This window comes from Canis aureus, chromosome 25 (genome assembly GCF_053574225.1).
Source record: "Canis aureus isolate CA01 chromosome 25, VMU_Caureus_v.1.0, whole genome shotgun sequence".
NCBI classification, from domain to species: domain Eukaryota; kingdom Metazoa; phylum Chordata; class Mammalia; order Carnivora; family Canidae; genus Canis; species Canis aureus.
This window is the reverse complement of record NC_135635.1, coordinates 36,397,807-36,465,839: the sequence shown is the minus strand read 5'-3', so window position 1 is coordinate 36,465,839 and position 68,033 is coordinate 36,397,807. Positions and strand designations below refer to the sequence as shown.

Here is a 68,033-nt window from a genome sequence, read left to right as displayed (position 1 = left end):
ACGCCTGCATTCAATTATATTATCTTTAAATAAATTATTTAGATTTCTGCTGAATAGAATACATTTCTGGGAAGGATATCAAAAAATATTGAACAATAACACCATGGCAGAGATTTAAATATTAAGTAATTACTCAAATATTCATTGATTCATCCTCCCATGATAACTAGTTGTATAGTAATAGAAATACTTCTTCTAAATGACAAAAGCCTAACTACATAAGGAAAGATGAAGGCAAATTTTTAAAATGTTATTTTATTTAAATTCAGTTAATTAGCATTTAGTGTATCATTAGTTTCAGAAGTAGAGTTCAGTTATAAAGATGAAGGTATTTTTAGATTTTTAGAAAAATTGAGGAGGCAGAAAAAGTACTTTTAAAATGCAATTATTTATTTATTTTTTGGATCTCTGTTTCTATTGATCTGTATGTTTCCCTTTTTCTTTGCAACACTGGGTGACAATTTTATTTTTAATGATGCATAATTCACATACAATATTATATTAGTTCCAGTGTCCAACATAGTGATTCAAACTTTATATACATTATGAAATATTCACCACTGTATAGCTTGTTACCATTTGTCACCATGCAAAGTTATAACAATATTGTTGACTATGTTTCTGATGCTATAATTAATATCACTTATTTATTTTTAAGTGTTCATTTAAATTCTGGTTAGTAAACTTACAATATAATATTAATTTCAGGTGTAAAGTATAGTGATTCAACACTTCCATACAACACTACTGCAAGAAGTCCACTCTTAATTCCATCATGCATTTAATCCAGCACCACACCATCAGTTTGTTCTCCACAGTTAAGACTGTTTCTTGCTTAGCCTCCCTCTATCTTTTTTACCCTTTGCTCCTTTATTTTGTTTCTTAAATTCCACATATGAGGGAAATCATATGGTATTTGTCTTTCTCTAGCTGACTTATTTTGCTTAGAATCATAATACTCTTTAGCTCCATCCATAGTATTGCAAGTGGCAAGATTTTCTTTACTGGCTGAGTAATATTCATGTATATCATATGAATATATATACTATGAATATATATTTTATGAATATATGTTACATATATATAAAATCTCATATATTTTTTACCCATTCATCAATCAATCAGTGGACATGGGCTGCTCCATTTTTTGGCTATCGTAGAAAATGTTGCTATAAACATCGGGACATGTATCCTTTTTAATCAATATTTTTGTTTCCTTTGGGTAAATACCTAGTAGTGCAATTACAGGGTCATAGGTAAGTTCTATTTTTAATTTTTTGAGGAACCTCCATACTGTTTTCCAGAATGGCTGTACCAATTATCATTCCCACCAACAATGCAAGAGGGTTCCCCTTAGTCTACACCCATGCGAGCATCTGCTGTTACCTGCGTTGTTCATTTTAGCCATTCTGATTGTGTGAGGTGATATCTCATTGTAGTTTTAATTTGTATTTCTCTGATAATGAGTGAGGTTGAGCCTCTTTTCATGTGTCTGTTAGCTTTGTAATATAACTTGAAGTTCAGAATTATGATGCCTCCAGCTTCACTTTCCTTTTTCAAGATTACTTTGCTATTCAGAGTCTTTTGTGGTTTCATACAAATTTAGGATTATTTGTTCTGGCTCTGTGAGAAGTGCTATTGGTATTTTGTATTTTGATTGGGGTTGCATTAAATCTGTAGATTGTTTCAGATAATATAGACATTTTGACAATATTTGTACCTTGAATCCATGGGTATGTAATATCTTTCCATTTCTTTGTGTTATTCTATTTCTTTCATCAGTATTTTATAATTGTCAGAGTATAAGTCTTTCTCCTTTTGACTAGGTTTGTTTTCAGGTATTTTATCATTTTTGGTGTAATTATAAGTAGGATTGATTCCTTAATTTCTTTTTCTGCTGCTTCATAATTGGTGTATAGAAATACAGCACAATTTTGTATATTAGCTTTGTATCCCAAGACTACAAAATTTGTTAATGGGTTTCTAGCCATTTTTTGGTATGGTCTTTTTGGTTTTCTACCATCCAAATACTAACGAGGCCCGACCCTGCTTAGCTTCCGAGATCAGACGAGATCAGGCGCGTTCAGGGTGGTATGGCCGTAGACTCTTTTTTGGTTTTCTATAGGGAGTATCATGTCATCTGAAAATAGTGAAAGTTTTATTTCTTTTTTGTTGATTTGAATGCCTTTTATTTCCTTTTGTTGTCTAATTTTGCTGTCTAATTGCTATAAGACTTCCAGTAATATGTTAAATAACAGTGGTAAGAGTACATTCCTGTCTTGTTCCTGATGATAGAGGAAAAGCTCTCAGTTTTTCCTCATTGATGATGATATTAGCTGTGGGTTTTTCACAGCTAATATGGCCTTTATGATGTTGAGATATGTTTCCTCTTTCCTTATGTTACTGAGAATTTTTATGAATGGTTTTTATGAAACTGTAGTTTGTCAAATGCTTTTTCTGCATGTATTGAAATGATTGTATGATTCTTATCCCTTCTTTTATTATGTGATGTCACCTTGATTCCTTGGCAAATATTGAACCACCCTTCCAACTGAGAAATAATTTACCATGGTGAATGATTCCTTTAATGTATTGATGGATATGGTTTGCTAACATTGTATTGAGAAAATCTATATCCATGTTCATCAGGAATACTGGAGTATTGTCCTCTTTCTTTAGTGGAATCTTTAGCAGGTTTGGAGTATCAGGGTAATACTGGCCTCATAGAATGAATTTGGTCATTTTTCTTTCTTTTCTATTTTTTGATGCCTGGCTGGGTCAATCTGCAGAGCATGTGACCCTTGATCTTGGTATTGTGAGTCCAAACACCACATTGGAGGAATGGTAGAAGAAAGAAAGAAAGAAGAAAGATGAAAGAAAGAAAGAAAGAAAGAAAGAAAGAAAGAAAGAAAGAAAGAGAAAGAAAGAGAGAGAGAAAGAGAGAGAGAAAGAAGGAGGAAATGCCTTACAGTTTGAGAAGAATATGGATTAATTATTTTTAGTGTTTTTGTAGAATTTGCCTATAAACTTGTTTGTTTTGATTACTGATGAAATTTCATTACTGATTATTGGTCTATTCAAGTTTTCTATTTCTTCCTGTTTCAGTTTTAGTAGCTATCCCTACACTCTCAAGAGTTTTGATCAGGAATGGATGCTGTATTTTGTGAAATGCTTTCTCTGCATCTATTGAGAGGATCATAAGGTTCTTGTTTTTTCTCTTGTTGATATGATGAATCACATTGATTGTTTTACGAGTGTTGAACCAGCCTTGCATCCCAGAGATAAATACCACTTGGTCATGCTGAATAACTTTCTTAATGTACTGTTGGATCCTATTGGCTAGTATCTTGTTGAGAACTTTTGGATCCATGTTCATCAGGGATATTGGTCTATAATTCTCCCTTTTTGGTGGGGTCTTTGTCTGGTTTTGGAATTAGGGTGATGCCAGCCAAATAGAACGAGGTTGGAAGTACTCCATCTCTTTCTATCTTTCCGAACAGCTTTAGTAGAATAGGTATGGTTTCTTCTTTAAACGTTTGATAGAATTCCCCTGGGAATTTTTGTGTCTTGGGAGGTTTTTGATGACTGCTTCAATTTCCTCCCTAGTTATCAGCCTGTTCAGGTTTTCTATTTCTTCCTGTTCCAGTTTTGGTAGTTTGTCTTTTTCCAGAGATGCGTCCATTTCTTCTAGACTGCTTAATTTAATAGCGTATAGCTGCTCATAATAAGTTTTTAAAATCGTTTGTATTTCCTTGGTATTGGTGGTGATCTCCTCTTTCTCATTCATGATTTTATTAATTTGAGTCTTTTCTCTCTTCTTTGTAATAAGGCTGGCAATGGTTTATCTATCTTATTAATTCTTTCAAAGAACCAACTCCTGGTTTTGTCAATCTGTTCCACAGTTCTTCTGGTCTCTACTTCATTGAGTTCTGTTCGAATCTTTATGAATTCTCTTCTTCTGCTGGGTGTAGGATCCATTTCCTGTTTTTGTCCAGCTCCTTTGGGTGCAAGGTTAGCTTTTGTATTTGAGTTCTTTCCAGTTTTTGGATGGATGCTTGTTCTGCGATGTATTTCCCCCTCAGGACTGCTTTTGCTGTATCCCAAAGATTTTGAATGGTTGTATCTTGATTCTCATTAGTTTCCTTGAATCTTTTTAATTCTTCCCTAATTTTCTGGTTGACCCTTTCATCTTTTAGCAGGATGGTTCTTAACCTCCATGTGTTTGAATTTCTTCCAAAATTCTTCTAGTGCTTCAGTTTTAGTATCAAAGCATTATGGTCTGAAAATATGCAGGGGACGATCCCAATCATTTATTATTGGTTAAGACCTGATTTGTGACCCAGTATGTGGTCTATTCTGGAGAAAGTTCCATGTGCACTTGAGAAGAATGTGTATTCAGTTGCATTTGGATCTAAAGTTCTGTAAATATCTGTGAAATCCGTCTGGTCCAGTGTATCGTTTAAAGCTCTTGTTACTTTAGAGATGTTTGGCACCCTCTGAAACCCCAATTAAAAGTAGATTTTTTCTTCCGAGGCTGTCATTTATTTCCCTTAACCTATCCTCATGATCTTTTGTTTTTTTCATTTTTCCTCAGCTCCTTCCTTGCCATCAACTTATCTTCTGTGTCACTCACTTGTTCTTCTACTTCATTAAACCCCATCATTATGACCTCCAGTTTGGATTGCATCTCATTTAGTTGATTTTTAATTTCAGCCTGATTAGATCTAAATTCTACAGTCATGAATTCTCTTGAATCCTTTATGGTTTTTTTCCAGAGCCACCAGTAGCTTTATAATTGTGCTTCTGAATTGGCTTTATGACATCGAATTGTAATCCAAATTATGTAACTCTGTGGGAGAGAGTACTATTTCTGATTCTTTCTTTTGTGGTGTGTTCTTTCTAGTCATTTTGTTCAGTGCAGAGTTTCTAAAAACAAGTTATACTAGAAAAAAGAAGGAAAAATAAAGAGGAAAAAAGGGAAAACAAACAACAAAAGTTAAAAACAAAAACAAAAGAAAACAAGAAAAAAACAAGGAGGGTTATCCTCTGATTCTATATACTGTAAGTCCCTCGACTTCCCCTGGAGTTTTCCAGCACTGCTCGGTCAAGAACCTGCTCTTCCCCTGTCCTTCCAGCTGGTCTTCTGGGGGAGGGGTCTGCTGTACTGATTCTCAGGTGTGTGCACCTGGGGGAGCTGCCCCACGCCCTTCCAGGTGCACAGCTCAGTGGGAGCTGTTTATCCTGTGAGGCTCCTGCTCACTGGCAGCCCGCTCTGTCCTAGGCACAAAGTGACACAGAGGAACAACAGTGGCAGCGGCCAGCCTTCCAGCCCTGGAATCAGCTCCCGCAGTAACTACTGCAGCTCCCAGTCCGCAGAGGCCTGGATGCCCTTGGGGCCGGGCTGCTGACCTGCACAGCTCGGGGGCACCCGGGGAAGGAGCGCCCTCCCTATCCTGTGTCCTCCTGGCCTCTCCCTGTCCCAAGGGGAGCACCAGATCCTGGGCTGTGTCCCCCAGGGCCCTGGGCTCCTGGGTCTGCGCTGCGGGAAGCCGGTTCCTGGGGCCGCGCAGCCCCTCCCCACGGAGCCGCCACCCGATCAGCCATCGGAACTGCTCCCGGGTCCCGCCGCCCTGGGCTCCAGCCTTTTAGGGAGCTCGACCTGCGGTGTGTGGCGCGCTCTCCCCTGGGCGCACCCCCTGTTAGTGCCCCTGGGAACCTGGGGGCTCCACTGCCCCTCCTGGACCCTGCCCGAGCTCCCTGGGAGCGCCTTTCTGACTGGGAAGATTGGTAAAGTTCCTGCTTCTCCGGTAGCGGCTCTCCTGTCCTGGAGGCTCTCGCCCGCGGCCTTAGTCCGGCTCCTCGTGGGCCCCCCCCCCCCCCCCGGATGCTTTTTTATGTATTTTTCCGTCTTCCTACCTTGATAGAAGCGCGAACTCTTCTCACTGTAGCATTCCAGCTATTCTCTCTTTAAGTCTCAGGCCAAATTCATAGGTTTTCAGGATGATTTGAAAGTTATCTAGGTAAATTGGTGGGGACGGGTGACTTGGGGACCCTACTCTTCTGTCATCTTGCCCCGCCCTTCCCAATTGAAAAAAATCCGTGTGGAGTCATTTACTTCCAACCCACGTTAAAGGGTCAAGTAGAAGCCCCTGAAACTGTAGACTTTTAAAACACAAGTTAGTGACATGCCACGGATCTAACATAGTCCAAGGCGATGACATGAAGAAAGACCTGGAGTTTCGCTGAATTTAATCTGGGGGACAGGGGGACAAAGACTTGGACTCCAATCAGACTCGGACTTGGACCCCAAGGCTTTGTCCTCTCCAGTTTTTATTAAGAGAGCTAACAGGTTGGCTATAGGAATTATTAACTTTTGGAAGCAGAGAAAAACACGTTTACTTCAAAAGGTAAAAGAATAGGCTATGGACTCCAGGAGGGGGGAGCAAAGGAGCTGTGTCTGGAGAACAATGTGGTAAAGAGTTAGTGTGCAGACTCATGACCTCCCATTCCCCCAGTGTGGCCAGCACCATGAGATTCAGTTCTGGATAGGCTCTACAGCCTGTTCCCCACAGTGACATTAGTTCACTACAGTGACATATGAACACCAAAGAAATAGGGGATGCTTGGGTGGCTCAGTACACTTGAGTATCTTTTATTGTCTCTACCTCCTTTTCTCTTGTCTCTAGTTCTTTCAATTCAGATACTTTCTTCCTAATTCTTTTTAATCTGTTCTTTATCATTCCATCGATTATTCATTTAAATGCTTTTTGTTTCATTTCTAGAATTCCTCTTTTTTACTTTTTCAAATTTCTCTGGGTTTTTCCCATCACCCAACCCTCAGACACTAACTTCTTATTAGGTAGTCCATCTGTATCCCTTATACTTTGATTCATTCTACATATTAGAATTTTATAATCCATATTCAAGAATTCCATCATTTGGATTTTTTGTTTTCTTTTTCTTTTCTTCTTCTTACTTTTTTGTTTGTTTGTTTTTTGCTTGGTTTTCAATTTTGATCATAGTTTCCAAATCCTATATGGCCTGGGTTGAGAACAACTGTAGAAGTTGTTCTTCAGCAACATGATCACTAAAGTCTAGGAAATAATTTTGCTTGTGATAAATGGTACATGTAGGGAATTTTGTTTGTTTGTTTTCTTTGAAGAAGATAATGGCAATGGTTATGTGGATGAAACTCTGGAGCTTTATTTTTATGTACTAATATATATCTGGAAATTTAAAAATGAGAAAGATTTTTTTAAAACTTTTTTTCATAGTCTGGAAAATACTACATCTATTTCAAGGGAAGGCAGCCTAAATTTAATCTGCCAAAGGAATACTACCTTAAGTTAGTTAACATATACTATGGTGAAGAATTGGAAAAGTAAGAATTGGGATAGAATTCTTATTTATGTCATCATATAGATAATATTCCTATTATATAATTGTTAATTCCAAAATTACATCCTTGTGGATTTATAATTTATTTTGTCCTTGTGCACTCTGTGCTGCCTTCTCTGTGATTATTTGAGTATTTTTTAGAACTCTATTTCAATTAGTTTATTGGCTTCTAGGCTATCCATGTTTACATTACAGTTTTAGGGGTTGTTCGAACATTACACTACACACTCAACTTTTCACAAGTCCAAGTGGAATTAATTGTGCAGCTTAAGAAATCTTGTACAGAGCAGGTTTATTGATCACCTCTTCTTTCCATTATGGTGTAAAGTTGTCACATATATCACATCTTACATACATGGTAAACACTGGAAGAAATTTGCAAACTTTGCTTTCAATGGTCAAGCACAATGCAAAGAAATTAGCAGAAGATTGTCTTCCATATGTACCTCAATATTTATAACTTTACATGTCCTCATGCCTTCCCAAAGACCCAGTTTCCAAATGAAACTATTACATGTGAACCTGGGAAATTTCCTTCCTTTAGCACTTCTTGCACTGCAGGCCTGCTGGTGATAGATGTTCTGAGTAGTTGTTTGAAAATATCATTTACACTCATTCTGGAAGACCATTAATGATATGGAATTCTGGGTTGGCAGGGTTTTTTACTTGAGATGAATCTTCTATTACCTCCTAAATTTCATTATATGTAACGAGTGTGTAGGCATAGAAAGTGTTGTTATTCTCCTATTGCTTTTAATATCTGTTAATCGGCTTCAGAAATATGTCTACAATGTGCCCACTTGTGATTTAGTTTTTATTTTTATTTTTTTATTAAGATTTTGCTTGGTTTCCTGAATTTAACTTGGTGTTTTTTTTAACAAATTTGAAGTCGCTTCAGCCATTAATTCTTCAAATACTCTGTGCTCATCATTTCCCCCTCCTTGTAAGATACTAATTATGCATGTCACAACTTCTGGTATTATCATGTTGATCTTTCTTGTAAAAATTGTTTTTGAACACCTTCAGATTGCATCATTATTTTTCTCCAATCCAGAGCATTTGAGGGGGCAAAAGCTAGATGTTTACATGTTGCCCTAGGAGGAAGCACAAACACTGGCTGTAATCAAGGGCAGAGCAACATTTTTAAAATGCTATAATCTTATTTTGCGTCTGCCTGTCTGTCTGCCTGTCGCCAAAACACAACGTGTCAGCTATAATCTTATTTTATCTATCACTTACACTCCTTAATGACCAGAAAATAAAATTTTCAGATTAATAAATTTAGTACCCAAGATTGGACAAACAACTTTGTCCTTTTCACATTTTCTTTGGAACTGAGGGCCTGCATAGAATATACTTTCTACTCATCTGCAAAAAAGTAAAAGGGTGCTACCTTCCTCTGGATTTAGTACTGAAATGAGTACTGTTTATTTGGGATTGAGAACAAACCCATTCTATTCAATACCTAATACAGATTCTCAGAAAGTTAGACACAGAGAAAAGTATCATATTGATCTTTGTATCCTGCCTTCTCTGTGATTTTTCCCCTTTCTTCTTTCTTTTCTTTTTCTTTTTTTTTTTGTTTCTTTCCTTTTTATTAGTTTCAGAGACAGACTTTAGTGATTCATCAGGTGCATATAACACCCAGTGCTCATCATATCACCTGCCCTCCTTAATAACCATCACCTAGCTACCCCATCCAACAACATTTCTCTACAGGAGCCCTCAATTTGTTCTGCATTATTTAGCATCTCTTATGGTTTACTTCTCTCTCAATTTTCATCTTATTTAATTTTTTCTTCTCATTTCTTACTTTCATATGTTTTGTGTCTTAGATTCCACATATGAGTGAAATCATACGGTATTTGTCTTTCTCTGAGTGACTTATTTCCCTTAGCATAACACCCTCCAGTCCTATCCACATCATTGCACATGGCAAGATTCATTCTTATTAATGGCTGAGTAATATTCCAATTTATATAGACCACATCTTCTTTATCCATTCATCTGTTGATGGACATCAAGGGTTTTTTCATATTTTGGCTATTTTGGGCCAATGTTTGCTGCTCTAAACATTGGGGTGCACTTGCCCCTTCAAATCACAATGTTAGTATCCTTTGAATAAATATCATGTAGTACATTTGCTTGGTCATAGAGTAACTTTATTTTTAACTTTTTGTGGAACCTCCATGCTGTTTTCCAGAATGACTGTACCAGTTTGCATTCCCACCAACAATGTAAGAGAGTCAGGCACAACAATGCTGTCCACTCTCAGCACTTCCCCAAAAGAAGCCAAAGTAATGTTGAACAAGTAAATCAAAGCAGGATGAATCACACTTCTGGACTTCATGCTGTATTATAAAGCTATCATCATCAAGACAGCGTGGTCTTTTTTTTCTTAAGATTGATTTATTTGAAAGAGAGAAGGGGGAGGAGAAGAGGCCAAGGGAGAGTGAGTCTTCCACAGACTCCACCCTGAGCCCAGAGCCTGAGGCCAGGCTAGATCTCATGACCCTGAAGCCACCAACTGAGTCAAAAAGAGTCACCTAACTGACAGCAAGTTCCAGAAATATATCTGTGACACTCAATTTGAGCTTCACACTTGATTACCTCCATGAAAACATTTTTCCATATTTATATGTCTCCAGTGGTTTTGGTGGATCATCTAACTTAAGCTCACTCTACCAAAGATTTTCCATGGCTTCTTATGGGTACATGTGAGACATTAGGCACCTTCTTCAGAAGTATGTAGATATGTCAAAAAAGACTGGGGAAAAAATGGGAGGTGTTCTACATCACAATATTATTTTAAAGTAACTTCCCTCTTACTTTTCTTGCTTCTCAATGGTAAGAAATACATAGATGTGGGTGGGATACACAACACTGGTTGGGAAAGGGCATTTCAGTGTCTTCTTTCCCCAGGACCCAGTAGGTTCCCCAAAACTAAGATCCACACTGGCTATCTTGCCAAACCTTGACAATTCCTGTCAAAAGTTCTTTATTTCCAGAAGAGACAACATGTATAGAGGTCCAGAGTGAAACATTGGGTGAGGAGACTAGAGTTCTTGACCAATAAAGAAAGAACAGAAATTGCAACTTGATTGCAAATATGGAAATGCATGTCCAAAAAAACTTACCCTTGTATAGTGTCCATACATGACATGAACTGAATTTTTAAAACTCTGTTTTAAAATGAAAAAAAAAATCTTCAATATATTTGATGGGATTGGTTAAGTCATATTATAGTTCTGATGCCCAGTGAAAGTAATATGTCATAAAAAATTGAGATTCAGACAGATGAGGGGAAGAAGATAGTATCAGAGCCTGAGTTTTTTGGAAATCAGTTTTTGTTGAATATTTGGAAAAGCAAAATAGGAAAATATTATCACATATACCAAGAATATCATGTGGTGATATTTTCAGGATAATTAGATGTTTTATTACTGATCCTCAGATCAGCCGTGTGGGGTGTCTACAATTATAGTCATCATGTCACAGGAGATGGAAATGAAGCAACCAGCTCTTAAGTCAAAATGCCTGATCTAGAGAATACTTGTGTGCCAAGAAGTACTGCCCAAATAATCTTCAAGTAACTCTGTGAATAAAATCTGTATCTATCATATTTCCCAGGACAGGAAATTGAGCTAGAACAGTTATATAAACTGACTCACAGGCCTAAAGTGTGCATTTAGAAGTTACATTGAAGAGGCATGGTTTCACTGCCAAAATCCTTAAACTTTACCCCCCTACTTGCTTATTCCCATTTGTAAATTGATCAGTGAACTTCTGCAAGCATCTATATGATGATGTTCACCACTCTATGAAACTACAACCTATTTGGCACTGAGGAGACAAAAACTAGATGAGAAGTGAAGAAAGTACTAAATTTTCCATCTATTTCCCAATACTTTTCTTTTACAAACCACCTTCTCTATCTCATGAAATATAATGAGAAACATATTCCTAAGGCCATTATGATAGATTAGGTTACTGTTCAATAAAAACTATATTATTACCATCTGGCCACTTTGAAAGGACTGCATCTTGCAGAAAATCCGTGTTGAGTTCAGCTACATGACTTATTTTTACAATATAATGTGAGTGGAATTGTGATTGATATGGGTTCAGAGTACAGGCGATAAGAATCACATTTCTCTAGCCACTAATTTCTGCTATATAATGTCATATACCAGCTAACCTGCTTTTCCAAGAATCAAATAAATAAAAAAATGTCTGAGTTTAATGTGCACTCTTGAGCCACTCCCATGCATGCCAAGCCTCGATCACTAAAGCCAGTCAAAGAACAAACTGGTAAATTAGAAATAAATGCTTATTTTCCAATGTCAGTGCAATCTTGGCTTGTTTGTAGCCTAACTTTGGTAACTTAGTTATAGCTACCATTTACAATTATATGAATTTGATTTTGAATATTCATATAATTTCTCTTTTGAAGTATATAGAATCAGTATGGAATATGAAGAATGTCTATATTCAAAGAAATAGTTGTATATGCAATATGAATTTGTTTTGCAAATAATTATCCTGTTTAATTTCTCTCCCCCGCTTATAACTGTACTAGGGTAAAAATATCTAAACCATTATCAAATTACTAAAGTTTGTCATGAATTGTGGCAATACCAAAATCTTCATACTTTTACTCTTTTATTCACTTTAACATTTTATTTTTTACATCAAATATTTTCTAGCATGAGTAGAGAGTGACAGAAGTGAGTTCCTAGAGACTTTAATAAAACCAGATATCTAAAAAAAAAAAAAAAAAAAAACAGATATCTTCCAAAATATCTGAAATCCAGGTAAGGAAAGCAACACGCAAGAAGAAATATCAAAGGACATGGGTTATTTTTGATTGAGGAAAACCTAATCTTTATCAAAATGAATCTAATTTGAGTTGTGCTTTACTGAAAGTGATTCTGAAGATAATGTTGGTTCCATGATCTGAGGAAGTGGGGCAGATGTGAAAGGCTCTTATATAGCCACCCTGTGCTGGCTGCATGATCACCCTGAGTGCCTGTTAACAACTGAGTACTCTCAGCCCCACATCAATCCCTTATTGCCCTTACTGTTCTCTGATAATGGAGCTAGGTGCTATAAACTTCTCTCCTTTGTCAACTCACATGAGATTGAGTTATGTTGCTAAAGGCAATTGAGAGACAGTGCAGCAGAAATGGCTCTTCTTTCTGGTTTCTTGGTGTTTTCAGGGCCTTTTGCCAGTATGGCTTGGTAGCCAGCTGCATGCATACAGGGAGTCCTGTGAAATCTTCCTGCCTTCTGCTCTGTGCCTTCTAACACTCTTGCAGAGATTCATCCCTCTTGCCAATCACAGCCTGAGATTTATCTTCACCAAGTTCAGCCTGTGGACTGCGCAGCTGCTCTGTCCCAAGCCAATCTTGTGAGCATATCTGCCTTGCACCTGTGTGTAGGCACATTGTCTTCAATAACATCTACAACCCATCTTCAGAGAGTAGACCTGGCTTCCCAGTGATCTCTCCTTTGGGTCTTCTCCCTCAACCCTAAGAAACTCTTTATGATGTTCTTTATTTTAGCTGCCTTTCCTCTCAGCAGGCTTTCCCTTATAAATGGATAATAATTGTTTATCAAGCATCCCCTGGTTTCTGTCTCCTGACTAATTTTTATTCTGACTGATAACATTACCACTCTATGTGTTCAACCTTTATCTGCAGCCCCTGTGAGGGCTAAGACAAATCAATTAATTTGGAAATATAAGTGGATTGATCACCTTATTGAAGACTTTACAATAATACTCCTTGTCACAATAATTTGTAATTTATGTATATGTTATATATATGTATATATATAATTTAAATAGCTAAAGGTAAGAAATGCATATGTACCTTGAGTATATATTGTTTACAATAATATAAATAAACATTAAAAAATAATTCTGCAACATCATAATGAAACCTCAAGCATACTTTGGACTTTGGGTGATTATGATGAATCCACGGTGATTGGTAACAAGTGAACCATTCTAGTGAGTGATGCTGATAATGAGAGAGGCCATGTATGTGTGTATACAGTGACAATATAGGATAGCTGTGTACTTTCATCTTAATTTTGTTGTGAATCTTGTTCTAAAAATGATTTTGGAGAAAATATTTGTATGGCTATTGAAGAAATGAGAATTATGCTCTTTACAGATGGGGAGATAGCATTACACTAAAATAGGTAGCTAAGTTCTCAGATTTTATACATGGGGAGACAGTGTTATATGGAAATAGGTAGCTAAATTATCTGATGTTTACAAACATATGTTTTTAGATCTAAGCAAGATTCAAAACAACCTTTGTTTGAGTCAAAGTTGAAATATGGACAATTCTTGTTGCTCTCTGAAGAAATTGGCAATCTGAAAGAGAGAGATTATATCTCATTACCCTAAAAATATATAATACAATATTTTGAAGAATAAACAATTTAATTAGACTAATAGATGCCTAAATCGGAATATTCCGCATGTAATTTTCCAATGGAAACACTTCAACAATTGTGTTTATATAATTGCTCACATTTGTACTTATTTGTAAGATTAATCCTTCTCAGGCATAAAATACAAAAGTTGTCATGACACTTACGCTTTAGAAAAGAAAGTGGAGACCTTTGTGCACACAGATGAATTAATACTGATTCTTTGGTAGTCTATAATCCATGAAGAACGAATGAGGTGACTGAACAAAGACTATGAGAAAACAGTTTTTTTAGAAGTTAAATAAAAGCTCTTATACTCATTTGAATTTTATACCAAAATATAAAGTTAATTCTTTATATAATCTTTCAGATTATAATATAATGTTATACACTGGACACATTATAAAAATATCTTAGTAGGACTAAGTGAAGAAGACTAAGAAAAGTAACAATTTCAGGGTTCTGATAATTGATCAAAAGTCAATAATGATTTGTGAAATATCTATCTTTGATAAACTCCTAGAGACTCAAGTAAGAAGAAGCACATCTGTAATCTTGTTACTTAGCACTGCTCTCATGTCTCCCTACCTGCTCATCCTAGCTCAGTGATCCAGATGCATGCAGTTGTATAATTTGGAGCAACTGCAAAAAGCAATAGTGCTGGTGCCATTGGAGAGAATTGATTAGCACTGGGGAAAGGAGAGAAATAGCCCATTGGTTTTTCAGCTCAAAGTGCTGATTTTGCTTGTTAATGAATGAGGAAAACTCGTATATTTACTAGTCAGAGGCTTTGGTCTTGGGTTAAGCACTGCAATCCCCATAAATATAATGGGAAGATATGTAAGAGTATAATAGAGGAGTTGACATGAGATCTCTATACACTTTTGGTCGATGGAAAAAATATGGGCACAGGGAGAGGAGATCAAGATGAAGCCAGTATACAGTAAAAGCAAAAGCATCCTTAAGACCTGATTTTAAAGCTGTGAGCACTCCTCTCCCACATTCACACACACACACACACACACACACACACACACACACCACATCACATCACATGGCATTGCAGAAGTAGAAATCCAACTGACTTGCATTGTTTGAACAGAGTTAAAAAAAAACTATGGACGATGTTGAAGCTACAAAATCACAAGGACAATGCCTAGGAATGAGATAAAAAATTTGAAAAAAAAGAATTTGGAAACACTGAAAAAAAATATCAGTTGGCCTGACACCTGGGTGGCTCTGTTGGTTCAACTTTTGCCTTAGGCTCAGGTCATGATCAAAGGGTCCTGGGATGGAGCTCTATGTTGTGCTCTGTGCTTGGCAGGGAATCTGCTTCTCCTTATACCTCTGCCATGCTGCTTCCTGTTTTTCTGTCTCTCAAATAATAAATAAAATATTTAAAGGGGATCCCTGGGTGCCTCAGCGGTTTTGCCTGCCTTTGGCCCAGGGCGCGATCCTGGAGTCCCGGGATCGAGTCCCGTCGGGCTCCCGGCCTGGAGCCTACTTCTCCCTCTCCTCTGCCTGTGTCTCTGCCTCTCTCTCTCTCTCTCTCTCTCTCTCTATGTTTATCATAACTAAATAAAAATAAATTTAAAAAATATTTAAAAATATATATCAGCAAGCCCACTTCAGGAAAAAAATTATGCTGTAAAGTTTATGTAACCTCAAAAATAATAAATCTAAAAACTGAAATAAAAAGAATAATTGCTAATGTTTCAAAAATATCTAAAAATTTTAAAAACCATGCAATGAACTTAGAAGATGTATTCTAAATTAGGGGAAAACATAGGTCAGCATAAACCTCTACTGGGTTATTATGTTACATTTATTAGAAAAAATGCTTTAAACTCATATTTAACAATATATGTATATTACAAAGAAAACTTAGTTCAGATAACTAAATGAACATATGATGGCCTCAACATAGCAAGTAGAGTATATCGAGAAATAAAATATATGAATAAACCACAGAAAAATTTTTTATTTATAAATGCATACCTAAATGAATTTCATTAATAAACTATGGAAAATTTGAGATGCAATAGAAAAAAACTGATGAATCTGAGGAAGTAGTAAAAAAAATTATTCACTCATAGAACAAGAGAAAAAGGAGAGCAAAATTAGCAGAGCTCGGAAATCCTCCAAATAGGAAAACCAGCATAGGTCTAAATACAGTCTGAGAAGGAGAAAAGAAGCAGGAGTTAAAAACATAAACCACAACCAGAAACACCATCGAAAGTTACAGTGAGTGAACAAACTCTTAAATGTATTCTAAAAATATTTTTTAACTTTAGAGGCTCAAGAAAGTAAAAATAACACAGAAATACAGAAAACAATGAAATGACTCTAGAACACATGCAAATACAGACCAAGTAATACTCCTGAGGGAACAGGATTATGAGGTGACTCAAGTCAGTGTGAAAATCATGGAATGAGTTATAGATCTTCCACCTCCAGCAGCCTTAGACCACATACCTACCACGGAATCCGTATCTGCACAAGACACTAGTTCACACTGGAGGGCAATGACAAGAGCAAGATGAAGGAATAGGATGGTCTAGGCCCTAAATCGCCAATGGAAAAAATAACTGAAAAGTGTATCTGAACATAAAGTATATTCACTCCAATCATTTTTGATGAGGACGCCAAGACCATTCAATAGGAAAGGGACTGTATCTTTCACAAACAGGATTGGGAAACAGACTATCCACATGCAAAAAATGACTGGACATTAATATTTACACCATATATTCAAACTAACTCAAAATGGACCAAAGACTTAAACATATCATGTAAAACTATAAAATTCCATAAACGGAACATGGGGGAAGTGTGCCAACATTTTGTGTAGCAACGATTTCTTGGATAAGCCAGCAAAAACACAGACCACAAAGGAAAAGTCCATTGTAGGCAAACGGGCTACTCCGAACTAAACATTTCTGTGCATGAAAGGGCATGATCAACAGAATGAAAAGACAGAAAGGGTGGGAAAAAACAATTGCAAAATTACATCTCAAAAAAGGAATTCATATCCAGAATACATGAAGAATCATCTAAGTCGATAAAAACACCAAAAAACAATCAACCCAATTACAAAATGGGGAAAGCCATTGACTCACCATTTTTCCAAAGAAAACATATAAATAGTCAAAAAGCATATGAAAAGATGCTGTGTATCAGTAATTATCAGAACAATGCAAATCAAAACCTCAATGAGATATCACTTCTACTATTAGGATGAATACTATCAAAAAAAGTGTCACTAAGGAGGTGGTAAAAGAGGACCCTTGTACATTGTGTTGGGAATGTAAATTTGTCAGCCATTATGAAAAACAGTCTGGAGCTTCTTCCAGAAATTAAAAATAAAATACCTTTTGAACCTAATCTCACAAGTAGGAAAATATCTAAAAGAATTGAAAGCAAGAGCTCAAATCTCACAAGTAGGAAAATATCTAAAAGAATTGAAAGCAAGAGCTCAAAAAGATATCATTATTTGTGTGTTTACTGCAGAATTATTTCCAACAGCCAAGTGGTAGAAGCAACTCAATTGTCCACTAATGGATGAACAGATCAAGAAAGCATAGTATATACATGACAATGTAATATTACTATTCATCCTTAAAAAGGAAGGAACTCCTATCACATGCTACAATGCAGATGAAACCAGAGGACATTATACCCATTAAAATCAGGAGGTCCACACATACATGGGGGAAAAAAAGTATATGATCTCACTTATATGAAACCTCTTTTGTAGTCTAACTGATAGAAACAGAAAATAGAATGGTGATTCCTAAAGTCTGAAGGATAGTGGAGAAAGGGAATTATTTCACAATGAGGATGACGTTTGAGTTTTACAAGGTGAAAGTTGTAGAGATCTGTTGGGCAACAATGTGTATATATTTAGCATTCCATAATTGTATGCTTAAAGTTGGTTCAAATGCATGATATAGTTAATAATAATCAAATTATCAAAAATGCCCAAAATGTCCAAGAATGATAAGTAGATGAAGATATATGCATACACAATGGAATATTGCTCACCCATCAGTAAGAATGAAGTCTTGCCATTTGCAACAACTTGGGTGGAGCTAGAGTGTGTTATGTTAAGTGAAAAAAGTCCATCAGAGAAAGACAAATACTATATCTTTTCACTCATATGTGGAATTTAAGAAACAAACCAGATGAACATAGGGGAAGGGGAAAAAAGAGAGGGAAGCAAACTTAAGAGACCCTTAATTACAGAGACCAAACTGAGGGTTGATGGTGAGTATGAAGGTGGAGGATGGACTAAAATGGTGATGGGTATTAAGGAAGGCACTTGTTGTGTTGAGCTCTGAGTATTATATGTATCTTTTTAACCATTAAATTCTACACATGATGCCAATATTACACTATATGTAACTTAACTAGAGTTTAAATAAAAATTTAGGGAAAAAAGATGTATGATGCAGTATATATATATATATATATATATATATATATAATATAATACACATTTAGATTTTTTGTGATTCATTTATTTATGAGAGACACACAGAGAGAAGCAGAGACATAGGCAGAGGGAAAAGTAGGCTCCTCGAGGGAGCCCTATGTGGGACTGGATCCCCAAACCTGGGATCACGCCCTGAGCTTCTGAAGGCTGATGCTCAACTGCTGAGAGCCAGCCAGATGTCCCTGATGCAGTTAAATATAATATAAGATGTGAGAATGTACAATTTCCAATATATCACAGTCTGGAAGAAACAAAACTTTGGAGACAGTGAAAGATCAGTATTTGACAGGGTTTGGCAGAGAAGGAAGGATGGATAGACAGAGCATAAAGGAATTTTTACGCAGTAAAACCATTCTGTATAACTCCATACTGGTTGATACATATCATTACATATTTCTCCAAACTCATAAAACACACAACATCAAGAGATAACCTTAATGTAAACGATGGTCTTTAGATGATAAAGATGTGTCAATATAGGTTTATTAATTGTAGCAAATGAATCTCTGCACTGAGGGATACTGAAAATGAGAGTCTATGTGCTACACATGCAGACAATAAACAAAAGGAGAATACAGAAAATCTATGCTTTCTCTGAGTTCTTTTGTGTTATGTGATTTTTTTGCCACAACTTAAAAAATAAAGAACAAACAAACAAAAAGAGATGATCTAGACAATAGCAAGAGAAAAACCACTCATTACAATTAGGAAAGTAACAAGATAAATAATAGATGAATTTTCACCAGAAATAATAAAGAAAAAAAAGGAAGGTCAAATTCAGAGCTGAACATACCAAAAAAATGAGAAACAAGTCAACTTCGCCCCACAAAAAAAGAAAACAAAACAAAAGAAAATAATACAAAAAGACTCTTCAAACAAGAATTATAATTTCAGCAAAACAACTGATAAGATTTTTTGAAACCATCATAATGGGGCACCTGGGTGGCTCAGATGATTTAACATCTGCCTTGAGCTCACGTCAAGATCCCTGGGTCCTGGGAAGGAGCCATACCCTCCTCTCCACTGTTGGACTTCCTGTTCAGTGGAGAGTCTGCTTCTCTTTCTCCCTCTGCTTCTACTTTCTGCTCATTCTCTCTCTGTCAAATGAATAAATAAAATCTTTTTTAAAAGCCATCATTATAGCACTGTATGGTCAAATCTATAACACTTTATTTTAGTTAGCATTTATTAATTTTTGTGATGCACTGTCATCGTGAATGCTCCATTTCAACTCACCAATGCGGGCTCATGAATACAGTCTAGGAAAAGACATGCATAATTAGTGTTCAGAAACTAGTCCTAGCTGAATTCAGTATGACATTCTTAGAAGTACATGTTCCCTGTTCTATAATAAAATAGTGTTCTATGAAGGCCTCATTAGTGATACTGTATCAATCAAGACACACTTTCAGCGCCCAGAGGACAGCTTGAATTGCCATTGTGGGATAGGCTGCCTGAGCTCTGTTCCCAGGTCGCTGGGACCTGACATGGCTTTATCAAAACACCACTGGATCCTGCTGCTGTCCTGTGATTGTTGCTTGGGATAAAGTTGAAACATTGACAATCATCCCTAGACTATGCTACTATGATACCCTTTCCTATGGCTCTGAGCACCCATTGAAGCTTGTCATCCCAGAACCAGTGTCACTGCCAGACAGGGTCACAATGGTGAGATGCTAGGACACATATACAGTGTCCAGGAAATATGCGTACTTGTCTCCATCCTAGACACCAGTACCAATGCCACAGAAAGTGAACCTGATCACAATCACACAGGCACTATGATAGTTCCATCTGTGCCTATCTTGGGCAAGAGATCCAATACTGTTTGAGGGCTCTGAAGGTGGCATGCCATACCACCACCAAAAAGGAGCCTCCCAGCAATATATGTTCCTCCCATGGGTAAGACAGGAGAAAGTGGATGATATTTCTAAAGTGGTCAAAGGGAATAACAACTGTCAACCAAGAATACATTACTCAGCAACTTCTCATTCAGAAATGAAGAGGAGATAAAGGCTTTCAAAGAATCCTCAGGGATGGCTTGTCAAAGTTTCAACTCTCACCCCAGATGGCAGTCAGAAGTGAGCAGCAGCATCACTCCAGTGGTAGCCTGTTAAAACCATGGGTCAGAAAAGAATTTAACCTAGTCCTACCCTTTAAAAACTCCTTTTAAAGAAAAGCTAAAAGGAATTTTAAAGGTGAAAAAAGAGATGAAAATAAGTACCATAGAAACATATAAAAATATAATATCACTGGTAGAGACAAAAGAAAAACTGTCCTTGGGACGCCTGGGTGGCTCAGTGGTTGAGCATTGCCTTCAGCTTGGGGCATGATCCTGCAGTCCTGGGATCAAGTCCCACATCAGGTTCCTTGCATGGAATCTGTTTTTCCCTCTGCCTATGTCTCTGCCTCTCTCTCTCTCTCTCTCTCTCTCTCTGTCTCTCATGAATAAATAAATAAAATCTTTTTTAAGAAAGAAAGAAAACATATCTTTGAAATAGGTGTCAGCTATGATTTCTTGGACGTCTTGAAAAGACAGGCAAACCACATAGAAAAATAGGACTGCATTAAGCTAATGTACACAGCAAAGAAAATAATGAGAGAGTTGAAAAGATGTTGGAAGAACAATGTACAGAACAAGGAAAAAATGTAAACCATTTATCAAATAAGGGAGCAATATCCAAAATATATAAAGAACTCATTACAATGCAATAAAAGAGAAAATAATACAATTTCAAAAAATGGCAAAGAACCTAGGTAGACATTTTTATGAAGACATACAATTGGCCAATAAGTGCATGATAAGTGCACAGAATCACTAATCATCATGGAAATGCCAATCAAAACCACAAGAGATATGACCTCTAACCTGTTAAAATGGTTTCTTCCAGAAAGATAAGAGAATATTGGTGAGGATGTGAAGAATAAGAAATCCTTTGCAGGAAATGTAAATTGGTGGCTGTATAAGGGAAAATAGTATAGCAACTTTTCAAGCAATTACAAATAAAACTATCATATGAATCCGCAATGTCACTCTTGCGTACATATTTAAAAGAACTGAAATCAGTATCTCAGCGGCATATCTGCACACCCATGCTCATTGCAATGTTATTCGCGATAGCCAAGATATTGAAGGAAACTAAATATCTGCCAACAGATAAATGGTTAAAGAAAGTATGATACACACACACACACACACACTGAAATAGTATTCAGTCATGAGAGAGAAGGAAATCTTCCCATTTGTGAAAAATGAATGGACTTTGGAGGCATTCTCTTAAGTGACAAAAGTGAGGCAAGATCGACAAATATTGTATGGTGTCACTTACGTGTAGAATCTGAAACACTGATCTAGTAAAATCAAAGAATAGAATGTTCTTTACCAGGAGCGGTGTGGGGAGGAAGGGGGAGATGTTTAAGAATACAAAATTATAACCAGTAGTTAATAAGTTCTGAAAGTTTTGTGTACAATATAGTGATTATAGTCAGCATTACTCTATTATAAACCTCAAAGATCCTGTGATTAAATCTTAGCTGTTCTTGACACCCACAAAAAATGATAAATATGTGACATAAGAGAATTGTTATCTAAGATTACCATAGTAATCACGCTGTAGTATATAAATGTATCATATGAACACATTTATGCCTTTAATTTAAACAATGTTATGTCAATTATATCTCAACAACACACACACACACACAAAAACAACCCAAAAGTATATTTGTGATACCTACAGCTCCTACTAAGGAAATAAGAATATAGCTGAGACAACACTAGAGAAATTAAAATGGAACCCTAAAATAAGATGTTTAATACAGGTAAGGTGGAAGAAGAAAACAAAACCTAAACATAGAATGACAGCAAATGAGAGACCTAAATCCAACCGTCCCAATAATGACACTCATGTGAATTAAATAAGTATTCTAGTAAAAAGAAAGAAATTGTCACTCTGAATAAAAATGTAAGATCTATCCATACCCTCTCTGTAACACACACCTTAGACCTAAAGATAGAACAGGTGAACATAAAAAGATAGCAAAAGATCTACAAACAATAACCCCAGAAGTGAGCACAAACAGCTATTCTAATATCAGACAGTTGCTATTAAAACAAGAAATATTATTAGAAAACAAAACAAAAACATTTCTACACACTAAGGCTGTCAATATGAGAAGATAAAACAATGATAAACATCTATTATTCACCTAAAAACAGAACCCTTAAATACAAGAAATAGAAACTGACTGATTTGGAAGGATAAAGAAACAATTCAGTGGTACAGTGGAAGACTTAAAAGATCTTCTGTAAATAAGTGATAACACAGCAAGTCACAAAATCAGGACGATGGAAGACTATCAAAACCAGCTTGACATAATTGACATATAGAAGGGGCTTAGGTCATAAATAAGGATCAAACATTTCAAGGATGGAGATATTCAACGTATATTCTCTGAAGACAAAGGAATAAATTAGATGCAACAACAGAAAGAAATTTGGGGGATTTCCAAACCTGCGGAAAGTGATACACTTCTGAAAAATTTACAGTTCAGGGATGAAATCTATGAAAATACCTTGTACTGGATGACAGAGATTACCTTGTGCTGGACGACTCTGAACAGAATATTTCAAGACTTTTATGGGGAAACTAAAGTAATGTTTAGAGACAATTTGTAGCTTTCTCACTTAGAAAAGGAAGAACATTAGAAATGCATGATCTGAGTAGCTTCCCTCTCAAGTAGCTATACAGAGAGGAGCCCATTGAAGTTAAGGAAGAGAAGATAAACACATACTTAGCTGAAAGCTGACTGTGAGGTATGGATAGCAGAATAACTCACGGTAGCCCCAAAGGATGAATGCTCAAATATTCAAGGGCATCAGCAATAGAACGGATTCTGACTGTAGTCGAATCAGACAATGGAACAGCAAGGAGTTTGGGCAATTTAAACTTCACGCAAATACATGAATAAATCACACATTTAGCTTCCCCTAAAAATGTCAAAAATAAAATATACATACTATATGTTTCTATTTATGTAAATGTTTTGTAAATGGAGATGAGAACATGAGAGGGCATTTCACAGTGCTGGTAGAATCATTTTCATTCTGTGTAATGTGACACTTGAAAATTCAGTCATTTGTTGGCATGTTTTGCACGTGCACCCATCTGTTGCACATTATTCCACTAAAAAATTACTGTAAGGCATTATTATGAAAATATGCAAATATATAGAAACTAGACAGAAAATTGAAGAAATCTTACTAAATACAACTTTTGAAAACTAAAACAGAAAAAAAATATCCAATAACATACAACTTCTAATATAATTTAGTTGTAATTCAGAAAGCTTTGCATACTCCGTTACAGAATACTTAGACATTTGTGAATGACAGAAGTGTAATGCTAAATAAAAACCAAACAGAAACTGTTGTAGGGCAAAGAGTCGAATAAAACCCATTGTAATAAAAAGACTATTTCTAAAGTATGAAATTGACATAAAAATATGTAGCAAGGTTAATGAAACTAAATAGACAGAGCATAATTTAGACCCAATCATATATGGAATGCAGGTTTCAACAAACATACAGTCATTCCATGGATAAAATATGTAGTCTTACAACAAATGCTGTGGAAACAATCCAGTGACAAGTAATATTAATTATATATATATGTATATATACTTTATATTGTAAACAAAATGCTAAAAATTTATCATCCAAAGTGTAAATGATAAACTTACAAGAAGATGTATTAGAAAAAAACACCTATCCTATAATTGAACAGATATTTCTTAGAAAGAACCATAGAAGCATGATCCATGAAAGAACAATTTGATGAAGTGTAGGTCGTCAAGATTATTTCTGCTCTTAGAAGAGAAGAGACTTGAGAGGAAATAAAAGACTTGCTGCCAGGATACATGCAGAATTCTCAAAGCAAAATAAGAAAAAGTAAAAATATAAACAAAATATGCCAAGATGCTGCACCAAAATCATATATGGAGGGCAAAAGAGTACAGGGAAAGATGCTCAACACTATTAAAATCTGGAACATTCAAATTAAAACCCCTACAAATCAGTGCTTGCTTCAGCAGCACATATTACTTAAATCCTTACAAATCAGACTTCCTGTACCAGAAAGATAGGATGTGGTTTTCCTTATATCTCCCCCAAATTAGCTAAAACCCCTGGGCATTATGTGTAAAATGATACAGGAAGATTCAGGCAGGTGATGAGAAAGCTGACAGAACCAGGTACTATAGAAATGAGAAATGAAATGCCTGTGAGTGCCCTGGAATTTCTCTCTACCTCATATATCCCAGACTGGTGCCAGAGAGGCTGGCAATCCACAGACACCCACGGTACACACAAAAGCCCCAAAAATGTTTTCTTTCCTCTCCAGTCAAAATAACAGGAAAAAGGCATGCTAGGAAAACAGAAAAATTTAGACACTAAGTGTATTATTATTCCAATCAAAAACCATTGACTATCCAACAAAAATATCAAACTCAGGAATGTCAGGGGAAATCAAGACATTCTCTGATAAAAGAAAACTAAGAAATGTGTCACCACCAGACCCACTCTCAAAGAATTGCTAAAGGGAATTTTCTAATCAGAAATTAAATGATAAAAGAAGGAAACTTGGATCATCAAGAAAAGGAACAAAAGAAAGAACAAAGCTATAATTAGGTCTAATGGACATTCCTTCACTGCTTGTGTTTTCTAAAATGTTTGATATTTGGTGTAAAATTATCAGTTGAAGCAAAATTATAACATTCAATGATTCTCAATGTGTGTACAGAAATATTTAAGACATATAAAAGGGACACATTAAAGGAACATGAAGGTAAGGCTCTACATCTTAATGAAAGTGCTATGGGTTGTGTTAGACTGTGTAGACTGTGATATATGCATATATATTTACCTATATAAAGACATCTGATATCTATATTATTTATGTGGAGAAAAACAGAACATATATGAACATATACATAACTTTATATGTATAAAGATTTTATGAAGAAAAGATCTATTTTGCTATAAATTATAACCCATCAATTAGGTCATGATGTAGAATATTACGACCTTCATTTTTATCTCACAGCATCATAAATACTTATCTCACAGTATCAAAAATTAAATAAATAAATACTTATCTCACAGTATCAAAAAATAAATAAATAAATATTATCTCACAGTATCAAAAAATAAATTCCAGTTTGATCATAAAACCTAATTAAAAGTTAAAAAATAAAGAGAGAAATGAAAAGATAACTCCAGGAAGGTAATATAAGAAATTATATTCATGAATTTGATGAACCTCTGAAACGGGCCCAAAATAATCACCAACACACAAATGGGATTAATTGGGCGATGACAACATTCAAATTCTGATCATTAAAAGACTCCAGTCGGGGAATAAAATGCAAGCCACAGCCATTTCAACTCGTAAACTAAAAAGCACTCATATCTAAAATCTGACAAGAATGAAACTAGACTACTCTCTTGCACCATATACAAAGGTAAACTCAAAATGGATGAAAGATCTTAATGTGAGACAAGATTCCATCAAAATCCTAGAGGAGAACACCGGCAACACCCTTTTTGAACTTGGCCACAGTAACTTCTTGCAAGATTCATCCATGAAGGCAAGAGAAACAAAAGCAAAAATGAACTATTGGGACTTTATCAAGATAAGAAGCTTTTGCACAGCAAAGGAACAGTCAACAAAACTCAAAGACAACCTACAGAATGGGAGAAGATATTTGCAAATGACCTATCAGATAAAGGGCTAGTTTCCCAGATCTATAAAGAACTTATTAAACTCAACACCAAAGAAACAAATAATCCAATCATGAAATGGGCAAAAGACATGAACAGAAATCTCACAGGGGAAGACATAGACATGGCCAACAAGCACATGAGAAAATGCTCCTCATCACTGGCCATCAGGGAAATACAAATCAAAACCACAATGAGATATCACCTCACACCAGTGAGAATGGGGAAAATTAACAAAGCAGGAAACCACAAATGTTGGAGAGGATGCGGAGAAAAGGGAACCCTCTTACACTGTTGGTGGGAATGTGAACTGGTGCAGCCACTCTGGAAAACTGTGTGGAGGTTCCTCAAAGAGTTAAAAATAGATCTCCCCTACGACGCAGCAATTGCCCTGCTGGGAATTTACCCCAAAGATACAGATGCAGGGAGACTCCGGGATACCTGCACACCGATGTTTATAGCAGCAATGTCCACAATAGCCAAACTGTGGAAGGAGCCTCGGTGTCCATCGAAAGATAAGTGGATAAAGAAGATGTGGTTTATGTATACGATGGAATATTACTCAGCCATTAGAATCGACAAATACCCACCATTGCTTCGACATGGATGGAAGTGGAGGGTTTTATGCTGAGTGAAATAAGTCAATGGGAGAAGGACAAACATTATATGGTGTCATTCATTTGGGGAATATAAAAAATAGTGAAAGGGAATAAGGGGAAAGGAGAAAAAATGAGTGGGAAACATCAGAGAGGGAGACAGAACATGAGAGACTCCTAACTCTGGGAAACGAACTAGGAGTGATGGAAGGAGAGGTGGGCAGAAGGTGGGGGTGACTGAGGTGGGCACCTGACGGGATGAGCACTGGGTGTTATGCTATATGTTGGCAAATTGAACACCAATAAAAAATAAATGTATAAAAAAATTAAAAATAAAATGAAATAAAATATTAAAGTAAAATAAAATATGACAAAGGCTTGTGATGCGTGGATGTCTCACTTGGTTAAATGGTCTGCCTTAGGCTCAGGTCATGATGGCAGGGTCCTGGGATGGAGCTCTGCCTGGAGCTCTCAGGCTCCCTGCTCAGCCAGGAGCCTGCACTACTCACTCCTGCTGTTGCTGCTCCCCCTGTTTGTGTTCATGCTGTGTTTTTCTGGCAAATAAATAAATAAAATATTTAAAAAATATAAGGCAAGGACTTCTAAGACACGGAAAGGGGACACTATCTTGGAGAAATGAGCAAGAGAAACACTTGAGCACTTATTCTCACAAGAGAATATCCCAATGGCTCACAACCTAGAAAAATGGTACAGCTGTAGAACCATCAGAACTTATTGTAGTAATTTTTTTCAGACTGCTGAGTTTATCCTCAAGGGACTATTTGTATAATGTGTGTTTACACAAAAACTAGATAAATATAGGGATAATATATTGAAAAATACACATATCCAAGGTTGTGCCATTTCATGCTAATGTTAGAGGAAAATGTATTGTAATCACTTATAAACACAATTACAATGTTATATTAATACAATATTGTTTTATTATGACAAATGCATATTTACATTCCATAAATATACCATATACTATGTAGCTATGTTTAATAAATTATTATCAATATGATTTGTGGAAAAGGACGTAGAAAAAGCTTTCCGTAAGTAATGATTTGTAATTCCCACATATTAAAAAGGAACTAAATTTCTGAGAATAGATTTTGTAAGGTCCCATTCAAAAAACACAGTTGAAAATTCACAAAATATAGACAGATGTTATATAGAGATGGATTACAAATATCATATGAGAGTGAAAGGAGACAGACATAAAAATTCATACTGCTTGATTCCATTGATATAAAATCCAAAAATAAACAAAGGTGTTCCACATTATTAAAATTGGCAGGGGTAATGGAGGCTCTAAACTTCTCTTTCTTGCTCTGATTTGTAATTATGTGATTCCCACTAATTTGTGAACAAGTTGCACAATCATATTTTAAATTTCTTGATGTGTTGTAAAATTAAATAGTAAAGTCATTTCAGGCAAAAGAGCTTTTGGGAAAACATGGTTTTCTACGAAAAGCACAAAGTGGAAATTATTAAGTGTACATTAAAGGCATAAAAATGTAAATAAAATATCGCAGACTCAAACTGTGGAATAGTAACAGATTTTAAAATAAACTAGAAATATGTACAAAAATATGGATGAACTCTACAAATATAATATTAACTGATATGCTTTTATTAAATCCAAAAACATTGAAATCTTACCATTTCCTTTTTATCATCTATGTTCAGCAGGGTAGAGTTCTTAGAAGAACAGGATGTCAAACTCTCGTTCCATGGTTTTCTTTTAGTGCTAATGTAATAGCAATTGTTGGAATATGTAAACCATCCTTTTGCACAATGGCCACAGTAATGTCCTGGAGAAAGATTATAACATATTATCCAAAAAGTTTTGAATATTAAAACATGCAAAGGTACAACCTGCATGTGTATACACAGATGTATATAACACATCCATGCACCCTTATAAGCTTGTAAAAATAAAATGAAACACACACTTATATACTCTCAAAGGAGTTGGGCTTTCATCCCCAAATTTATATGCCCATATAAAATAAACCCACAAAACTGTCCATCTCTACATGTCCCTTGAGTCACTGAATAAAACCACTCTTTTGGAATTGTTTAATGACTCATCTTTAATCGTATTATAACAGGAGTAAATTTGAGGCCATTGGAAATAGTGGGTATGGTGATTATTTTATTATTTTATTTTAATGTTTATTTATTTATTTGTTTAAGAGAGTGAGAGCATAAACAGGAGGGACAGAGGGAGAGGTATAGAGAATCTCAAGCAGACTCTGCTCTCAGCCTGGAGCCCAATGGGGCTCAAACTCAGGACCCTGGAATTATGACTGGAATCAAAACCAAGAGTTGGACACTTAAAAGAGCCATCCAGGAACCCCAGGAACTCATTATAAATGAGTATTTCCTCCTATTATAGCATAAGAAATAATATTGTTCTATATTCATGATTTCTGAACATTTATTATGTGATTTTCTACTTAATTTACCCCAAAAGAATCTTTGCCAAGCTTAAGACGGAGATAAAATACAAATTCTACTAGTATATGAGGTTTGAAAGTGATAGTGTACCTTTCTGGGTAGTTATTTCCAGGGAAGTGTTATTCCGCACTGGTCCTTCAGTAGCTAGAAATATTAAAGCAATGCTCATACAAACTTAATATTAAATTAAATAAATCATAATGATTTGAGTTTCTTAGTTTAAATTTGCTGTATTGTTTAAAATTAGAAAATCTGGAATAAAATTGATATACCAGTAAAAGATCAATAAAATAATGAACACTTGGGGGAAATGATGAACCCAAGGGGGAAAATAATCCAAAAGCTTTAAGAACCAAACATCACCATTTCTTAGAGTATTTGATGTAACCAATCTCAATTTATTTATATTTCTCAATAAGGTCTCTCCTATAACTTGCATTTGAGTTATGAATATCAGACAATATATGTCTGATACTGTCTATAGTGATTCCCTTACTTCTACTTTTGACAAATTCGAATTCAGAATAACCATTCCACACTTAGGGCATATATGCATTAAAATAAGCTAATACAATTCCATAAAGTTCTGTAATATTTTAAGACACTGATGATCATCAAAGAGAAAAAATCCCTTGTAGTCATTCAAATACTCACAGAGAATACCAGCTATTGTGATCACAGTGGACATCAAGATAAGGCAGATGATTCCCAGGATTCCAGCAATGAGCTTCCCTGGACATGATGCTAAATAGTAGGAAGAGAAATGAAAACACTGACAAAGGATGGGTGGGAATAATCATTTAGGAAATTTACGTACAAGAGAACCAATGATGCACAAGGAGTCACGTATAAATGTATGGCCCCCAAACCTGCATCTACTCTTGTAATCTTCTCTCAGAATATACCGTTGCATTTGCAGTAAATATATTACCCCATGAGACGTGATAAAGACCATGAATTACCACACTTGAACAAGGCTCATCCTCAAATTTCAACTACAATATTATATTCCTGCTCCAAGCTCTGATCCTCACAAAAGAAAAATATGGGAGATCATTTCCTACTCATACCCTCCACTCCAACACCCAAAGAACACATCCTAGAAAATTATACTGTGTGTAGTGAATGTTTTACCTTTGCAGGGGTAGTTCTTGCCATCCCCTTGAAGATCCTGAGAAGCATTTTGAAGATTTAATTCTGCATAGGTTATTTCCTGCTCAGTTACTGAAGTGGAACACTTAGTGCCCTTAGCTTTCATTTGCTGTCTTTTTGAGTCCTTAGACTGATTGAGCTCTGCATAGGTACCTCCTTGGTTATGCATGTCTGCAGCTGCAAAGTGGCAGGCACAGTGCTGAGTGGAACTGTACTGAAGGACTTGATGAAGAGTGTATGTAATGACAAGACTGCTAGGACAGTGACACTGGGTGGAGTGTGGGGTGAGTGATTTCATTTGCAGTTGAGCAATGCAAAATCTGGTGCTAATTTCCTTAGAGCTTTAAAGAAGTATTTCATGATAGAATAAGTGGTTTCTACAATGTTATTCTATGTTTGACACAATAGTATTGGTTGGAGTAATGTAAAGTGAAAATTAGTGAAGAAAGGAATTCAGGAATAATATTGTCCTTCTTAAGACAAGGTGATTCCACAGAAACATGTCAACATTATTAGAATAACTGGGTTAGTGTTAGAAAGAAAATGCTGCACCAGTATCTGACAATTTTTAAATACATTATTGGTTAAAAAATTGAGTGCCCTAAATTAGGAAGTACTAGTTTTGGCATATAAGGAATTTCCTGCAGTAAATGACTTTTAGTTGAGGACTTAGATTTCTTTCCTAAAAGGTAACGCTGTACCATCATGTGGCCATTTATTTTGAGTAACTGTGGAATTCTGAGAAATCGTTAAATTTTAAAAGAAATATTTTATATGTTTAAGAATATTATGACACAATAAATTTATCCCAAATCTGAACAATACTGAAAACAAAAACCAAACAATATTTTTTTGAAGTATTTAACACCAGAAATTGACAGCTGATTTAATGGCAAGCATCTGAAACCATAAAATGATAAATAAAATTGTAGATCATTTAGGGTAGAACACTGTTGGTACAAACTTCCAGAATGATCTCTGAATGTCAAAAGCATAGGGTAGTTTAGTTGTATAAGAAATTCTAATAAATGAAGTTATTGTCATTTCATAATTCAGTCCATGCGTTCTGCAGTCAGTGAAATTTGGAATTACTCATGACTCTCAAATTTACAGAGTATGACTTTTAAAATGTTCCTTCCTGTTTAGCTCCCTAGTTTATACTAATGTAAAATGGGAATTAAAATATGCAAAATATAATGCATATAAAACACTACTCCATCTGGATTTTCTAAGCTCTTAATACTATATTATTTATTTTAATACTAATACTAACTAGTATTACTAACAATATTCACATTACCGTTACTGACTCATATCCTTTGGACATGTAACATAATTCATTAGATAAGAATGTCTTTCAGTATTAAATATCCTTTTTTTGCCAATATTGATCAATTTTTTAAAAAGTCTTTTGATTGTTTCATACATAAGTTAAAGTTAGCATTTTCAGAAGATCCTTCATCTTGCTTTTCGTGAAAAATCAAATTTCTTTTTTTTTTAAGGTTCATGTTTGTTTTTTGTTTTTTTTTTAAGATTTATTTCTTTATTCACAATAGACAGAGAGACAGAGAGAGGCAGAGGGAGAAGCAGGCTCCATGCCGGGAGCCCGACGCCTCACTCCATCCCGGGACTCCAGGATCACGCCCTGGGCCAAAGGCAGGCACTAAACCGCTGAGCCACCCAGGGATCCCCAAACTTCTTTTATATATCAAAGCAAATGTATGCGGAATTAAGTTTTACTTTCACAATTTGGTGATTCACTTTCTTCAAGATTTTATTTATTCATGAGAGACAGAGACAGAGAGGCAGAGACATAGGCAGAGGCATCTCCCTGTGGGGAGGCTGATGTAGGACTTATTCCCAGGACTCTGGAATCTCACCCTGAGCTGAAGACAGACACTCAACCATTGAGCCACCCCGTGTCCCTGATGGATTGATTCATCTTAAGAATCTATTTTTCTTAAGTATTTGTTTAAATTCTAGTTGGTTAACATATAGTATAATATTGGTTTCAGGAGTAGAATTTAGTGATTCATCCTTTACATATAACGCTCAGTGCTCAGCAATACAAGTGTCTTTCTTAATACTCATCGTGCATTTAGCCCACCCCTGTCCACCTCCCCTCCATCAACCTCCAGTTTGTTCTCTATAGTGAAGAACATCTCATGGTTTGATTAGTTCTCTTTTGTTTTCCTCTTTACCTCTGTTCATCTTAAAATAGATAAGAATCTATTTAAATATGAGCTAAATATCAAATAATATATGTAATTCTATCTATATTGATGACAAATCCAAAATTAACTGTTCCTTGTCATGATGCTTATGGGATTTCACTTGAAATTCTATTGATTTGCAAACGTAATTATGCATGTGTAAATGCACCTAATTACTTCTCCACAGGCAAAAATTTGAATATTTTAAGAAATTCTCCAACTTATTTCCTATTCATTCCTGTCTGTTACCCTGAAGTTTTGGGATAAAAATGCCAAAGTTCTCTGCCATTTGATTATGTATTAATTGCACCTCAGTTACATCCCATCCAGCATTTGTATCTCCTACTAAATGAGGTGGTTAGGAAGAGAGACAGGGCAGTGCAGGCACATACCTTCTGTTGGCCAGAGGGTAAGGCATCTTCCAGTAGGAGACCAGGTTCCTCTGATAAACAGACACTATCTGTAGTCTTTACAGACTGCAGGCCCTGTGAGAGCTCAGAGTGACCCAATAGTGGAAAAAGTAGATTTCTCATCACTGTGTCACTTAAAATTTGAACAGGAAATTCTTACACTTGGGCTATTTTGAAGACACTTTATCTCATCACACACCTCCAGAATGTACACACTTTCAGTTTGTAGTGTGTCATTTATTTTGTCCATTGGCAAGTATCTCTGAGAAGTTTTTGTGTTCCAGAAGGTATTGGGATCAGAGCCTTGGCCACTCAGGCTAAGTGACTTCCATCGGATTCACAAACACTGAGAACTTAGGCCTTCTGAAAAATATCTTACATGTTTGTTTTACTTTTAGACAAAGTTGCTGACTTTTCCATTACATGCTTCTTGTTCTTATGTACTTGCTATGTCATTTCTATGTACTGACAATACTCTAAAATCATCATCCCCTTAACAGGTATTTAATAATATCTTACACACATTCTGAAGTATCAACTTTTCAAATTTATTATCACTACATTTTCAACTTTATTTTCACTGTCAAAAAACATCAATTTCCAAACTCTTCTTCTCATTTTTTTGCCTCAGTTTTTTTTAAGATTTTATTTATTTATTAATGAGAGACACAGAGAGAGAAGGGGGAAGAGACACAGGCAGAGGGAGAAGCATCCTCCATACAGGGAGCCTGACATGAGACTGGATCATGGGTCTCCAGGATCAGGCCCTGGGCTGAAGAGGCACGAAACTGCTGAGCCACCCAGCTGCCCTGCCTTAGTTTTTAATAGACCTGTAAAAATCTTATTACTTGTAAAAAAGTTATTTATATTTCTGCTGAAAAGAACAAAATGCCTGTGGGAAGGACACAACATTGAATAATACAGACCAATAGCACCATGAAGGAGATTTGAATACTGAATAATTACTTCTACTACTTATGGAGTCATCCTCCAATGACACGTTGTCTCTATTATAATAGTAATACTTGTTTTCAATGAGATAAGCCTAGGTCTAATGAAGTACTGGGAAAATTAATGTAATTTTTGAAAATTTTACTTAACTGAAAAAATTAAGCAAGGGCAGCAAAGGTACTTTTAAAACACAATTAGGTGATACATGAACATCCACAGAAATAAAGCATTAAATCTAAATTACATAGTTTGCATCAATACAATTCTCTTCCATTTTTTACATTGTTGGATTTAACTTGTGAATAATTTTGGAAGACAGTTGCATGTATATTTCTATTGGTCTATAAAGTTCTGGGATTTATTGGAAAATTAGGTGACAATTTTATTTTTATTTTTATGTATTTATTTTTAATGATGTACATTTGATATACAATACTATAGTAGTTTTAGGTGTAGACATAGTGATTCAGTATTTATACACATTATGATATTATCATCATGATAAAGCTCATTACCATTTGTCTCCATAAAGAATTAATAGTGTTATTGACTATATTCCCTATGCTGTAATGTACATCACTGTGACTTATTTATTTTATAACTGAGAGCTTGTACCACTGACTTCCTTTCACATATTTCAGCCCTTCCTCAACCCTTCAATCCTATAGCAATCAACCACTCTTTATATATAAAGACTGCTTCTGTTTTGTTTGTTTTTAGTTCTACATCACTAGTTTAATCATAGGGATTTTGCTTTTCTCTGACTAATTTTATTTACATAAAACTTGTAGGTTCATCAATGGTGTCAAATATGACAAAAATTTCATTCTTTATCTCAGATTAATATTCCATCATATATATAATATATGTGTATATATACACATATATATACATCCCATCATATATGTATACATACATATATTACATATATATATATCCTACTTATTCATTCATGTATAGATGTGTCGACAAATGGGTTGCTTCCATATCCTGACTATTGTAAGCAATGCTGCAAAAACAGAGGGTGCATACATCTCCTCAAGTTAATGTTTTCCTTTTCTTCAAATAGATACCCAGAGGTGAATTTTTGGATGTTTCACTATTTCCATTTATAATTTTTTGAAGAGCCTCCATGCAATTACCCATCATGACAACATCAACTTAAATTCCCACTGCAGTGCACAAGATTCCCTTTAATCCACATCTGTGCCAATTTTGTTACTTTTTGTCTTCCATTCTGACAGGTGTGAGGTGAGATCTCATTGGGGTTTTGATTTGCATTTTCCTGATGATTAGTGATGTTGAATACCTTTTCATGTGTTGGCCATCTGTATGTCTCCTTTCAAAGAATATCTATTCAGGTCCATAACCCATTTTTTAATCATTTTTTCATATTAATTTTGGTGTTGAGCTGTTGGAGTTCTTTGTATATTTTGAATACTAACTTCTTGTCGGATATATAATTTGAAAAGATCATCTTCCATTCAGTAGGCTGCCTTTATATTTTATGGTGCTTTCTTTGGCTGCACAAAACTTTTTGAGTTTGATGTATCATTTATTTTTTTTTCCCTTTCGTTGTCCTTCCCTAAGGAGACACATCCAAAGAATAAAGTTAAGCCCTCTCTCCAAGAACTTAATGCCAATGGATTCTTTGGGAATTTTATGATTTCTGGCCTTCCATCTGGTTCTTTAACTCACTTTAGGTTTATTTTTGTGTATGGTGTGCAAAAGTAGTCTAGTTTTATTTTTTAGCACATATTTTTCGGGTTTTTTTTTTTTAATATGTAGTGAAGACTCTCTTTTCCCCATCGTCTGTTCTTGCCTTCTTCATTGTCTATGAATTGACCATATAAACAGAAATTTGTTTCTGGGGTTTCTATTCCATTCATTTGATCTCTGTGGTCTATTGTGGTGCCATACTGCTTTGATTGCTACAACTATGTAGTATAGTTTGAAGTCTAAGAGCATGTTATTTCCTGTTTTACTCTTCTTTCTAAAGGCTGCTTTGGTTTTAAAGTCTAGTTTTTCTAAGTATTCTTACTCTGGCTTTCTTTTGAAGTCCATCTATCTGCATGGTAATTTTTTCTCCCTCTCTCAATTGTAATCTGCAGTCCCTTATTTACAGCATATACATGGGTCTTGTCCTTTTTATCCATTCTGACACTCTATATCTTTTGACTGGAGTATTTAGTCCATCAATATTCAAAGTTATTATTGATAGATATGTATTTATTACCATTTTATTACTTGTTTTGTCATTGTTTCTGGAAATTTTCTCTCATCCCTTCTTATCTTGGTCACTTTTGGTCTCTGCTTTGCACTTGTGCCCTATAATGTTTCCTGTAAGCTGTTTTGAGTGTCACAAACACCTTTAATTTTTGGATGTGAAAAATTATTTATGTCATCTTCCATTTTGAGTGGTAGCCTCTGTGGATAGAATATTTTTCATTGCAGATTTTTAAAATTCACCAATTTGAATATATCATACCACTCCTTATGCCTTGCCAAGTTTGTGTTGAGAAATATCCAGCTAGCCTTATAGGTCTTCTTGTTTAAGTTAAGGAATTCTTCTATTTTTTGATTTTAAGATTATTTTATCATCATATTTTGCAAAACTATTTATGTTTTTGTGTTGGCTGGTTTTATTGATTTTGATAGGAATTCTCTGTGCCTCTTTGATCTGGACTGTAAAAAGACACAAAGCAGGGCACTATATAATTATAAAGACAACCTAGAAGATGTAAGAATTGTAAATTTATAGCACCCAAAATGGGAGTACTTTATATTAAAATCAATTTGTAACAAATATGAAGAACCTCATTGAATATAAAAAAGAGTGAAAGGCAATAAAGGGGCTAAGGAGAAAAAATGAGTGGGAAATATCAGAAAGGGAGACAGAACATGAGAGACTCCTAACTCTGGGAAACGAACGCGGGGGGGGGGGAGGGGAGGTGGGGGGGGTGGGGTGACGGGCACTGAGGGGGGCACTTGATGGGATGAGCACTGGGTGTTATTCTATATGTTGGCAAATTGAACACCAATAAAAAATAAATTTTTTAAAAAAATTTGTAACAAATATGAAGAACCTCATTGATAGTAACACAATTACAGTAGGGAACTTTTGATGTCCACTGACATCAATGGACAGATCATCTAAATGGAAAATAAACAAGGAAACAGTGGCTTCAAATGACAGTCCGGATCAGATGGACTGAACAGATATATCAGAACAATTCGTCCTAAAACAGCAAAATATACTTCTTTTCCAAGTGCACATGAACATTCTCCAGAATAGACCACATATCAAGTCACAAAACAGGTGACCAGAAATGCAAAAGGATTGAACTCATACCATGCACCTTTTTTTAACAACAGTGCTATTAAATTTGCAGTCAGCCAGGAGCAAAAAATGGAAAAAGCAAATATGTGGAGGCCAAATAAAATGCTATTTCATACTGAACGGGTCAACCAAGAAATCAAAGAAGAAATGAAAAATACGTGGAAACATATGAAAATGAGAACACCACTGTAGAAAACCTTTGAAATGCAGCAAAAGTGATTCTAAAGGGAAGAATATACCAATACAGGCCTACTTGAAGAAGCAAGAAAAATCTCAAGTAAACAACCTAATATTATCTCTAAGATCAACGAAGGAAGCCTAAAGCCAGCAGAAAGTAGAAAATAATAAACAATAGAACAGAAACAAATGAGATAGAAACTAAAAACAATAGAGCAGATCAATGAAACAAGAGCTGGTTCTTTGAAACAACTGATAAAATTGGTAATCTTTTAGCCAGACTTATCAAAAAGAAAAGTAAAAGGACACAAATAAAATCACAAATGAGAGTAGAGAAACAACAACCAGCCTTACAGAAATAAAATTATAAGAGAATATTATGAACAACTATATGCCAACAAATCTGACAACTTGGGAGATATGCACAAATTCTGAGACACATATAAACTACCAAAACTGAAGGAGGAAGAAAAGAAAATTTGACCAAGCTGATAACCAGCAAAGAAATTGAATCAATAATAATAATAATAATAATAATAATAATAATAATAATAAAACAGCGAAAAAACAAACTCCAGGGACAAATGGCTTCATAGGTGAATTCTACCAAACATTTGAACAAGAGATAATACCCATTCTTCTCAAATCATTCCAAAAAGGTCAAAAAGAAAACCTCTAAATTCATTCTATGAGGACAGCATTACCCTGATACCAAAACCAGATAAAGACTCCATGGAAGAGAGAACTACAGGCCATATCTCTGATGGAATATGGACACAAAAATTCTCAATAAAAGTCGAGCAAATAAAGCTAACAATACATTAAAAAATCATTCATCATGATCTAGTGGGATTTATTCATGGACTGCAAGAATGGTTCAATATTTGCAAATCAATCAACATGATACACCACGTTAATAAAATAAAGGATAAAAACCATATGATCCTTTCAATAGATGCTGACAAAGCATCTGACAAAGTATACAATCCACTCGTGATAAAAACTCTCAACAGAGTAGGTTTATAGAGAACATACCTCAATTTTATAAGGCCGTATATGAAAAACTCAATTATCAATCTCCGTGGGGAAAAACTGAGAACTTTTCCTCTATGGTTAAGAAAAGACAGGGATGTCCACTCCTACCCCAATTATTTAACACAATACCAGAAGTCCTACTCTCAGCAATCAGACAACACATAGAAATCAAAGGTATCCAAATCAGTAAGGAAGAGGTTACTTTGCCTATTTGTAGATGACTTGACATGCTCCGTAGAAAACCCAGAAGACTCCATCAAAAAACTGCTATAGAGCTTCTTGGGCAGGGCAAGATGGCAGAGGAGTAGGGTCCCCAAGCCACCTGTCCCCACCAACTTACCTAGATAACTTTCAAATCATCCTGAAAACCTACGAATTTGGCCTGATATTTAAAGAGAGAAGAACTGGAATGCTACAGTGAGAATAATTCATGCTTCTATCAAGGTAGGAAGATGGAAAAATAAATAAATAAAAAAGAATCCAGTGGGGGAGGGGCCAGTGAAGCCTGGCTAAGGCCAGGTGGAGACAGCCTCCAGGACAGGAAAGCCCAGTCATTTGCCAATGACCTATCGGATAAAGGGCTAGTATCCAAGATATATAAAGAACTTATTAAACTCAACAGCAAAGAAACAAATAATCCATCATGAAATGGGCAAAAGACATGAACAGAAATTTCACAGAGGAAGACATAGACATGGCCAACAAGCACATGAGAAAATGCTCCTCATCACTGGCCATCAGGGAAATACAAATCAAAACCACAATGAGATACCAACACACATCAGTGAGAATGGGAAAATTAACAAGACAGAAACAACAAATGTTGGAGAGGATGTGGAGAAAGGGGAACCCTCTTACACTGTTGCTCTGTTGGTGGGAATGTGAATTGGTGCAGCCACTCTGGAAAACTGTGTGGAGGTTCCTCAAAGAGTTAAAAATAGAACTGCCCTATGACCCAGCAATTGCACTACTGTGGATTTACCCAAAGATACAGATGCAGTGAAACGCTGGACACCTGCACCCCAATGTTTATAGCAGCAATGTTCACAATAGCCAAACTATGGAAGGAGCCTTGGAGTCCATCAAAAGATGAATTTATAAGGAAGCTGTCGTATATGTATACAATGGACTATTACTCAGCCATTAGAAACGACAAATACCCACCATTGCTTCGACATGGATGGAAGTGGAGGGTTTTATGCTGAGTGAAATAAGTCAATCGGAGAAGAACAAACATGATATGGTCTCATTCATTTTGGGAATATAAAAAATAGTGAAAGGGAATAAAGGGGAAAAGAGAGAAAATGAGTGAAAATATCAGTGTGGGTGACAGAACATGAGAGACTCCTAACTCTGGGAAACAAACTTGGGGTAGTATTGGGGAGGTGGGCGGGGGGTTGGGGTGACTGGATGATGGGCACTGAAGGGGGCACTTGATGGGATGAGCACTGGGTGATATGCTATATGTTGACAAATTGAACTCCAATTAAAAAAAGAAACTGCTATACCTCGTCAGTAAATTCAGTAAAGTTTCAGAATACAAAATCAACATACAGAAATATGCATTTCTGTATACAAAAATTGCATTTGTATACACAAATAATGAAGCAGCAGAAAGAGAAATTAAGGAATCAATCCCATGTGTAATTGCACCAAAAATGAGAAGACATTTAGGAATAAGCCTAACCAAAGAAGTAAAAAAACTGTACTCTGAAAAATATAAACACTGATGAAATAAATTGAAAAAGATACAAATAAATGAAAAGACTCTTTATGTTCATGGATTGGAAGAACAAATATTGTTAAAATGTCTATATTAACCAAAGAAACCTACACATTTAATGAATATCTATTAAAATACCATCAGCAATTTTCACAGAGCTAGAACAAACAATCCTAAATTGTATATGGATCCATAAACACTCAGAATAGCCAAAGCAACCTTGAAGAAGAAAAGCAAACAAAACAAAACAAAACAAACAAACAAACAAAAACCACAAAAACAAAAACAAAAACGTAGGCATCACAATTAATTTCAAGCTATATTACAAAGCTATAGTCATTAAAACAGTATGGCACTGGCACAAAAATAGACATATAGATCAATGGAGCAGAATAGAAAACCTAGACGTGACCTCACAACTATATGGTCAATTAATCTTTAACAAAACAGGAAAGAATGTCTAATGGGAAAAAGACAGTCTCTTCAACAAATGCTGTTTAGAAAACTGGACAACACCATGCAAAAGAATGAACCTTGAACACTTTCTTACACCATACACAAAAATAAATTCTAAATGGATGAAAAACCTAAATGTGAGACAGAAAACCATGCAAATCCTAAGGAGCACACCAGCAGTAACTTCTATTATATTGGCCATAGCAACTTCTATCTAGACATATCTCCTGAGGTAAGGGATACAAAAACAAAAATAAGCTATTGGGTTTTCATCAAGATAAAATGCTTCTGCATAGTGAGAGAAAAATATAAAACTAAAAGGCAAACCTGGGACTGTGAGAAGATACTTGCAAATGACATGTCTGATAAAGGATTAGTACCAAAAATATATAAATAAGCTTTCAAACTCAACACTCCAAAAATGAAAAATCCAATTAAAACATAAGCAGAAGCCATGACCAGACATTTTTTTCCAAAGACAACATGCAGATGGCCAACAGACACAGATGGCTCAGCATCACTGGCCATCAAGAAAATATAAATCGAAACTGCAATGAGACATCACCTCACACCTGTCAGAATGGGTAAAAATAACAATACAGGAAAAACCAGGTGCTGAGGAAGATGTGGAGAAAGGGGAACCCTCTTGCACTTTTGGTGGGAATGCAAACTGGTGCAAACACTTTGGAAAACAGTGGGTGATTCCTCAGAAAGTTAAAAATAGGACTACCTTACAATCTAGCAATTGTACTACTAGGTATTTACTCAAAGGATACAAAATAAAATCTTGGGTTGTTTGTACCACAACTTTAGCAATTAGTTACAATACCATTTACATATTATATGAATTTTATTTTGAATATTCATATAATATCTCTATTGCATAAAAGAGTGTATAAAGGATAAGTATAAAAAAGACTATGTTCAAACAGATAGATGTATATGAAATATGATTTATTTTACAGTTAATGATTGAGTTTAACCTCTTTCCTTCTTATAATTGAACTAGGGTGGGGAAATATCTGAATCATTATCAAACTACTAATGTTTATCATAAATTCTGGCAATTAATAGCTGTGTGACTCACATAAACATCTTTTTAGTTTTATTCTTGTTTTCTTCAAAATTAAACATTATATACTTTGCTTTAAGGTACTTTTTCATATGAGTAAAGAGTGACAGATGAGGGGACCTGGAGAATTTAATAAAACCAGATCTCTTCCAAAATATCTGAAAACCATGTGAGGAAAAAACACATGAATGCTGAGGACATCAAGACATTCTCTGATAAAGGAAAAATAAGAAACGTCACCACCAGATCCACTCTAAAGAACTGCTAATGGAAGTTATCTATACGAGAATCAAAAGAAAAAAGAAGGAAACTTGGATCATCAGGAAAATAACAAAAAGAAGAAGAAGAAGAAGAAGAAGAAGAAGAAGAAGAAGAAGAAGAAGAAGAAGAAGAAGAAGAAGAAGAAAGCTATGATCAGGTCTAATGGACTTTCCTTCACCTCTTGTGTTTTCTAAATCATTTGATATTTGAAGCAAAATTGTCAGTTGAAGAAAAATTATAACATTGGTATGATGCTCAATGTAGATAGTGATATATTTTAAGACATTATAGTCTAAATGGAAAAAGTAAAGGGACATAAAGGAAGGTAAAGCTCCACATTTATTCAAAGTGCAATCGGTTGTAATAGACTGTGTAGACTGACATATGTAATCTATATAAAGATATCGAATATCTCTATTATTTATATAAAGCAGATCAGAACATATAAGGACATATATATAACTGTATTTGTATGAAGAAATGATCTACTTGGTTATAAGTTATGCTCCATCAATTAGGTCTTGGTATAGAAGTGTGGTCTTTACTTTTATCTCACAACATCACAAACACAGCATCATGAATAATAAATTCTAATGAGATCATGAACCCTAATTAAAAGTTAAAAATGTAGGAAAAAAGGTAAATCCAGGAAGATAATATAGGAAATTATATTCATGAACTTTGATGAACTTCTGGAATAGATCCAAAATCACTAACAACCAAAAGGATAAATTGGACCACAGTAACATTGAATTCTGATCACTAAAAGACTCCAATAGAGGTAAAAGTGCAAATCACAGCTATTTCCATCTGATAAACTCAAAAAAGTGCTCATATCTAAAATATGACAAGAACTTCTAAGAAGTGAAAGAAAACATATTTCAGGAGAAATGAACAAGGGACACACTCGAGAACTTATTCTCACAAAAGAGAATATTTTAATGATTCACAACCCAGAAAAATGGTACTGTTATATAAACACCAGAACTGATTGTAATAATTTTTCTCAGATTATTTAGCACCAAGGGACTATTTTTACAATGCATATTTACACAATAAACTAGAGAAATGTAGGGGATATTTAAAAAATATGACCATGCAATCTCATACTAATGCTTAGGGGAAATTGTTATAATTATAATGTTATAAATATATGTAAATAAAATTATCATGTTATATTTATGCATTATTGTTTTACTATGAAAAATACACATATATGCATTCCATAAATATAATATATCATATACTATGTAGTTGTGATAATAAATTATTATCAATATGATATGGGGAAAAGGATATACAAAAGGCTTTTCATAAAATAATTATTCATAATACCCACATACTGATAAGGAACTAAATTTCTGAAAATAGATTGAAAAATGTCATATTCTTATAAGACAGCAGTGAAAATTCACAAACTATAGACAAATACAATAATATAGATAGATTACGAATATCATGAGAGTGAAAGGAGACACATATAAAAATACATATTGCATGATTCCATTGATATAAAGTCCAAAAATAAGCAAAGATGTTTCACATTATTAAAATAAGCAGGGCTGATAGAGGCTCTAAACTTCTCTTTCATGCTCTGATTTGTAATTACATGGTTCCCACTACTTTGTGATCAAGTTGCACAATCACGTTTAGTTTTCTTGCTGTGTGGTAAAATTAAATAGTAAAGCTATTTCATTCAAAAGCATCTATTGAAGCCTGTTTTTTTTTTTTTTTTGCCTGGTTTTCTTTTTGAAGCATGGTTTTCTATGAAAATCAAGAACTAGAAATTATCAAATGTATATTGAACGTACAAAATATTAAAAAAAACATTGTTGAGTCTAAATTTTTGAATATTAACAGACTTTAAAATAAACTAGAAATATGTAGAAAACTATAGAAAAACTCTACAAATGTAACATTAACTGATAAGCTTTTATTATATCTAGAAACATTATAAATCTTACTGTTTCCTCTTTATCTTCTATGTAGAGTATGTTAGAGTTCTTTGAAGCACAGGACAACAAACTCTGTTTCCATGGTTTTCTTTCTATGCTCATGTAATAACAATTATTGGACTACGTCATCCACTCCTTTGGACAACAGTCACCATGATAAATTAAAGAAAGATTATGAAATATTACCCAAAAAAGCTTTGAACATTAAAACATGCAAATTTACAACTTGCTTATTTATACACAGGTGTATACAACATCCGTACACCTTCACAAGTGAGCAAAATTAAAACAAACACACACACATTCCTGGAAGAGCCAGGCTTTCATACCCCAATTTATTTGCCCTTATAGAGTAAATACACAAGAATGTCCACCTCTACATGTCCTTTGAGTCACTGACAAAACCACTTTTTGGGAATTGTATAATGATTTATCTCTTATTATGTTGTAGCAGGAGGGAATTTGTGGCAATTAGTAACAATGGATATGATGATTTTTAAATGAGGATTTCTTCATACTGTTGCATAAAAAGGAATACTCTCATAATCATTACTTATTAACATCTATTATCTGATTTCTATAATTCATATCCCTCTACTATACGTTTGTACATAGTAGGTAGAAACAAAATATAAACTACTAATATCAGAACTATGAAAATCATTATATATCTCTTTGGATTCTTGTAATTAGGTAACAATTGCTCTTCTGTGGTGTTTAGTACCTAACAAAATGAATTAATCCTTGTAATAATTTTTTTTCTCTTTGAAACCTGGTGTATTTTTTTAAGATTAGAATACTCTGAGATCAAATTGAATTTCCAGTATCAGTTAATAATATCATGAGGATTTGAGGGGAAATCAATTCAAAAGCTTAAAGGACCAAACTTCACCATCTCTTAACCATATTTCATTTAGCCAATCTCAAGAAGTAGTGTGTATTTCTCAATAAAATATATGTATATTCTCTACAATTAGTATGTTATTTATACCTTGAGAAACACAGAATAGGCATTCTACGTTCTAAATGCATACATTACACGGAAAGTTCCAGTTCATAATATTGAAATATTTAGAAGCATTGGTGATCATTAAAAAGAATAGATTTCTCATAGTCATTCAAAGATTTGCTCACAGGGAATAGAGCCTATCATTCTTGCTACAAAGTACATCTAGACAATGCAGATAGTTACCCGAACCCAGCAATGAGTATATGGTGGGGGTGGTTAAGTCAGATTATATTTCTGATGCCCAGCTAAATATATTGTAACAACAGAGATTTGGAGGGGTGAAAGGAAGAAGACAGTTTTAGAGTTTGTGTTTTCTTGGAAATCAGCCTTCACTGAAAATTTGGGAATTCAAAATATGTAGAGATCCCACAGCAAAAACTTTATGTGGTTAGGCTTTATTTTAAGGATCTTTAGGCATTATAGTATTACCCTTCAGATCAGCCCAATGAGCGGCTACCTATATGGTTATCATATCAGAGGTGATGGAACTGAAGCATGATGTTTTTAAGTAAAAATGTAGAGATTTCATGAATACTTATGAAGCAAGAGGTGTGTTTCAAATAGTCTTCAATTAACTCTATAAATAAGATACTATTTGCATTATATAGTTTGTAGGAGAGGAAACTGAGCCAGAGAAATTATGTAGCTGAGTCACCAGCCTAATACTGTGCATTCAGAAGTGAGCTGGTTTCACTATAGATGTCCTTAAACTTTATACCAGACTGTATACTCGCTGTTGTAAGTTGATCAAGGACCTAGGTGAACATCTGCATGATGATGTTTACCACTATACAAAGCTAGTTTATAAGAAGTTTAGTCATAGACGAAACAAAACTCTAGATAGGAGGTTAAGAAAGTGTGATCTTTTTTATTTCTTAATGTTTATTTTTTACAAACAAAGATAGCTCATGAAATACAATGAGAAAAATATTCCTATGGCCATTGTGGTAGATTAGGTTATTTTTCAGTGAACCCATATTTCCTCCAACTGACCACTTGAAAACAGTATACTTTGCAAACAATTATTGATAGGTTTGGCCATGTGACTTATTTTCACAATATATGGTGGGAAAGTGACACCTTTTGAGTTTAGAGTGCAAAATTAAGAACCACATATCTGCTGGCCCCTTGGAGAGCTGCAGATCTCTTTTAAAATGGGTCATATACCAGATAGCCCACTGTTCTAATAATAAAATATATAAAAGAGAACTGAGCTGCGTCTGTGGTTTACAGCCAAATTCATACAAACCCAAACCTCCATCAACTGAAACACAGCCAAACCACAAAAGGGTGAATAAGAAATAAATGCTTATTTTTAAATGCCATTGTAATCTTGGTTGTTGGTAACACAATTTTAGCAATTAGGTACAACTACCATTTATGTATTATATTAATTTTGAATATTCATCTACTCTGTGTTAACAGGGGAAATAAACATAAAAAATATAAAGAATATGTCTGGGCAGTCTGGGTGGCTCAGTGGTTTAGCGTCGCCTTCAGCCCAGGGCGTGATCCTGGAGACCCGGGATTGAGTCCCACATCAGGTTCCCTGAATGGAGCCTGCTTCTCCCTCTTTCTGTGTCTCTGCCTCTCTCTCTGTGTCTAGTATATCAAGAATAAATAAATATTTAAAAAGAATATGTCTATATTCAAAGAGATAAATGCTTATGAAATATAAATTTATTATGCAAATAATAATTGAGTTTAATATATCTCTCTCTCTGAAGGTCATTGAGTTAGGGTAGAAAAATCTCTTAATCATCAAATTACTAATGTTGGTTCTTAATTCTGGTAATAAGTAGTTGTTTGACTCACACAAATATCTGTACATTTTAAATTCTTATTTTCTTCATTATTTAACCTTTTATTTTTTCACATCCAAACTTGGTAATAATAGTGACAGAAGTGAGAACATAGAGAATTTTTTTAAGATTTCATTTATCTATTCATGAGAGACACAGAGTGAGAGGCAGAGACATAGGCAGAGGGAGAAGCAGGCTCCTTAGGTGGAGCTTGATGTGCAACTTGATCCCAGGACTCTGGGACCACAGTCTGAGCCAAAGGCAGACCCTCAACCACTAAGCCACGCAAGTGCATCCAAGGACATAGAGAATTTAATAAAACAATATCTCTCCCAAAATATCTGAAACTCAGGAAAGCAACAGACAAGAAAAAGGACCAAAAACTACTGGCTATTATCCAAGGAGAAAGCAATCTCTACCAATAATGAACCTAACCTTTCACAGTACTGCACTAAAAGAGATTCTAAAAACACACTCTGGTTCCAAATCTGAGGAAGTGGGGCAGATGTGAAAGGCTCTTATACAGCCACCCGGTGCTGGCTGCATGATCACCCTGAGTGCCTGTTAACAACTGAGTACTCCCAGCCCCTCATCGATCCCTTACTGCCCTTACTGTTGTCAGATAATGGAGCTAGGTGCTATCAACTTCTCTCCCTTGTTAGCTCACATGAGGTTGTGTGGTATTGGTGAAGGCAATTAACAAGACACTGAAAGGGAATATAAGGGAAGGGAGAAGAAATGTGTGGGAAATATCAGAAAGGGAGACAGAACATGAAGACTCCTAACTCTGGGAAACGAACTAGGGGTGGTAGAAGGGGAGGAGGGTGGGGGGTGGGGGTGAATGGGTGACGGGCACTGGGGGGGGGGGGCACTTGACCGGATGAGCACTGGGTGTTATTCTGTATGTTGGTAAATTGAACACTAATAAAAAATAAATTTTATAAAAAAAACAAAACAAAACAAAAAAAAAACCAAGACACTGCTGCAGAAAGGTCTTTTCTTCCTGGTTTCAAGGTGTTTTCATGGTGTTTGGCTACTGTGGCTTGGTTGCCAGCTGCATGCAGGCAGGAAGTCGTGTGTTTTCAACCTCCAGTAAGATTTTGTGGCCAATATCAGTCAAAGTTTCCCATCCTCCAGCCTCTACACACTTACACTCTGGCAGGGGTCCTCCCTGCTTGCCCGTCACAGCCTGAGATCCATCCTCACCACCTTCAGCCTGTGGTCTGTGCAGCTGCTCCGTCCCAGGCCAATCCCGTGAGCATGTCTGCCATGAAGCTGTGTAGCCACATTGTCTTCGGTGACATCTGAATCCCATCTTCAGAGAGTAGATCTGGCTTTCTCAGAAATCCTTCCTTTAATCCGACGGTATCCTTATAACTTTCTTTCATCTCCTTTCTGAAGGCTTTCCCTTGCAAATGGTTAATAACGCTTTATATCGAACTTCTCCTGGTTTCTGTCGCCTTCCTCAAAACTGACTGATAACCTTGCCACCCTGAGTTGCTCAACCTTCATTTGTAGCTCCTTTAAGGGCTAGGACAAGTCGATTAATTTGGAAATATGAGTGGAAGTGTTCACCTTATTGAGGACTTTATAATAACAGTGCTTTATATTATGATTTGTAATTTATATATAATTTATTTTAGTAAATACAAAAGCTTAAAATGTATAATAACATGTTCCTGAGTATATATATTTTTACATTAAATAAAGGTTGAAAAATAGTTCTACTCATCAAGGGAGAAATCTCAGGTATACTCTGGACTTACGGTGAGTATAATGCATCACTATGGATTCATACTTGGCAACAAATGAACCATTTCTAGTGAGTGATGTTGATAACAGGGGAAGCTATCAGGGTGCAGACAGGGGCAATATAGGAAATCTCAGTACCTTCCTCTTAATTCTGTTGTGAATCTAAAATTGCTCTCAAAAATGTCTTTAAAAAATAACTGAGTAAATAATCATACAGCTTGAAGAAAAGAGAAATGTGTTCTTTCTAGATAATGAGATAGCATTATACCAAATTTAGGTAAGCTTAAGTATCTGGTGCTTACAGACATATGTTTTTCTTTCTACGCAGGATGCAAAAGAAATTTTGTTTTTGTTTATTTGAAGATATAGAAATGTACAATTGTCTCTCCCAGAAGTTGCTGACAACCTGAAATATAGAAAATAATATCTAATTAATCTTAGCAATATATAATTTAATATTTTCATGAAGAAACAATTCATTTTCTAGCAGTTATATATCTAAATCTGAATATTTTCTATCATTTTTTATGGAAACACTTCAATCACTGTGTTTATATAGTTATTCACATAATGCTTTTTTCTTTCCATGACTAATTCTTTAATGGTATAAAATATAGGAATTCTCGAGAAACTTACTGTTCGGAAAAGAAAGTTAAGCCTTTAGGCAACACCCACGAATTACTGCTTCTCTGGGAGACTCCAATCCATGAAGAAAAAATGAAGAAGTCCAATATATACTATGAGGAAATAGATTTTATTAGATGTCAAATAAACCTCTTAAGCTCCTTTAAATTTTGTAGCAACAAATAAAGTTACTTCCTTCTTACATTATTTATTATTATTATTATTATTATTATTATTATTATTGTAGGAGGGGGAGTGGAAAATCTCAAACATGCTCCACATTCAGGGCAAAGCCCCACAGGAGGGTAGGGGGTTGCATCTCAGACCCTGAGTTCATGACCTGAACCAAAATCAAGGGTCTGATGCTTATCTGAGTGAGCGACCCGGGTGCCCCTGTAGAATCTTCCAAATTATAATATAATGTTACACACTTAGTAAGACTAAGTGCAGAGGACGATCTGCCAAAGATAACAATTTCAGAGTTCTGACCATTGATCAAAGGTTAGTAATAATTTATGAAATATTTATTATTGAAAAAACTCCTAGAGATTCAAGTAAAAAGTACATTTGTAATCTTTTTGCCTAGGACTGCTCCCATGCCTCCCCACCTGTCTGTCCTAGATCAGTGACCAAGAGGAATTGTAGTATTTATAATTTTGGAAAGGCTACAAAAATCACTGGGGCTGTTGCCACAGGAGCAGATGTATGAACAATGGGGAAAGGGATAAAAGGCCCAATGCTTTTGCAGCTCAAAGTGGAGAATTTACAAGATAAAGATTGAGGAAGACTCAAACTTTCTGAAGTGGATTTATCTCCCATAAATATAACGGGAAGATATTGAAAGTGAAAGTACAACAGAAGTGATGACATTAGCTCTCTACACACTCCTGGCTGATGGAAAAAAATGTGCCCACATGTAGAGAAGACCCAGATAAACCCAATTAAAAGTGAAAGCTGACGGAGAGTTGAAAACTGATAGTAAATTCATGGGTACTCCCAGTCTCTCTCTCTCTCTCTCTCTCTCTTTGACACGCACACACACTCACGCAAACACACACACATGCACACACATCACATGGCAAAGAGTGGAAGCCCTACTGACTTGCAATATTTGAATACATCCTTTTAAAAATATTAGTGGTTAACTAATAGTGTTATGCTATATGTTGGCAAATTGAACTCCAATAAAAAAATAAAATGGTAAAAGTTCTAGAAATCTGTTGGACAACGATGTGAATATAGTTAGCATTCAAACTATCTAACTAAAGTAGGTTAAGATACATGACATAAAATGTTAAAATGTACTTTAAAATGTAATGGATAAAATGTGAGGTGTGTGATTCCAACTATACAACATCCCAGGAAAAAATAAAACTATAGAAACAGTAAAAATATCAATGGTTGCCAGGGTGTAGCAGAAAGGGAAGAATTAATAAGTGAAGCATGGAAAAATTTTGGGCCAGTGAAACTATTCTTTTTTTTTTCAGTGAAACTATTCTATATAAAATGTCTTTACACATTTCTCCAAACTCATAAAATGTACAAAATCAAGAGTACATCTTAATTTAAACTAAGGTCTTTCAGTAATAAAGATGGGTGAATGTACATTCATCAGTTGTAGCAAATGTACCACTCAGGTGGGGGATATTGATAATGGGAGAGGGTACGCAGATGTAGACAGTAGTGGTATATAGGAAACTTCTGGGCCTTGTCTCAGTTGTGCTGTGTACCTAAACCTACTCTCATAAATAAAGTTTATTTTTTAAATAAATGGGCAATATGATAAATTTTCTATTATTTTTCGCATGATTAAAAAAATAAAATAGAAAGTAAACAAAGAGAGGTGATCTTGAAGGCACCAGAGAAAAACTACTCATTACGTTTAATTACAACTAATAATATGATTAGTAGAGGAGTTCTCATCAGAAACTATGAAGAATAAAAGACAGAGAAGTCAAAATCAAAGAGCTGAAAGTACTGGAAAAAAATTAAAAACAAAACACAAATCAAAAACCCCCAAAAGGGGATCCCTGGGTGGCGCAGCGGTTTGGCGCCTGCCTTTGGCCCAGGGCGCGATCCTGGAGACCCGGGATCGAATCCCACATCGGGCTCCCGGTGCATGGAGCCTGCTTCTCCCTCTGCCCGTGTCTCTGCCTCCCTCTCTCTGTGAGACTATCATAAATAAACAAAAATAAAAATAAAAATAAAAGAAAGCAAAACAAAACAAAGAAACTTGTCAAACAAGAATTCTAAATTCAGCAAACAATCTTGCAAAAAAAAGAATGTACATAAGGACCTAACAACACACAAAAAACCTATGAATTTCTTCTGAGCACACATGTTCTCCAGAAATGTTTTTTGAGCTAAAAGTACATGACACTAGGTGGTAACATATATCCACAAAAAGGCAATAGGAAAAAAAAAAGAGGAAGAAGAAGGAGGAGGAGGAGGAGGAGGAGGAGGAGAAGGAGAAGAAGAAGGCGGCAATATAAATAGTAAGTATGTGGGTAAATTTAAGAATCTGTGTGTGTTTTCTTCTCTATTTCTTTAAAAGATAAGATTATTTAAAACCATCATACCACTGTATTGTTGGTCTATACCATATATGGATACCACCTGGTGCTGTTAATTGGGCACATTGGAAGGGGATTTATGCCTTATTTTTTTTTTAGCATTTGTTGATTTTTGTGGTGCAAAGTCACCTTGAATGGTTTATTTCAAGTCACTAACATGAAATCATGAACACAGTGTTGAAAAAATTTTGTATAATTGGTGCTCAGAAACCAGTGTTAACTGGCTTTAGCACATTTTTAGAAGTGCAGGTTTCCCTTACTATCTGAATCTGAAATATTGCTATGAAACAGTTTTTAAGCTAATATGGTGCAAATTGAATAAGTTAATACCATTAATTTATATGGAAATTTTTTGAGCATTCCCAGACTGCCAGCTAGGCCAGAGTTGAACCTTTGACTCCACCATCCCAGACTATTAGACCCTGCCTCTGGCCGCAAGCAACACTGAACCTCATAATCCCAGAATCTGTGTCACCGGTGCATTTCCTTTACTAGCCTGAGTCACAGGGATTACCCTCTGAGACCCAAGTACAGTGTCCATGGGATATTGGCATATGCCTCCACTCTAGACATCAGTGCAATAGTGACAAGTGAAGCTCTGCCACTGGACATGGCATCATGGTGGTTTCACTTGCACTTGATCCTAGGACTATAGCTCCAATGCTGCTTTAAGGGCTTTGAGTGTCAGCATGCCAGAAGGGTCACCAAGAAGGCCTGTCTCAGCCTGTTGTTTGTGGTGCGGACTCTTTAAGGGCAGGGACTGAGTTTTCTATAGCTCCCTCAGCCTCACCTAGAGATGAGACTATTCATTTCTTTTTTAACGTTCCAGGTCTTAGATCCCATTGATTATAAGAACTCACAAAATAAACTCTGGTTTTCAAGCCAATATTATGGGATTCTTTTTCCCTGAATGAGCTCTCCAGGCTTGTGGTGCTTTGTGTGAGGATTTCTTTCTCTTCTTTCTATACACCCATGGCAGCCCTTCTTCCCATGAACAGTTCTACAGGTCTGCTTAGCTCCTGACCTAATCTCTGTATTCCTATCTTCTTGGAGGTTGCCTATTCCCTATAATCAGCAGTAAATAGTCTTTTATACAAGTCTTTGGTCATTTTCTAGGTCATTAACAGTGATGTGGGTGTTACCTGGTTGTATCCATGAGATGAGGTAAGTTTCTTACTTGGCACTTCCCCAGAAGTTAAGATAATATTTTAAAGAGATCAGAGGAGAAAAAAATAGCTGTCAACCAAGAATGCCTTACTCAGCAAAGCTACCATTCAGAAATAAAGGAGACAGAAAGATTTTCACACCATCTCAGGGGATGGTGAATCAAAGTTTCAACTCTGGCCTTGGATGGCAATCACAGGATTGCAGCATCATGACTCCGCTGGTATCTGTTAAAGCCGTGCAGCATACGGAATTTATAAGCACTAGATATACCCTCCAGAAATGCTAAAGGGAATTCTTTAAGCCAAAACAAACAATAAAACCCACACAAATTAATAAAATAAAAATATATGAAAAGTGTAAAATCACTGGTACAAGCAAAAGAAGAAAAGATCCCTGACAATGGTGTAAGCAATGCTGTCTAGGATAAGTCACCAAAAGCACAGACATCAAAAAAGCAAAATAAAAATATGAGACTACATTAAATAAGGAGATTCTGCACAGCAAAGGAAAGTCAAAAAATTGAAAAGACAGCATAGAATGAGAGAATATAATTGCAAACCATATATCTGATAAAGGACTAATTTCCAAAATATATAAAGAACTCATACAACACTATAATAAAAAAGAAAATAATCCAATTTTAAAAATGGGCAAAGGACCTGAGTAGACATTTTTCTGGGGACATACAAATGGGCAATAGGTACATGAAAAGGTGTTCAACCACACAGTTCATCAGGGAAATGCAAATCAATGAGTATAAAGCAATGATATGATCACCTCACATCTAGTAGAATGGGTTTTATCAAAAAGAGAAAAGATAACAAATATTGGTAGAATGTGAAGAAAAGGAAGACTTTTGGTGGGAAAATAAATTGTTGTGGACACAATGGAAAATAATATAGTAATTTCCAAAGAAAATTAAAAACAGAACTATCATATAATTCAGTAATCTCATTCTTTGGTATATATTAAAAGGAACCAAAATCAGTATCTGCAAGAAATATCTGCACAGCCATGCTCATTACATTACTTGCAACAGCCAAGAAATGAAAGCAAACACATGCCTGCCAACAGATAAAGGGTTAATAAGATATGATATATATATATATATATATATATATATATATATATATATATCACAAAAACATGAATGTTACTCAGCCATCCCCAAAAATGAAATCTTGCTATTGTGACAAATGGATGGACCTTGGAAGCATTGTACTAAGTGACATACATTAGACAGACATACACAAATACTGTGTGATCTTACTTGTATGTAGAATCTAAAAAACTTGAACTTGTAAAAATACAGTCAGATGTTGTTTACCTGGGCCTAAGAGGTGGGGAAACTGGGAAGACATTGTTTAAGTGTACAAAGTTACACCGGAAGATAAATAAGTTCTATAGATCTGATGTACAACATAGTGATTGTAGTCAGCATTAGCATATTAGAAACTTCAAAGTGCAAAGAGACTAAATCTTAATTGTCTCCAACACAAAAAAGAAATGATAAACATGTGACATGACAAACATGTTAGCTAATATTATGATGGTAATCATATTGCAAAATAATATGTGTTTAATACAAAAGATATCAGTTAAGATGGAAGAAGAAAATAAGACATATACATAGAATATACAGCAAAATGACAGACTTAAATTCAAGTATACAAATAATTGCATTAATGTGAATGAAATAAATACTATAATCAGAAGAAATTATAGAAATATAAAAATAGAAAAACAAATTAGAATTATGAATAGAGTAGAAATAGAATAGAATAAATAGAATAGAAATATGAATAGAATAGAAATAGAAATTATCATTCTGAATAAAAATATAAGATCCATCTATATGTTATATACAATAGACACACTTAAGATTTAAGGGCACAGATAGGTGAAATTAAAATAAGATACCCTAAAAACAGTGATCATAAGTGAGCAGAAATGGCTATTCTAATATCAGATAAAGTAGCTATTAAAACAAGAAATATTATCAGGATTTTAAAAATTCAAAATAGTAAAGCTATCAGGATAAAGGGAAGAGAAAACTATTATAAAAATATATTGGGTTGCCTGGGTGGCTCAGTGGTTGAGCCTTTGGCCCAGGGCATGATCCTGGAGTCCTGGGATCGAGTTCCATATCGGGCTAACTGCATGGAGCCTGCTTCTTTCTCTCTGTGACTCTCATGAATAAATAAATAAAAACTTTTCTTAAAAAAGATATATTATTTACCTAACAACAGAACCCTCAAAAGCATGAAGTAGAACTGAGAGATTTAGGAGGATAAATAAACAATTCAATGAGTATAGTTGGAGATTTAAAAGCTCTTCCCTCAATAAGTGATAGAACACTAGTCGCAAAATAAGAAGGACTATGGAAGAGTGTAAAAACGCTAGAATCCAGCTTGATGTAACTGACAAATGTAGAAAGTATCCCTCTAGTTCATGAATGATATAAAAAATTTAAATAAGTGACAGGTCCCTGGGTGGTGAAGTTGGTTAAGCATTGGACTCTTGGTTTCTGCTAAGGTTGTGATCTCAGGGCTTGAGATCCAGCCCCCCATTGGGCCTATGCTCAGTGCAGTCTGCTTAAGACTTGTTCTCCTCTTCCTCTGCCCCACTTCCGTCTAAAATAAATAAATAAATAAATATTTAAAAACATTAAATAAGTGAAATAATTCAAAGAACATTCTCTAAAGAAAAAAGTAAATTAGAAACCAACAACAGAAAGAAATATGGAAAATTTTCAGTTTGGAAAGTGATATACTTCTGAAAATTTACAATTCAAAGATGAAACTTTTGAAAATACCTGTACTGGATGATATAAATTACCTTGTACTGGAATGATATTAATGATTATTAATGATTATTATATCAGATATTAAACTGAGAATATATCAAAAAATTTAAGCTGGAACTAAAATAGTGTTTAGAGATAATTTCATAGCTTTATCACTTATACTCAACATGAAGAATGTTATGAAATGAATGATCTGAGGACCTCACCTCTCAGGAAGCTAGAAGAAGAATTTAATGAAGTTATAGAAGGAAAAAATGGTAAACATATATTTAGATGAAAGCTGGTGCTGAAATATGTATAGTAAAATATAATTCATGGTAGCCTCAAATAGGACAATACTCAAATATCCAATGGTATCATCATCGGAATGGATTTTACATTGTAGTACAATCAGATAATGGAACAAGGAGCTATGGACAATTTCACGCAACTATATGGATAAATCACACAAGTTTAGCTTTACCTGAGAAAGCCAAAAATAAAGTATACATACTATAATATTCCATGTAATTAAAGTGCTTTTTATCAGAAAAGAACATGAAAGGGACATTTTGCAATTCATTTCCTCATTCTGTGCAATGGTGATACTTGAACATTCAGTCACCTGTAGGCATGTTAACATGTGCTTTCATCTGTATGCATGTTATACTTCAGTAAAATTACCATAACATAATATTTTGAAAATATGCAAATACCTTTAAAAATAGACATAAAAGAGAAAAAAATCCTAAAAAATTTCAACTTGTAAAAACCAAAACAAAAAGAAATAAAAATACCAGATATATCTTATAATTTCTAACAGGATTATATATGCAAGTCAAAAAACTTTCCACATGGTTATGGAGCATTTAGATGTTTCTGTATAAAGAAATATATAATTTCAATTTTTTAAAAAAGAAAGTTTTTGTGGGGTAGGAAAAATATGTAGTTTTGAAGGGATATTTTTAAAAAGGAAACTACATGTCCATGGCAATTATAGATAGATTTTAACAATAATTAAAAAATATAGCTCATGACATACGTAAATGTACTGAAGCAATACCATGCTAAATGTACATTTGAAATCTCATAAAATTAATCCATCACATTAGCAGAGTAAAGAAGATAAAATGATATGCCTTCTTGGGGGGTAGGAACTAAGGTGATGGTATAGTAAAATGACCCTAGGGTTGCATCATCACTTGAAGACAACTAGATGACAAGCAAAAGATCTGAATATCCAAGAAATTGTCCTGAAGACTGATAGAACAAACTGCACAACTAGAGGGAGTGTAGAGAACACATCGAGAAAGATATCAAGTGTAGAAATGTGGTTTGGGGGAGAAACAGGTCATAGGTGCTGCAGAGAGGTGGGAGTCCTGGTCATGGAGAAACATGATAGAGAGAGGAATGCACAGGGGAGTGAACAAGGAGAATACTTCCCCAAAGCTATTGACTGAGAAAACAAGAGAGGTTGATTTTCATGAGTTTTTGCCATCAGTACAGCTTGAAGGCTGCTATTTTAACAGTCAGTAGGCTGTGCTTGAATAGAGACCTAAGCGTAGTGCCCTACTCTTGGAGAAAAGGCAGGCAAGCAACCCTGGGACAGATGGCATGATCTGAGTATCTCCTAAGGTGCACAGGGAGAATCCATTTTCACTTCTATTAGCATATCTGTGAGAGGTGTCATGGTACATCTGGAGACAAAAGAGATGGCAGGATCCATTTCCCTCCTCTGCCCCTCAGCATAGGCACAGAGACACCTGCTGAGGGCAACTAACGTGGACACTGGCTGTTTAGCCTGCTTTGCTCCAAATTCCATGCCCCTGTGCTCAGGCATGACTGCCATGATGGGTCAAACCTGCATCGGTTCCAGCATGCCAAGAGCATCCCCCAGAAGACCAGCCAGGTCCCTGCTACACCAGCCCCCCCCAAAATTGGAGCTAAAGGTCAGCAGGCTTGGCTGAGATAAAGTCCAAAGTGCATGTGGTACTCCAGGCAGGCAAACAACCTGGAGACAGACAATGTGAAAACAGCAATTGGAAAAATGCCTGAGATGCGCAAGAGGGAATTGTTCACTGTTGTGGAAGGGCTTCCATGAGAGCAAGCACAGACTCCCCTCTCTGGAGATGAAGAAGCTAGCTGGCACCATTTCCCTCCCCTCCCCCTCAGCATAAACCAACCTCAGTAAATAGCAAGCTACAACCTAAGGTGCATGCACCAAGTCTCACCTCACTGTGCCTTGCTGGTACTCCTTCTCTTGGGCAAGTGTGCCTAAGGACCAGGAGCCGTGGGCCCTTTCCCCAGAAGATCAACACAAATCCCCACATGCACCATGTCTATTGATCATAGGGTTCTGCCATCCTTCAGTTCCAGTGGAAATAACATCAGGTCTCATTTAACAAGCAGATGAAACCACACCTAGTTAATACTTGTCGCCCTGGCCAAAGCCCAAACACTGCCCACTGCAGGCAAGAAGAAACTCTGTAGATGTCTGACCTGAGGGATAGAGCAGCCAAAACACAGCAGCAGAGCACAAGCAGTACACACCACAGACACGTCCTGAAGTGCCAGGCTCTGGACATTATATGGCTTCCTCTTCAAAAGCCATTACTTTCAGGAGGAGGAAACAACAGGATTTTATAACACAGAGAAGAACAGAGACCGAGGCAAAATGCCAAGACAGAGAAATTCAACCAAAAAGAAAGAATAAGAAATGATCACAGCCAGATATCTAATTTACAAAGATACAAGTAATCTACTTGACACAGAATTTAAAGCAACAATCATATAGATACTCACTGGGCTTCAAAAAAGCATGGAAGACCTCAGGGAGACACCTGCCACAGAGAAATGAGAGCTAAAAAATCAGTCAGAAATTAAAAAAGCAATAACTAAGATATGAAAATCAACTAGATGTAATAACTTCAAGGACGGAAGAAACAGAGAAATGTATAAGTGATATAGAAGATAGAATTATGGAAAATAATGAAGCTGCACAAATGAGAGAAAAAGAATAGTGGATCATGAGAGTAAACTTGGAGAAAATGTGACTCCATCAAATATAAAAACATTCATATCATAGGAGTCCCACAAGAAGAGAAAAAACTGGGATAAGGCATGTTTGAGGAAGTAATAACTGAATACTTTCCTAATCTAGGGAAGGAACCAGACATTCAAAGCTAAAAAGCACAGAGAACTCCCAATGAAAGCAACAAAAACAACCAAGACTTATTGTAGTTAAATTTACAAAATATAATGATAAAAAATCTAAAAGCAGCAAGACAAAAGAAGACCCGAATTTACAATGGAAGAGAAATAAAGTTAGCAGCTCTCTCCACAAAAATCTTGGTAAACCAGAACCAATTGTCATGATATATTCAACTTGCTGAATAGGAAAAATCTGCAGCCAAGAATACTGTATCCAGAAAAGCTATCATTTCAAATAGGAAAGATAAAGCATTTCCCAGGCAAATGAAGACTAAAGAAGTTCATGAACATTGAACAGACCTGCATGAAATATTAAAGGGGTTCTTTTGAGTAGTAAAAAAAAAGACCAAAAGTGACAGAAACTAGAGAGGAACAGAGAAATCCCCAGAAACAACAACGAAACAAGCAACGAAATGGCACTACATACATACCTATCAATAATTATGCTGAATGTAAATGAACTACATGCTCCAATCAAAATACATATGATGTCAGAAAGAATTTTTAAAAACTCATCTATATACTGCCTACAAGGGACTCACTTTACACTTAAAGACTTGAAAATTTAAAGTAAGGGAATAGAGAAATAGCTATCATATAAATCAACATCAAAAGAAAGCCAGACAAATTATACCTGTATCAGACAAATTAGATTTTAAAGTAAGTACTATAACAAGAGATGAAGAGTAGTATAGAGTAGCAAAGAGGGCTATCCAGCAATAATATTTAAAAAATGTAAATATTTATGCTCCCAACTTGAGAGCAACCAGATATATAAAACCACTAGTAACAAACATAAAGGGACTCATTAATAATGCAATAATAGTAAGGATCTTTAACACCCCACTTACACTAATGAACGATCATCTAAGCAGAAAAAGGAACTAGGAAACAATGGCTTTGAATGACACACTGGACCAAATGGACTTAACAGATATATTCAGAACATCTCATCCCAAAGCAGCCATTCTTTAGAATTGTACATGGAACATTCTCCAGAATACATCACATAAACGGGCACAAAATAAGCCTCAGCAAGTAGAGGAAGATTGACAACATTCAATGCATATTTTCTGAATATAACACTGTGAAACTTGAAGTCAACCATAAGAAAAAAACTTGGAAAAGAAACAAATGCACCAAGTTTAAATGAAATACCTCTAAATAATGAATTAGTCAAGCAGGAATTGTAAAATGAAATAAAAAGAATACATAGAAATAAAAATAAAGAAAACATGATAGTTCAAAAGGAGGTATATGGCAATATTGGCCTAACTCAAAAAGCAAAAAATAATCTCCAGTAAACAACCTAGTCTTACACCTAAAGGAGCTAGAAAAGGAACAACAAACAGAGCATAAAGTCAGCAGAAGAAGGGAAGCAATAAAAATTAGAGTAGACATAAATGATAGAGAAAAAATAACAATAAAACAGGGCAAAGAAACAAGGAGATAGTTCTCTGAAAAAATAATAAAATTGATAAATCACTAGCCAGACTTATCAAAAAGAGAAAAGACCCGAATTAATAAAATCACAATGAGAGAGGGGAAATCACAAGCAATATACTCTATAGATAAAACCCAAAAGACTCCACCAAAAAACTGCTGGAACTGAAAAACAAATTCAGTAAAGTCACAGGATACAAAACCAATGTACAGAAATCTGTCACATTGCTACACACTAATAATGAAGCAGCATAAAGAGAAATCAAGGAATCAATCCCAATTACAATTGCACCAAAAACCATGATACCTAGGAATAAACCTAACCAAAGAGGTAAAGGATCTGTACTCTGAAAACTATGTAATACTGATAAAAGAATTTGAAGATGAAAGAAAGAAATGAAAAAAAACAGAACACCAGGGTTCCTCAATCGGTTAAGCATTTGACTTGATTCTGGCTCAGGTCATAATCCCAGGGTTGTAGGATCAAGCCCCTCATCACATTTCACACTCAGAATGGAGTCGGCTTGGGATTCTCTCTCTCCCTCTTCCTCTGCTACCCCATTCCACCACTCACATTAAATAAATAAATAAATAAATAAATAAATAAATAAATAAATAAATACTTTTAAAAAAAGAAGAAACAACAAAAAGTATTCCGTGGTCATGAGTTGGAAGAAAAAATATTGTTAAAATGTCCATACTACCCAAGGCAATCTATTCATTCAATGCAATCCCTATCAAGGTGCTAATAGCAGTTTTCACTGAGCTAGAACAAATATTCTTAAATTTTGTATGGAACTAAAAAGACCCTGAATAGTCAAAGTAAACTTAAAAAAGAAAAGCAAAGCTGGAGGCATCACAATTTCAAACTTTAAGATATATTATAAAGAAGCTGTGATTAAGACACAATGGTACCAGCACAAAATAGACACAGATCAGTGGAACAGAATAGAAAACCCAGAAATGGACCCACATTTAACTATATGTCAACTAATATTTGATGAAGCAAGAAAAGAGAACACAGGCAGTAACCTCTTTGACATTGAACATTGCAACTTCTTACTAGATATGTCTCCTGAGGCAAGGAAAATAAAAGAAAAGATAAACTATTGGAACTTCATCAAGATAAAAAACAAAAGAAACATTCAAAACTAAAATGTAACCCTTGGAATGAGAGAAATATTCATTCACAAATGACATAACTGAAAAATGCTTAGTATCCAAAATCTATAGAGAACATATAAAACTGAACACCCAAAAAAACAAATAATTCAGTTAAAAATGCGTGTAAGACATGAATAGACATATTTTCAAAGATGACCTGCAAATGGCTAACAGACACATGAAAAGGTGCTCAACATCACTCATCAGGGAAATATAAATCAAAACTATAATGAGATATCACCTCACACCAGACAAAATGGCTAAAAGGAACAAAACAGGAAGCAACAGGTTCTCGTGTAGATGTGGAGAAACAGAACTAGGAATCCTCTTCACTGTTGGTGGGAATGACAACTGGTGCAGCCACGGTATAAAACAGTTTGGAGGCTCATTGGAAAGTTAAAAATAGAGCTACCTTATGATCCAGCAATTACACTACCAGATATTTACCCAAAGGACACAGAAATACTGATTCAAAGGGATACATGCTCCCCAATGTTTATAGCAGCCTTATCAATAATAGCCAAATTATGGAAAGAGCCCAAATGTCTCTCAGCTGATGAATGGATAAAGAATGGGAGATATATATAATGAAATATGAGCCAAAAAATTGAAATTTTGCCATTTGCAATGACATAGAGCTAGAGAGAATTATCCAAAATGAATAAAGTCAGTCAGATAAAGACAAATACCATATGATTTCACTCCTATGTGGAAGTTAAGATATAAAACAGATGACAATAGGGGGAAAAAGGAGAGGCAAACCAGAAAACATACTCTTAACTATAGAGAACAACCTAGACTGACTGGAGGGGAGGAGGGCAGGGGGATGTGTTAAATTGGTGATGAGTATTAAGGAGGGCACTTGAGCTGGGGGTTGTATGTAAGTGATGAATCACTAAATTCTACACTTGAAACTCATCTTACATGGTAAGTTAACTAACTGGTTTTAAATAAAAACTTGAAAAATTAAATCCTATGATTTCTCTGATGCAGAATGCATTTGATAAAACTATATTCTTATTTTGAAAAAAAAACTTTGAGAAAGATAAAAATAAGAAAATGTTCATGAAAAGATCTAGAAAGATGACAAGAGGACTCTGAAATAGAATGAATATATATGTATTGTTACAAAAATATATTTTTTTAAAAAAAGGAAAAGGAAATAAAATACATAACTAGGCAAATGAAACCATATTAGAAGGTGCGAAATTTTTACTCACATGCATATAGTGAATAAATTTCAACAATGATGCAAAGTCATTTAGTGGAAAAAGTATAGACTCTTAACAAATGTTGTGTAATAACTGGCTATCATATAATATTAATAATTATATACCCTACATTACATGCAAAAATGCTCCAAGTTGATCATTAACCTAAGTGTAAACTATAAAATTCCAAATGAGTGCAGGAAAAGATGCTCAATACTATTACTCTTGGGAAAATTCAAATTAAAACCGTTACAAATCAGACTTCCCCTCCTGAAAGATAGAGAGGATATACTTATCCCTAGTCCTCCCACCAAATAGAGCCAAAACAACTGGAGATATAAATATATCAACATAAGAGGATTTAGAAAGATGATGAGAAGCTTGACAGAACCAGGCACTCCAGTTCCAGGGAATGACAGGCAGCAAATGCAGTGGAATTTCTCTTTACCTCACATATCCCAGACTAGGCAAATTTCAGACACTAACAGTTACAGACAAAAGTCTCAAAAATGTTTTTTTTTCTCCAATCAAAATAATGGGGAAAAAAAAAACATGCTAGGAAGACAAAGATATTTTAGACACTGTCCGTTATTCAATTGAAAAACATTGACTATGCAGCAAAATTATACAATAATCTAGAAAAATGTTGGAATAATGTAATAAATTGAAATATGCACATATCTATGACCATGTAATTTCATTCTCATGCTTGGAAGAAATTGTATTATAATTATATATAATTACAATTATGATGTTATATTTCTAGATCATTATTCTATTATGATAAATATAATACTTATATGCCTAAATATACATATACTATGTAGTTATGTGTCATATATAAATAAATATATAAATATATCATTATAAATATAATATGTGAAAAAGGCATGGAAAAGGCTTCTCATAAAATAATTATTCATAATACCCACATACAAAAAAGGAACTACATTTCTGAGAATAGATTTAAAATATCATACTCATATCAGATAGCAGTAAAAATTCACAAACTATAGACAAATGTCATAATATAGATGGATTACAAATATCATATGAAAGTGCAAGGAGACACACATAAAAATGTGTACTGAATGCTTCCATTCATATAAAGTCTGAAAGTAAGTGAAGATATTTCATAATATTGAAGTTGACAGGGCTGATAGAGGCTCTAAACTTTTATTTCACGATTCAATTTGTAATTACATGGTTCTAACTATTTTGTGATCAATTTGCACAATCATATGTTTAGTTTCCTTGTGTGGTAAAATTAATTAGTAAACTTTATTTCAGGCATAAGAGCATTTATAGAAGGATGGTATTCTATGAAAAGCAATACTGAAAATTATCAAATGTACATTAAAAGATTAAAAATATAAATAAAACATAGAGTCAAGTTATGGAATATTAACAGACTTTACAATAAACTACAAATACATATAAAAATATAGATGAGATTTAGAAATATATTAATTGATAAGCTTTAATAAAATCTGGAAACATTTGAAACCTTACCAGTTCTTCTTCATCATCTATGTAGAGCAGGTTAGAGTTGTTAGAAGCACAGGATGCCAAACTCTCATTCCATGGTTTTCTTTCAGTGCTAATGTAATAGCAATGGTTGGAATATGTAAACCACTCTTTTGGACAATGACCACAGTGATAAGCTAAAGAGAGATTATGAGATATTATACAAAAGATATTTGAAATTTAACAAATTCAAATTAATTTACATACTTGCATAGGTATGTATATAGGTATACATATCTAGGAACACTCACAGGATAATATAAATAAAATATGTTCACACAGGCTCACAGAGAACGGTTAGCCTGTCATTCCCTAATTTATGTGTCTATATAAAATAAACATACAAAAATATTAATCTCTACATGTGTAAGAGCACTGAATAAAACGACTTCTGTAGAATAGTAAAATGATTTCTTATCATGTTTTAGGAGGAGGAAATTTGAGGCAAATAGAAACAACAATAATATCAGAATTTTGAAAATCATTTTATACCTTTCTGAATGTTTGTTTTCAGGGATGAATTGTTCTGTTCCAGTATTTCAGTAACTGAAAAACCTAAAGAAATCATCATAAAAATTTAAACTGAAATAAATATGATTTCAGTTTCTTAACTTAGAACTTGGGGTACTGTTTAGAATTACAAAATTCTGTAATAAAATGTATTTCACCAAACAATATTAACAAAGAAATGAAGATTTGGGAGAACATATTTCAAAAGCCTATTAAGAATCAAACCTCTCCATTTCTTACAGTATGGGGTTTAACAAATCTTAAGAATTGGTTTGTATTTATTTCTCATTGTGTCTCCTAGAACACCTCTCTGAGTAATGAAACTGAATATTTGTGTAATACTCTCTACAACTATTGTTACTTATACTTTTGAGAAATTCAGGATAATCATTCCACTTTTATAGCATAAATGCATTAAAATGAAAGATATATCCCATGCAGTATGAGATATTTTGAAGCAGTGACAATCATTAAAATGAAATTTCCCAGATAGTCATTTAAACACTTACGGGGAATAAGAAGTATTCTTATCACAATGGACATCAAGACAAAGCAGATGATTCCCAGCATCCTAGCAAAGATCTTCCCTGGAAATAGTAGTAAATGTTAGGAACAGAAATGAAAACACTGGGATCCCTGGGTGGCACAGCGGTTTAGCTCCTGCCTTTGGCCCAGGACGCGATCCTGGAGACCCGGGATTGAATCCCACGTTGGGCTCCCGGTGCATGGAGCCTGCTTCTCCCTCTGCCTATGTCTCTGCCTCTCTCTCTCTCTCTCTCTGTGACTATCATAAATAAATTTTAAAAAAAAAATTGAAAAAAGAAATGAAAACACTGACAAAGGATGGATGGAAATAACCATTTAGGAAATTTACATACAAGAGAACCAACGATGCACACGGAGTCCACATATAGAAACTTGGACCCCAAACTGTATCTACCATTGAAATCTTCTCTCAGAATATACCATCGCATTTTCTGTAAAAGTAATACTCTATGAGTTATCAGTCAAAGACTGTGAATTACAACAATGCTTGAGTAAAATTAGTCTATTAGTCTACAATACTATTTACCAACTCCAAGCTCTGATCCTTACAAATGAAAAATATAGGACATCATTCCCTACTCATTCTCTCCACCAATGTGCCCCAGATCACATACTAGAACAGTTACACTATGTACTAAATGTTTTACCTTTGCAGTGGTAGTTCTTGCGTTCCCCTGAATGATCCTGAGAAGCATTTTGAAGATTGAATTCTGTATAGATTATTTCTTGCTTAGTTACTGAAATGGAATTTTTAGTGCCCTTAGCTTTCATTTGCTGTCTCTTTGAGTTATTCACCCAATTAAGTTCTGCACAGGTACCTCCTTGGTTATTCATCTCTGTAGCTGTGTAGTGGCAGGCACGGTGCCAAGTGGAACTGAACTGAAGGACTTGATGAAGACTGTATTTAATGACAAAACTGCCAGGACGGTCACACTGGGTGGAGCGTGAGGTGGGTGATAGTACTCATTTGCAGTTGATAATGTAAAATCTGGTACTAATTCCCTTAGAGCTTTAAATCCAGTCATGCTTAAACATTGAGGAGTCTGATTGGGAAATAGTTTTAGTACATATAGGAACTTTCTGTAATAAATTAATTTATTTGATGATATTTATTGGAAAGTGATGTGTTCTTATCAAATGATCTTTTTTTGAATAATTGTAGAGTTCTGGAAATTAAATTTTAAAAGAAAAATTATATATGTTCAAATGTTATGCAATACACTAAACTTATCCTAAACCTAAAGAATATTGAAACAAAATAACAAAAGCTATGTTTTGAAAACCACTAATTTAACACCATTAATTGGCATTAATGGCAAAATATGAAACCATAAAATGATAGATAAAAGTGTAGTTCATTTAATGGAAGAACACTGTTGTCACAAACTTCCAGAATGATCCCACAGCTGTCCCAGTTATGAGGGTAGCTTTGGTTGTGTGAGCTATTTTGACAAATCAAATAAATGTAAATTAATAATTCTACCAATGAGTTTTGAAGTCAGTGAGATCTAGAATTACTTCTGGCTCTCAAATTTATGTGATCTTTAAAAAGTTACTTCATGTCTAGCAATTTAGTTTACTAATCTAAAATTGGAGTAAAAAGGTGTAATTTTTAATGCATATAAATCACTTACTATTCAATCTGGCTTTCATAAACCCAACAATATATTAGTTATTTTAATTTTTAACACAATAGCCACATTATAATTACTGATTCATATTCATTAGATGATGCAACATAACTCATTAGACAGTAGTACCATTCAGTATGGAATTTTGTTTGCCAAGTTTTACTCGATTTTTTAAAAAAGTCTTTTGACTATTCATAGATAAATCTAAAGTAGCATTTTACAGAAGAAATTTCTTCCTGCTTTTTATAAAAAACAAAACTGGTTTCATTTACCTAAGTAAGTGGATGAGGAATAATGTTTTACCTCACTCTTTGATGAATTCATTTTAAGAGTTCATTTTTAAAGCCTAAGCTAAATATCAAATCTTACATGTAATTATATCTAGACTGATGACAAATCCAAAATTAACTGTTTCTTATCATGATGCTTATGCGATTTCACTTGACTTTATATTGATTTATAGACCCAGCTATGTGTGTTTGTATGCACTTGATTACTTCACCATAGGTAATGTTTTAAATACTTTAAGAAATTTTCTAAGATATTTCATATTTATTCTTATTTTTCACCCTGAATTTTAGAATAAAAACACCAACGTTCTTTGTGATTTGATTGTATATTAATTATACCTCGGGTACATCCCATCTAACATTTGAAATCTCCCACTAAAAGTTGGCTATTAGAGAGACAGGGCAGTAGAGCTACATACCTTCTGTTGGCCAGAAAGTCATGCATCTTCCAGTAGGAGACCTTGTTACTCTTGTAAACAGGTAATATCTGTGGTCTTCACAGACTGCTGACCCTGTGAGAGCTCAGAGTGAGGTAATAGTGGAAAAAGTTGATTTCTTATCAATGTGTCACTTAAAATTTGAACAGGAAATTCTTACACTTGGGCTACTTTGAAGACACTTTTTCTCATCACACACCTCCAGAATGTATCAGTTTTCAGCTTGTATTGTGTCATTTAATTGGCATGTGTCTCTGAGAAATTTTTATATTCCAGATGATATTGGGGTCAGAGATTTGACCACCCAGGCTGTTCACTTACTTTCACCTGTATCACAAACACTGAGAATCTCACACTGAGACCGTGTGAGAAATGTCTTTGATGTTTAACTTTTAATTTGAGGTAAGATTGGTAAATTATCATCACAT

General features: G+C 35.0%; 1 protein-coding gene across 2 annotated transcripts; it reads right to left on the bottom strand.

Annotated features, from left to right (window-relative positions):
• Positions 1–7,689: 7,689 nt before the first annotated feature.
• LOC144297236 (NKG2-A/NKG2-B type II integral membrane protein-like) lies at positions 7,690–66,333 on the bottom strand. Of its 2 annotated transcripts, XM_077871080.1 has the most exons (12): positions 65,895–66,333; positions 65,211–65,288; positions 64,684–64,746; positions 64,177–64,328; positions 49,124–49,224; positions 48,790–48,893; positions 29,834–29,923; positions 29,270–29,323; positions 28,379–28,530; positions 14,010–14,113; positions 13,722–13,783; positions 7,690–8,492 (listed from the first exon to the last, which is right to left on the bottom strand). In XM_077871080.1, exons 1-12 carry the CDS (start codon positions 66,079–66,081, stop codon positions 8,473–8,475), a joined length of 1,167 nt encoding a protein of 388 aa, XP_077727206.1. In that variant the 5' UTR covers positions 66,082–66,333; the 3' UTR covers positions 7,690–8,472. The 2 variants fall into 2 exon arrangements, with proteins under 2 accessions (XP_077727206.1, XP_077727205.1); XM_077871079.1 differs by lacking the exon at positions 7,690–8,492 and having other exon boundaries at positions 12,096–13,783.
• Positions 66,334–68,033: the final 1,700 nt, after the last annotated feature.

Excerpts from the sequence above, each read along its gene's own strand:
- LOC144297236 (XM_077871079.1), bottom strand. The coding sequence starts at position 66,081 with ATGAATAACCAAGGAGGTACCTGTGCAGAACTTAATTGGGTGAATAAC. Across the intron at positions 64,329-64,683 it reads GAAAACAAACATTCAGAAAG|CTTATCACTGTGGTCATTGT; the intron begins GTATAAAATGAT and ends ATCTCTCTTTAG. Across the intron at positions 13,784-14,009 it reads TCCACTTTCTTTTCTAAAGC|ATTGCCAATTTCTTCAGAGA; the intron begins GTAAGTGTCATG and ends TCTCTCTTTCAG.